The 72,089-nt window shown below is 33.3% G+C and overlaps 6 protein-coding genes across 11 annotated transcripts; 3 read left to right on the top strand and 3 right to left on the bottom strand.

Annotated features, from left to right (window-relative positions):
- Window positions 1–21,975: 21,975 nt before the first annotated feature.
- LOC145035281 (putative ATP synthase 24 kDa subunit, mitochondrial) lies at window positions 21,976–25,021 on the bottom strand. Its single transcript, XM_078983874.1, has 7 exons — window positions 24,865–25,021; window positions 23,360–23,456; window positions 23,065–23,209; window positions 22,815–22,925; window positions 22,552–22,698; window positions 22,351–22,473; window positions 21,976–22,232 (listed from the first exon to the last, which is right to left on the bottom strand). The coding sequence occupies exons 1-7, from the start codon at window positions 24,895–24,897 to the stop codon at window positions 22,169–22,171; spliced, it is 720 nt and encodes a 239-aa protein (XP_078840000.1). The 5' UTR covers window positions 24,898–25,021; the 3' UTR covers window positions 21,976–22,168.
- Window positions 25,022–26,031: 1,010 nt separating this feature from the next.
- ABCI14 (trigalactosyldiacylglycerol 1) lies at window positions 26,032–27,970 on the bottom strand. Its single transcript, XM_078983810.1, has 2 exons — window positions 27,831–27,970; window positions 26,032–27,221 (listed from the first exon to the last, which is right to left on the bottom strand). Exon 2 carries the CDS (start codon window positions 27,190–27,192, stop codon window positions 26,110–26,112), a length of 1,083 nt encoding a protein of 360 aa, XP_078839936.1. The 5' UTR covers window positions 27,193–27,221; window positions 27,831–27,970; the 3' UTR covers window positions 26,032–26,109.
- An 8,708-nt stretch (window positions 27,971–36,678) lies between these two features.
- LOC145035139 (MA3 DOMAIN-CONTAINING TRANSLATION REGULATORY FACTOR 2-like) lies at window positions 36,679–40,308 on the top strand. Its single transcript, XM_078983752.1, has 4 exons — window positions 36,679–36,974; window positions 37,679–38,007; window positions 38,128–38,222; window positions 38,311–40,308. Exons 2-4 carry the CDS (start codon window positions 37,779–37,781, stop codon window positions 40,138–40,140), a joined length of 2,154 nt encoding a protein of 717 aa, XP_078839878.1. The 5' UTR covers window positions 36,679–36,974; window positions 37,679–37,778; the 3' UTR covers window positions 40,141–40,308.
- A 1,034-nt stretch (window positions 40,309–41,342) lies between these two features.
- On the top strand, window positions 41,343–47,871 carry LOC145034906 (Pseudouridine synthase family protein). 4 transcript variants are annotated; one of them, XM_078983577.1, is made up of 15 exons: window positions 41,344–41,502; window positions 41,581–41,640; window positions 44,110–44,230; window positions 44,341–44,413; window positions 45,013–45,058; window positions 45,387–45,497; window positions 45,741–45,822; window positions 46,062–46,158; window positions 46,299–46,359; window positions 46,447–46,577; window positions 46,665–46,773; window positions 46,852–46,975; window positions 47,069–47,176; window positions 47,310–47,381; window positions 47,741–47,871. In XM_078983577.1, exons 1-15 carry the CDS (start codon window positions 41,434–41,436, stop codon window positions 47,767–47,769), a joined length of 1,293 nt encoding a protein of 430 aa, XP_078839703.1. In that variant the 5' UTR covers window positions 41,344–41,433; the 3' UTR covers window positions 47,770–47,871. The 4 variants fall into 4 exon arrangements, 3 of the variants coding, with proteins under 3 accessions (XP_078839703.1, XP_078839756.1, XP_078839629.1); XM_078983630.1 differs by having other exon boundaries at window positions 46,665–46,716; window positions 47,488–47,800; XM_078983503.1 differs by having other exon boundaries at window positions 47,488–47,800.
- A 14,261-nt stretch (window positions 47,872–62,132) lies between these two features.
- On the top strand, window positions 62,133–64,878 carry LOC145034716 (co-chaperone protein p23-1-like). 3 transcript variants are annotated; one of them, XM_078983316.1, is made up of 7 exons: window positions 62,137–62,286; window positions 62,972–63,046; window positions 63,170–63,356; window positions 63,531–63,690; window positions 64,276–64,313; window positions 64,403–64,460; window positions 64,557–64,878. In XM_078983316.1, the coding sequence occupies exons 2-7, from the start codon at window positions 63,024–63,026 to the stop codon at window positions 64,661–64,663; spliced, it is 573 nt and encodes a 190-aa protein (XP_078839442.1). In that variant the 5' UTR covers window positions 62,137–62,286; window positions 62,972–63,023; the 3' UTR covers window positions 64,664–64,878. The 3 variants fall into 3 exon arrangements, with proteins under 3 accessions (XP_078839517.1, XP_078839442.1, XP_078839377.1); XM_078983251.1 differs by having other exon boundaries at window positions 62,969–63,046; XM_078983391.1 differs by lacking the exon at window positions 62,972–63,046 and having other exon boundaries at window positions 62,133–62,286.
- A 789-nt stretch (window positions 64,879–65,667) lies between these two features.
- Window positions 65,668–67,737, bottom strand: LOC145034646 (F-actin-capping protein subunit beta-like). The gene is made up of 8 exons (XM_078983149.1): window positions 67,511–67,737; window positions 66,982–67,052; window positions 66,789–66,902; window positions 66,574–66,659; window positions 66,440–66,513; window positions 66,222–66,341; window positions 65,997–66,092; window positions 65,668–65,896 (listed from the first exon to the last, which is right to left on the bottom strand). Exons 1-8 carry the CDS (start codon window positions 67,637–67,639, stop codon window positions 65,816–65,818), a joined length of 771 nt encoding a protein of 256 aa, XP_078839275.1. The 5' UTR covers window positions 67,640–67,737; the 3' UTR covers window positions 65,668–65,815.
- Between the last annotated feature and the right edge of the window lie 4,352 nt (window positions 67,738–72,089).

Here is a 72,089-nt window from a genome sequence, read left to right as displayed (position 1 = left end):
TGATAACATTTTTTAACGTTATGCTCAAATTATTTTTTCTAATCTTTTTGATATTTTCTTCAAGTAAATTTATTAATGTTTTTTATTTTGACGTTTTATTCGAATATTATTTATTTATTTATTTATTTATTTGACGTTATGCTCGAATACATTTTTCAACTATATAAGGTTGTATAATTATTCTTTTTGTAAACTAATGTATTAACATTTTTTTTATAAAAAAAGTTTAAAATGTTTGTTAAACGTGAATATGATTAATATAGATTAGGTAGACATATGCAAAGCTGAGACCGTCTCACAACGTTGTTGAGAACGACCAGGTCATTTCACATTGGATTTAAATCTAATTATTTCGATATTTTTTCTTTTTAGCAGTGTTGTAAAAAATCACAACGCAAGGGCCTCTAAACGGTTAGGTTGCGCTTAGGGATTAATCTGAGATTAATCGGGATCTAGTTGTGATTTTTTACAACACTGCTAAAAACAAAAAAACAAAAACTCGAAATAATTACAATTAAATCCAATGTGAAATAACCCGGTCGTTCTCGGAAACGTTGTGAGACGGTCTCAGCGTAGCCTATGTTTACGAAATCTATATTAATGATATTCACGTTTAACAAACATATTACACTTTTTTATAAAAAATGTTAATAAATTAGTTTACAAAAATAATAATTATACAACCTTATATAGTTAAATATTTGAATTAAAAAAATAATAATTATATAACCTGATAAAAGAAAAAAAAATGAAAACATAATTGAAAGTGAATTAAGTTACAAATTATAATTACAATAGTCGTGAAATCTTTTAACAAATATAAACATACTAATAAATAAATAAATAATATTCGAATAAAACGTCAAAATAAAAAACATTAATAAATTTACTTAAAGAAAATGTCATAATGATTAGAAAAAATAATTTGAGCAAACCGTTAAAAAATCTTAGCATATATATATATATATATATATATATATATATATATATATATATATATATATATATATATATATATTAAACAGTAAATTTAAACAAATCTAAATACTTAAATATATAATTAAAATAAATAAAAAATAATAAATAAAAGAGAAAATTACATAAATGGTCCCTGTGGTAGAAATATGTTACATAAAGCGTCCTTATGAATGAAGGGCAAATATGTCATTTCACATAGGACTTAACTGAAAAAGTTAACACCGTTAGTCAAAAGGACCGCGTTTGCAAGTTTTTGAAACCGCAGGGACCATATGTGTAAAGAATTCGTCATAAGGACCATGATTGGTCGATTTTATCAACCATGAGGACCATTTATGTAATTTTGACTTTATAAAATAATCTCTCATTTTCTTTTTCAAGTTTAAGTGAAATTTTGATTTAAGTTAATCATTTAACACTATATTGAAATTAATAATTTAACTATTTTGCAAAAAATCATAAACTATACAAAAGTTGCGGCTTTAAAATGACAATTACTTATATACGACAACATATCTAACTAATAAGTTAACTATAATATGTTAAAAAGTTAAAGTCATAATTTTATAAATAGAAGTAAAAATATGATATTTTAATATTGTAGTTTAGTTAATTTATGATAAGAATTTAGTTTTGCATTAGTTTAACATTATTAACTAATTTATAATAATTATTATAAAGAAATTGAAAAGTCATGAAAGTTTCAAATGAATGCGGTACAAGTAAAAAAATGGTTGTTATATATATATATATATATATATATATATATATATATATATATATATATATATATATATATATATATATATATATATATATTAATCAGTAAACCAATTAAAAGCGTCGGAATTTAAAATGATCAATAGCAAAAATAAATTGTTGTCGACTTTTACATTGGACAAATATACACCGGATTATAACAAAAACTCACTTCTTTTTTTTAGTTTTTTTGCGACGTATTTTATCGAAAAAAAATCGAATATAACGTTGTTTCATGATTTTTTTGTCCTCTTTTCATAAAGATTCATATTGATATAAAAATTAACTTTAAAAAAACCTCACTTCATTTTTTTATTTTTTAAAAAGTTATGGTCTATTTTTTATCGAAAAATTAATAAACATATCAAAATTCATATTTTTTTATACTCTTTAAATATAGATTCATATTAATGTTTAAAAAAATCAAAATTTTTGTTCAGATTCACATTGTGAATCTATTCAGATTCATATTACTTAGATTTACATTGTGAATCTGCTTAGATTCACATTGTGAATATGCTCATATTCGCAACGTGAATAACAGAATGTCAGATTCACATTGTGAATTTCGTAAACTAAATTATATACAATTCAGATTCACAATTTGAATAAATTCATTTGTTGATTTTACCACTAATTTACAAGTAATCAAAAGGTTAAAATATTATAAAACTACATAAAAATATATTTAGATTCATATGTAAATTTCACTTAATTTGTGAATGATCAAAGTGTTGATATAGTAAGTCAGATTCACATTGTAAATGTTAAAATTGAAATATTTACGGTTTAGATTCATAGTGTGAATCTAAATTGGTCAAGTTTTTTTTTAATCGATGATAATATTTATTAATAGAGGACAAAAAATTGAGATTTTTGGTATAATTCGTTTTTTTAGATAAAATAAACTTATATATTGAAAAAAAAAAACAAAACATGTTGTTTACGGGAAAAAAAAAGATTTTTTATATATCAACATGGATCTCTATGGAAAGATGACGGAAAATCATGAACAACGGTATATTCATATTTTTTCGATAAAAAACATGGCTTGAAAAAAATTTAAACGAAAAAAATGTGGGTTTTTTTGGTAAAGAGTTGAATTTATGGTATAATCAGGTGTGTGTGCATTCAATGTACAAGCGTCCATTTATTCCCTTGGTCGTTGATCATTTTGATTTCTCACACTCACGATTGGTTCATTGGTTCCTTGTTAATAATTATTCTCTATTAAACCTCACCATGTGTGTGTGTATATATATATATATATATATATATATATATATATATATATATATTATTCTCTATTAAACCTCACCATGTGTGTGTGTGTATATATATATATATATATATATATGTATATTATTCTCTATTAAACCTCACCATGTGTGTGTATATATATATATATATATATATATATATATATATATATATATATATATATATATATATATATATATATATATATATATATAGAGAGAGAGAGAGAGAGAGAGAGAATTTTTCAATCAGTGAAAACTTTTAACCAAAATGAAGGCATATTGATATACTTATCTCGAAAAAAAAAAAAAAAAAACTATTATATCTTTTTGTACAAAAAAAATATATTTTTAATTCAACTTCTATAAAATTTATTATGATAAGGCATGTCTAGATTATATATCTTGGATTCGTTGCCCGATTAGATTGTTGATGGAATGTGAGATGGTTTGGGGCATCGAACAAAACAATGTAGATCCTACCGATCTTTATGATATATATATATATATATATATATATATATATATATATATATATATATATATATATATATATATATATATATATAGTTTGGAATTGTACCTTAAGTGATAAGGCATGTCTAGATTATATATCTTGGATTCGTTGCCCGATTAGACTGATGGAATGTGAGATGGTTTGGGGCATCGAACAAAACAATGTAGATCCTACCGATCTTTATTATATATATATATATATATATATATATATATATATATATATATATATATATATATATATATATATATAGTTTGGAATTGTACCTTAAGTGATTGCCGATCGCTTGATTTTCTAGCCAAATTTGTCACAGCAAATCTAATGATCTTTCACTTGTAGTTGTAATTTGTTCTTTCTGGAAATTTCAACAAAAGCAGATTTTGATATATCTGCTAGGGTTTTGTAATCCCTTTCATACATAGAAAATTCAAAATTCTTTAAAAAAGAATAAAATGTTTCTAAGTTGGAGCTCTCTAAGAAGAATTGATAGGAAGCGTCTTGATGAAAAGTTTTTTTATGATAAAAATTGGATTACTTTGGCCAAAGAAATACATAAAGATTAGAAGGTGTTGCAATTGGGGAAAGTAGTATAGCGGAATAATATTGAGGAACTAAAATAGATGCTTAGAAAAAAACAAGGACATACAATGATGGTTGAGGATTTTGTTGGTAAATTTAATAGTATTGTCTCATATGAGATCACATGGATTGTGCGGTGTTATATCGAGACAATAAGCAGTAAAGATACAGTAAATCCCTCTTCACATTTAACTTTTTATTATTTTTACTGAATTTAATGACTACTAAGTCGGATGAAATAACTTGTGCAAGGTTACCTTACATGGATTAAGTTGGTTTACATTGAAAAAATGGAAGGAATATATGTGAAATAAACGTTTGTTCATGTTTAATAGTTGACAAATACTCTTTTTAAAATAAAATTACCATACAATTTAGTGTTATTTTAAGAGGCATTTTTGTGAAATAGCAATATAGTTTCACAAAGTGTTACACCTAGATCACTCAAATGTTTTTCTAGATGAACTAGAGCACTTATGTTTCAAATTCATTACATTGTTTAGAAAATTTGAGTTCTTTTTATTAAAAGAAACAGTTACATGTGTTAAATAGTTAGGCAATGAAACACCCATTGTTAGGATAATTTAGAAGTACATTTTAAAATCATTTGATTTTAACCAAAATAAATTCAGAGTTTCTAAATGCAAAAAATAAACGATCCCAATTCCCAAACCATGTTATTTAGTTTTAAAATATCAAGGAAAAATTAATTATCTTCAAAACACTATCAAATTAAACTACATAGTCGTGACGTTCTTAATGTCATCGATAACTTCTACTCTTGGTCTTTAATATTTCGATTTAACCACATGTCAAAATAAGTTAGGAAATGGAAGCATGGTGAGAATACCCAATGTTGATTCATTTTGGGTAAATAATGATGGCGATCATTACACTAGAATCAAACTCCCCAAATTAATTCAAAACCAACAAAAAAATAAATGTTTTAATTGTTAGATTAAGATGTCTGAGGTTTTAACTAAATTAGTATAATCTTAGTGAATAAAATTAAAATTCATTTTGTGTTGCATTCATAGCCTAAAAATAGCTATGATTGATAGTAAGAGATAGATAAAATGATTTGTTAATATATTGTATGATTAATATATTAAGTAGAAATCGTTAATATTTAATTAAGAATTAATCAGAATTAACTAGAAATTAATTTTGGATTAATTAGAACTAATTAAGGGTGTAAATGTTGAATTGCAATTGACTAGTAGTTGAGCAAAGGAGGCAATTATAGAACCTCTCATGCTTTAGACGGTTTTAAGGAGGAACTAAATTTGAATTGGTTTAAAATATAATTATTTTATTATTCAATTTAGAGTTTCACCGGCTATAAATAAGGTCCATATTCCTAGCAAAACCAATCACTACATAATCATAATAGAGAAATCAATTTTCCTCTTCCTTATCTCTACTACATTTTGATCCTAGAGTTTCTAGGGTTTTAGGTGTGAACCATTAGGTGCATCAACACTATTGGTGCTTGCTTTCCAAGGAGGTATTTTAAGAGAACTGTTTGCATTATTCGATTTTGCAAAACGTATGTGTTATAACTTTGTAATTTTTGATTTACATAGGTTAGAAGTTTGTTTCATAAGTATATTTCTATAACTTGATAAAAAGCCACAAATGTATAGGTTACATGTACCCATAATATGATTATGAATCCGTTGTGTAATTATTTTGTTTGTAACCTAGAAAACCCATCGTTAATAAACCAAAGTGAAGGGTAATGTAGACCCAAATCAATACAAAAAGGGTTGTACTAAACGGCTATTACAAAATTAAGGGTTTAATAACCTAATAACCCACTAAGTACAACATAAGCAAATAATCCAACAATGGTTAGATAATAACAACAACAACTTCCAACAAACACAACAAAACATAATGAATAGTTTCCAACAACAAATAAGCCATCAATTGATAGCTAAATAAGATCAACAAACTTCTAACAACTTCAACAAAACAAATGGAATAATTCCCAACAAAAAATAATATTGAATGCAAAATGTATCGATCCTAATACCTAAGTCAATATCAAAGGTCCAAAATCATAAAAATTGTTAAATAGGCTCAAACATGGAAGCATCCCACTACGATGGTGGAATCGATGTACGGTATAGAATAATTGCTCAACTCAAACCATTTTTAACCATGATAACTACAAACTAAATAACATATTAATCATCACACATGTACCATACAAGGGGTAGCGATACTCACTTGTGCATAGTGATTATTATTTAAAAATCTAATCACTTTAAAAAAAGTCAAAACCCGTGTGTATATAATGAATGAATCTCATAGTCTCCCATCCTAAGTGAGTGCAAATAAGGATGCCAAAACACTATTAAATCATAACTTTTCAAGTGATCAAAATTATCTCTAAAATAACTTTTATGAAATGCACACACAATACATATGGTAGGCACATAACACATAATGAATGTTATATAGATTGTCACAAGTAGCAAATTAGTGTTAAGATTTCTATCTTGTGCACAATAATTTCTTTGTGTAATCTTGTAATCCTACATTTGGTATAAATCAAACTTCAATGCTATATCAGTTTACACATCCAAAAATTATGATTCAAGTTGAAACTTCCTCGTGAAAGCCCAAAACCTAACCCAATAAGCTATGTCCACTCAACTTTGGGCTTTAACCTAAGCTTTCTTAGTCCAAATCTCTTAATGGACAAAGGCCTTTCTTACTGGGCCCTAATGGGCCATCAGCTCTTCTAATTGATCTTTGGGTCGTAAAACCCATATTGGGCTGCAAGAACTTATTCTTAGACGCTAATGGGCCAAATACACCTATTAGGTATTATTTTGGGCCAAAAAAACTCTCTAATGGGCCTTCCAAGGCCGAAAAACCGCTATTGGGCCCTTTTTTGGCCAAAAGCCCTAGTTGACCTTTATATGGGCCGAGAAACCATATTTGGGCCATAAATCTTTTTAGGGCTCATCGAACTGAAAACCACTATTGGGCCGAAAACTTTTCCATTTAATCTCTTTAGGCCAAAAAAACGTATGTGGGCCTTAATGGGTTGAAAAATCTTATTGGGACCAATGTGTTCTCGATTACCCTTCAAGACCCAAAACCTTTTCCATTATTCCCACTCTTTGGGTCGATCGGTTAGCCCATTTAAACAAAAAAAAAGACAAAATAAATAAGGTTGATTTATGTTGACACCTCAACTTTGCATGGCATATAACAAAGCAATTATCTAGCATGCTTTTAGGAAAAAATTAATTGTCCAACAAATAACAATGCACCCTAATCTCTTCTCTCTATTCTCTAAAAATCGGTCAAAGCCATCTCATTCCCCACCATTCCTTTTAAAATTTTACTTCCACATCTCATTTCCTCTCAATAATCTACACTCTCTTATTTCCTCTTCTTAAAATATCGTGTGAAGTGTGTGTGCTTCAAGAGTTCCTCTTCAAAGATCATAAATTTGGTAAGTTTATATCACACTCAAAAAGTTTTATTTCTAATTTACACTAAGAACATTCCTCAAACTAATCTATTTTTGTGTATATGTTCTCTAGAACCCCTTGACTTTGAAAATCTCCTCAAAGAAGAAAGCTAGGCCGAAAACCTTCACCATCTTCCTCTTCAAAACCAAAAAAGCCCAAATGTGAGCTTCATACCCCTTGTTTTCGAGTTTTTCCTTCTTTGGAGGGGGGGGGGGGGGATACAAGTCAAAGTCTTGGGTAAATCTTTGTATATTTGATGCATGTGTTGCATGTTATGTGTGATGAAATGTTGTTATTACAAGCTTATACTCCAAGAACTCGAGATTTTGTTGAATCTCAAGCTATTGGAACCTAGTTAACTTGGCATTTTGCTAAAAATGAAAGCTTGAAAAGTGGTAGGATATAAAAAAATTACACTAAAGATGATAAATTTCGAATATTTATATATTTTGCTACAAATACTTGAAAATGGGCTATTTTTGAGCATTTTAGTAAAAATGGGCCGTAAATGGACATTTTATTAAACATGGGCCATTTTTGAACATTTTAGTAAAAATATGCCGTAAATGAACATTTTAGTAAACATGGGTCATTTTTGAACATTTTAGTAAAAATGAGTCGTAAATGGACGTCTTAGTAAACATGGGCCATATTTGAATAATTCTGTAAAATGGGCCATTTTTTAACTAATAAGTGAAAAATTGATTACTTTTGACATTTTCACTAATAATGGGCCATTTTTTACTCTTACGATAAAAATGGATTATTTTTGTCAATAATGGTAAAAATGTCTAATTATATTAGTTGCAACTTTAATTATCTATAAAAATAATTTTATAAATAAATCTATCAATTTGGTGAACAAAAACACACTTCGTAACATGAAAGTTGTACGTCATAAACGGCAATCGAAAATATACACTAATAACATTATTTATAACGTTAAATAATGGGATTCAATAATTGCGTAAATTTCCGTTAAGGCTCTTGTGAGACACTCCTTCACTCGTGCCTACCTAGCGTACATCGTAAATCATGTAGTTATAACCAGAGTCTCCTAGAGAGAGAGCGAGATATCGTGTATAGATCTATACGGGGTTGACACCCCCACACCTGAGTTGTTCGCTATAGCTAGAAAGGCCAGTCTAGGGTGACAATTATCTTTAGAAATTAACGTCTGAAGAACGTCAAGACAGGCGCTCTCGTCACATCAGTATGGTTTTAACGACTCACATAGTGAATAACATTATCATTTTAAAATTTACACAAGACATACACTCTCCACGTTTTACGAAGTAAAAAACTATGTGCCACCTATTTTGCATTAATCTCATCACTCTAGTCTTAGGGTTTTAAGACCACAATATTTCGTATAACAGAAAATATAGGATTTTTTAGAAACACTCTAGTCACCGAGCGCCAGCTAGCCAGACTCCAGGGCGCTTCTACTACATCGTCGGCACCAACAGATACCTCTCGAAGTGAGTAGGACCCATCCTACTCCTTGCTGCTGTTAATGGGACTTCTTTTCTTATACTTTATGTATGTAGGACTGACCCTACGATTAAGTCATTACAATACTCGTGGGGTCGTCATGTTGTCTGATTTTCTATCCTCTATGTACTGTAGACCTTTCAAAGGTCAATTTTCATGCATTTATGTGCTAAAATGTTATCATTTAATGAAACAATTATGTGTATTTATTATGACATTGTTATCTGCTATGTTCTCTCTTTTCATTTATATTTGATATAATGCAATTCAATTATAAGTACACTCGAACCACCGTAACCACTAAAATAAGGATTTTTGTAGACTCATCATTGTTCTTGTATCATAACAGGAAATTCCTAAGAAATACAATCGCAAAAACACTACAACGGCGCCACCACCACCGCCGCCCCCACCAGAGATAAATTTTGTTGCATTCCAAGCGGCAGTCTCAGTTGCAGTCACTGCAGCATTAGCCCACATCAATCAGGGCACAAATGGAGGAGGTAACGGGAATGGGGCAGGAAGCTCCAACCAAGGGGATAATCACGAGCACCAAAGAACATGCACCTACAAAGACTTCACCAATGCTAAACTGATGTCATTCAATGGAAGTGGGGGTGTAATAGCCCTCACCAGATGGATCGAAAAGATCGAGTCTGTTTTCAAGATTTACGGGTGTCCTGCAAAAAGCAAAGTAAGATTTGCAGCCTGCACGTTTGCTGACAGGGCCCTTTTGTGGTGCAATGGCCACATCAAAGCCCTAACTCTCCCAGTCTCAAACGCTACGTCCTGAGAAGATCTCAAAGCGATGATGCTGGAGGAGTATTATCCCCAAGGCGAAATATAGAAACTCAAGCAAGAGTTGTGGAATCTTAACATACAGAACTCCGACATTGAAGGATACATTGCGTGGTTTAGTGAACTGGCACTCCTGTGCCCTGTAATGATAACTTCTGAGGCCAAAAAGGTCGAACGCTTTATTTGGGGGTTAACTCCTCCAATTCAGGGGAACGTGATTGCCGATAACCCCTCGACCTTCGACAGTTCCAAACATCTGGCACAAAATCTGTATGACCACGGGGATGGAAAGGGCGCGAAGCATTCTGGCACTGAAACAAAGAAGGAGGACAACAACAAGAACAACTGAGGAAACAAAAGGAAGGGGTGACAGAATAAAGAATCATCAAAGAGGCAGCAAACCTTAGCGGTCCACGCTGCTACTACTCAGACCGCACCAGCACCAGCTGCACCAACATCAATCACACTAACACCGGAAAAGTCATACGCGAGCACCCTACTGAAGTGTGATAAATGTAATTTCCACCATAACGGTGTCTACCGAGACTTATAGTGTACCAAATGCAATAAAAAAGGACACACTGGTTGGTATTATAGATCTCAGCCACAACAAAACAACCAACCCAATAATATTGGGGCCAGTCGCACGTGTTACGGATAAGGAAGACTGGCTATTTCTAGCAAAACTATCCAAAATCCAACAACCAAGGTGACGGGGGATCCGGCAGGTCCTAACATTGGGGCAGGGGGGTTGTGCAAGATTCGGTTGTAGTCACTGGTATGTTTCCCCTCAACAACATCTATGCATTCATTTTGTTCGCTAGTCGGGCGAAACGAAGTTTCCTGAGCCATAAATTTTAGCACTTACTAAATCAAAGTCCCTAGATTTTAAATGAAGCCTTCACGGTGGAATTGGATAATGGGAGGACCGAAACCACAAACGACATTTTCATAGGGTGCACGTTAACACTAAATAATCACTCATTTCCAATCAGCTTGATGTCGGTTAATATTAAAAGATTTGATGTGATCATCGATATGGATTGGTTAAGCCACCACCATGTTGATATTATGTGCCACGAGAAGGTCGTTTGCCTTCACCTACCCACCAACGAAACACTATTTATCTATGGAGATTAACTTGTACAAATCTCCATCTTATCTTCTGCATCAAGGCACAAAAGTGCCTGCATAAAAAGAATCACGCCTTTCTAGCCCACGTAGTGGACAAACAGAAAGAGAAGAAGAACCTCAAGGATATCCCAGAGGTATGTAACTTTCCAGACGTATTTATTGAAGACCTCCTGGAAATACCCCCCGAGCGACCAGGTCGAGTTTCAAATTGACCTCGTACCCAATGTCGTGATAATTGCCAAGTCGTCGTATAGATTAGCCCCTGCGGAAATGCAAGAGCTATCTAGCCAGCTGAGCCAACAGTTAGACAAAGGATTCATAAGACCAAGTTTCTCTCTCTGGGGGAGCTCTAGTTTTATTTGTCAAAAATAAATATGGCTCTTTCCTCATGTGTATCGACTACCGGGAACTCAACAAACTCATGGTCAAAAATCGATACCTTCTTCCTTGAATCGACGATCTATTTAACCAATTGCAAGGTGTCAGTTACTTCTCAAAGATAGATCTGAGATCCGGATACCATCAATTGCGAGTCCGAGAAGAAGATATCCCCAAAACTGCCTTCCGAACTCGTTACGGGCACTATGAATTTGTGGTTATGCCCTTCGGTATGATGAATGCACCAGCAACATTTATGGATCTTATGAACCAAGTATGCCGGTTGTTCCTTGACAACTTCGTGATAGTCTTTATCGACAACATATTGGTTTATTCTCGGAGCAAGGAGGAACACAGCCAACATCTACGACAGGTTCTAGAGAACCTAAGAGCGGAAATGTTGTATGCGAAATTCTTCAAGTGCGAGCTCTAGATACGTAAGGTGGATTTTCTGGGATACATGGTTAGTAAATAGGGAATTCATGTGGGCCCATCTAAGGTAAAGGCAATTGAGGGATAGGCAACTCCGAAAACACCCATTGAGATCAGACAATTTTTAGGCCTCGTTGGATATTACAGGAGGTTCATTCAAAATTTCTCGAAGATCGCCAAACCTCTCACCACTCTAACTCAAAAGGGTGTACCTTTCACTTGGGAAAAGAAGCAAGAAGCAACCTTCCAAACCTTAAAGCAAGCTCTATGCAGTGCTCCGGTCTTGTCACTTCTGGAGGGAACGGAGGATTTTGTAGTATATTGTGACACTTCCAACCAAGGTTTGGGTTGTGTACTAATGCAGCGTGGAAAGGTGATTGCCTATGCGTCCAAACAACTGAAAAACCACGAGGTGAATTATACTACCCATGATCTCGAGCTAAGAGCGTGATCTTTGCTTTAAAAATATGGAGGCACTATCTCTATGGGAAAAAGTGCATAATTTATACAGACCACAAAAGCCTCCAACACATCTAAATTAAAAAGAATTAAACATGAGGAAATGAAGATAGGTTGAGCTGATAAACGACTATAAATGTGAGATCAGGTGCCATCTGGGCAAAGCTAACGTGGTAGTCGATGCCTTAAGTCAGAAGGAGTACTCGGGTCGCCGAGTGCGAACACTATCGATAACCCTCCATTCCCACTTGTCTTCACAGATTAAGGAGGCTCAGCAAGAAGCCTTGAAACCAGAAAACGTCGCAAATGAAGTGTCACGTGGGATGGAAAAGAACTTAACCATCAAAGAGGATAGATATTATTATATTATGGACCGGATCTGGACGCTAAAGTTTGGTGGATTCCGGGAAGTGGTGATGAATGAGGCACACAAAACAAGATATTTTGTCCATTCCGGATCTGATAAGATGTACCTAGATCTTAAACTACACTATTGGTGGCCTAATATGAAAGCGGAGATTGCAACTTACGTGGGCAAGTGCCTCACTTGCGCTAAAGTTAAAGTGGAATATCAGAATCCCTTGGGTCTACTGCAACAACCAGTCATATCTGAGTTTAAATAGTAGAGGATTACAATGGATTTCATAACCAAATTACCTAAGACGACTGTCAGACTGGATGCAATCCAGGTGATTGTTGATCGGTTAACCAAATCTGCCCATTTCCTACCAATAAAGGAGACTTATAAGATGGAAAGACTGGCACAGATCTACATAAGGGAGGTGGTGAGACTACATGGAGTGTCAATATCTATTTACTGACCGGGATAGTAGGTTCACCTCTCAATTTTGGCACTCACTCTAGAAAGCATTGGGAACCCAACTAGATATGAGCACTGCCTACCACCCCCAGATTGACGGCCAAAGTGAGTGAACCATACAAACACTACAAGATATACTTCGAGCTTGCGTGATAGATTTCGGCAAGGCATGGGATATCCACTTGACACTAATCGAATTATCGTACAACAACAGCTACCACACAAGCATTTAGGTCGCTCCCTTCGAGGCCTTATACGGATGAAAATGCATATCACCTTTTTGTTGGTCGGAGATAGGAGACACGCAATTGGCGAGAGGGAAGGTACCAAACAACACTCTCACAGGACCTGAAATCATCAGGGAAACAACTAAGAAAATCGTCCAGATCAGGGCACGGATCCAAGAATCTCGAGAATGACAAAAGAGCTACGAAGAGAAAAGACGAAAGCCTATGGAGTTCCAAGTAGGAGATCGCATGTTGTTAAAGTCTCACCCTGGAAAGGGATGGTATGATTTGGAAAATAGGGAAAGCTAAACCCACATTACATCGGACAATTTGAGATCCTCTCCAGAATCAGTTTGGTGGCCTACAAGCTGCAACTACCATCAGAGCTTAGCAACATCCATTTTGTCTTCCACGTATCAAACCTGAAGAAATTCTTATCGGACGAAACCCTCTTTGTTCCACTTGACGAGATTGAGGTGAATGAAAATCTATTGTTCATCGAGGAACCGGTTGAAAACATGGAAAGGGAGTGAAACGTACAAAACAAAGCCGCATTCCAACTGTGAAGGTTTGATGGAGTACCAAACATGGACCTAAATTCACGTGGAAACGCAAGGATCAAATGATGCAGAAATACCCTCATCTCTTCTCTAGTTCTTAAGGATTGCTTTCGAAAGAATTTCGGGATGAAATTCCCTCTAACGGGGGGATGATGTCACAACTAGCAAATTAGGGTTAAGATTTCTATCTTGTGCATGATAATTTGTTTGTGTAATCTTGTAACCCTACATTTGGTATAAATCAAACTTCAATGTTATATCAGTTTACACATCCAAAAAATTGTGATTCAAGTTGAAACTTGCTCGTGAAAGCCCAAAACCTAACCCAATAAGCTATGTACACTCAACTTTGAGCCTTAACCCAAGCTTTATCGGTCCAAACCTCTTAATAGACCAAGGCCTTTCTTACTGAGCCCTAATGGGCCGGCAGCCCTTCTAATTGATCTTTTGGTCTGTAAAACCCTTATCGGGCCTTATTGGGCTGCAAGAACTTATTCTTAGATGCTAATGTGCCAAACACCTCTATTAGGTATTATTTTGGACCAAAAAACTCTCTAATGGGCCTTCTACGGCCGAAAAATCACTATTGGGCCCTTTTTAGGCCAAAAGCTCTAGTTGACCTTTATATGGACCGAGAAACCATATTTGGGCTATTATTGGGCCGAAAATCATTTTTAGGGCTCATCGAACCGAAAACCACTGGCCCCCTTTTGGGCCAAAAACTTTTCCATATAATCTCTATGGGTCGAAAACCCATATATGGGCCTTAATGGGTCAAAAAATCTTATTGGGCCCAATGTGTTTCGATTACCCTTCAAGACCCAAAACCTTTTCCTTTCTTCCTTCTCTTTGGGCCGATCGGTTAGCCCATTTAAACAAAAAAAACAAAATAAATGTGGTTGACTTATGTTGACACCTCAACATTGCATGGCATATAACAAGGAAATTATCTAGCATGCTTCTAGGAAGAAATTAACTGTCCCACAACTAACAATACACCCTAACCTCTTCTCTCGCTTCTCTAAAATTTGGCCAAATCCACGCCATTCCCCACCATTCCTTTCAAAATTTTACTTCCACATCTCATTTCCTCTCAATAATCCACACTCTCTTATCTTCTCTTCTTAAAATATCGTGCGAACTATGTGTGCTTCAAGAGTTCCTCTTCAAAGATCATAAACTTTGTAAGTTTATATCACACTTAAGATGTTTTATTTCCAACTTACCCTAAGATCATTCGTCAAACAACCCTATTTTCATGTATATGTTCTCTAGAACCCATTGACTTCGAAAATCTCCTCAACGAAGCAAGGTAGGTCGAAAACCTTCACCATCTCCCTCTTCAAAACTAAAAAAGCCCCACGGTGAGCTTCATACCCCTTGTTTTTGAGTTTTTCCTTCTTTGGGAGTGGAATACAAGTCAAAGTCATGGGTAAATCTTTGTATATTTGCTTGTATGTGCATGTGTTGCATGTTATGTGTGATGAAGTGTTGTTATTACAAGCTTATACTCCAAGAACTCGAGATTTTGTTGAATCTCAAGCTATTACAACCTAGTTAACTTGGCATTTTGCTAAAAATGAAAGCTTGAAAAATGGTAGGATATAAAAATTTACACTAAAGAGGGTAAATTTCGAATATTTATATATTTTGCTACAAATACTTGTAAAATGGGCTATTTTTGAACAATTTAGTAAAAATGGGCCTTAAATGGACATTTTAGTAAACATGGGCCATTTTTGAACATTTTATTAAAAATGGGCCATAAATGGACATTTTAGTAAACATGGGCCATTTTTAAACATTTTAGTAAAAATGGGCCGTAAATGAACATTTTAGCAAACATAGGCCATTTTTTAACATTTTAGTAAAAATTGGCCGTAAATGGACATTTTAGTAAATATGGGCCATTTTTGAATAACTCAGTAAAATGGATCATTTTTGAACTAATAAGTGAAAAATGGGTTAGTTTTAACATTTTCAATAATAATGGGCCATTTTTTACTCTTACGATAAAAAATGTTTATTTTTGTCAATTATGGTAAAAATGTCTAATTATATTAGTTCCAACTTTAATTATTTATAAAAATGATTTTATAAATAAATTGATAAATTTGGTGAACAAAAACTCACTTCGTGACACAAAAGTTGTGTGTCATAAACGGCAATCAAAAGTATACACTAATAACATTATTTATAATGTTAAATTAATGGGATTCAATAATCGCGTAAACTTTCGTTAAGGCTCTTGTGAGACACTGTTTCACTCGTACCTACCTAGCGTACATCATAAGTCCTGTAGTTATAATCAGAGTCTCCTGGAGGGAGAGCGGGATAATATGTATAGATATATACAGGGTTGACACCCCCACATCTGAGTTGTTCGCTACAGCTAGACAGACCAGTCTAGGGTGACATTTATCTTTAGAAACCGACACTTGAAGAACGTCAAGACATGCGCTCTCGTCACATCAGTATGGTTGTAACGAATCACATTGAGAATAACATTATCATTTTAAAATTTACGCAAGACATACACTCTTCACGTTTTACGAAGTACAAAACTACGTGCCACCTATTTTGCACTAATCTCACCACTCTAATCTTAAGGTTTTAAGACCATAATATTTCGTATAACATAAAATATACGATTTTCTGGAAACACTCTCTATGAAATTTTCAAACAAAGTATACACATGAAAAAACACACGATTTTAAACAGGACTCTCAAACTGTTTTTACAGAAAATATTGAATTTTCTGGAGTTTGCAAATTATTACAAAGTTTTTTTACAAACATGCTTATAAACTCACCAACATTTTATATGTTGACACTTTTCAAACGACTTGTATTCTCAGGAACGCATTGAGCAAGTTTTCTCAGCCGTGGACATTGGATATTTGTTGTATTTTTGGATTATCATACATTATGTTATTTTGGATGTATTTTCATGAACAAATTTAATGTTGTAAACAATACATGTTGGTATCCTTAATATATGATTGTGATTGCTATGTTTCATTCATATTCAATTGTTATGATATTACAAGATGAAGTCACCCGCCCCCGGACGTTTCCGCCATCCCGGTTCAGGGGTGTGACATAGATTAAATCAATCAAAACAACAAAATAGATATATGTATATGTACTCCTAGTAATTCATCTTGAAAACCTTGTAGCATCTTACACTTCAATTACATTCTATAATGGTTTGATAACTTCAAGAGTTACATATAAGTAATAATAGATGTGTCAAAAACCCTTGAGTGATCAATTAAGTCGCTTATTAAGCTCTTAATTCCAAAACTAAAACTTTATTATTTCAAATATGTCCATAAAATAATGTAGATGAAAATGAGAACTATTTTGCATATTATACGTATATGTTTTGAACAAAAGAATGAAAAGTTTGTATGATTATAACTGAACTTTTACTTCTAATAACAACAACATCAAATGAGACATGAACTCATACATAGCAACCTAGCTTCCAAATGATCACTAAATTACTCTCAAGTAACATCCAATTTGTTTATAATGATCCATCATTATTCTTAATACTTAGACATTTCCTTTTTATCCTATAAAACATGACATCACACCATAATAATGTTAATCTAACTCATAAGTTATGATTCATTTATTCTATTATGATTCCAATACAGCTAGGGATATAACATCCCCAAAATAAAGAGTAAAACTTTCATTTATTATTAAAAACACTTGTTCCGATTCCAACTTCAAAGATCTAAATAAACCATTTGTTTCAAAACATTAATTAGAGTATAAACATAAAAGTTATTGAAGTGTGGAAATCTCCAATGGATGCGATACAATTTGACCGCTCCCTTTTTTCATTACTAGAAAACCTGAAACAAATTAAACTTAAAACCATAAGCACGAAGCTTAGCAAGTTCCCCCGAATACCACATACCACATATCATAACACACATATCTGCAATAACTTATTTCAGCCAATAGGTTCGTTTCAACCCAAGTGAATGCTACAAGCCAAATCGTAGTCTTACAATCACCCCTACAACGACTTATATCAACCAATGGGCCCAACCCATCAATATATTTCAACCAACGACCTATTTTATCCTTGTGAATGTTATGGTCCAACCATAGTCTTATAGTCACTACCGTTGCTATAGCCCACATGCAGACTTTCCTATCATGCTCTAACCATGGTCTTTCATGCAAGTCACAAATACAAACAAACATACAATAACACCTAGTGCCCAACATAGTATAGTGAGGAGATTCATCTGAGTCAAAAGTTGAACAAACACACACTTGCATCCTCGAAAAAAACAGCAACACGAACCACCTAAATCAACATATTAATAACCTTTAGTTGCTCATAATTTGGGTATTAATTATTAATACTTCATAATACATTATTTTCTCATTTCTCCTCTTAACCTCGTTCTCATATTCTCATGTGATAGAAAATATAGGATGATTTTGGGATCTATATGACCGTTTGAAGTTTGGGTGGTTTTGGGCCAAGCTGAGTATGTTGGGCGTACAAAGAGATGTACGTTGGGCGAGTACGTTGGGTGTATGCAATCATTGCCCAAACCTATATTTGTGGTTTAAGCCCTATTTAAGCTCCTTAACTCCCCCAAAACCACTCCATTCTCAGCCTCCACCCCTCAAGCACCCCTTTCATGAAACCCTTACCTTAGATGAGCCTTTCGAGCTAAAAGAAGGTGATTTTGGAGTATGCATGGTGCACTTCGGAGAAGAAGAAACTTCTTGTAGAAGTGTTGGTTGCATTGGAGCTTGTAGATCTGGACTTTGTTCACCTTGATCTATCTTCTAGAGGTATAAAGTTTATATCTTAATTATGCATTTGTTAGATCTAGCTAGTTTTGGATGTTATGAGCTTTTAGTCATTTTAGTGCATAAAGTTTAGATCTTGAAAGTTTGTGACCTTGTATGGATAAAGTTGGAAACTTTATCCATCTAAACATCATTGTGATTCAGATCTGAAGGTTGGAGACTTGGACTTAATGGATTAAGTTGAAAAAGATGCACTTTTGGTCCCATTTGATGCTTAAAGGCTAGATCTTGGTGGTTTGGATCATGCTAATGGATAAAGTTGGAAACTTTATCCATTATGGAGCTTTTAGGATCCATAAAAATGTAATATTGATCCTTATATACCTTCCATGAGAGTGTCATGATGTCTTAATGGATTGATAAGTTAAGGTTTTAGCTTGTGGACCTTTTCTAGACATGGAAAGTCATAAAGGTGGAAACTTTATGACTTAGAATGATGTTGTGGGACTAGATCTAAGTGTTGGAAAGGATTAAGAGATTAAGCACTTAATGGAAATTGCCATTTGTCCAGGTACATCAGGCATACCTTCGAGTACGCTGTGTGTACTGGAAGGGGTCCCGATTCTGGTTGGTAAGTATGACATGCGTACGAGCTGAGTATGATGAGCGTACTCAACCTGAAGTTTAACTTCTTGACTTTGACTTCCGTTTATTGTTGAATTTTGACCAAGTTTGAGCTTGGGCTAAACTTGAGGGTTTTGGCCTATTAACTAAGATTTTATCTGGTTCTAGTATTGATAGCTCGGGAAGTCAGTGGGGAAGCAGCTAAGGATTCTTCCAGGAAGCTTCTACAATCGAGGTGAGTCTCCTCACTATTTGTATGGGTGCAGCTCTTGTTTGAGTCCAATCGTTCTAGAGTTGAGTCTTTTACTCGAAGGATTATCTGATCCCTATTTCATGTGGCTATATTAATAAGGTAGCTAGTTGACATTAATGGGAATCCTTCAGTAGTTGAGGACTGGATGGGTCCGGGAACCTAGGAAAGCCTAGGATATGCTGCATTGGATTAGTAGTATGGTTCAATGAGTACTGGCATAATGGTTTGAAGAAATGACTTAGAGGATTCAGGAGGATTGCTTACGGAAGTATGGATAGGTTTGGAAGGTAGTATTGGGCTCGTACCATTGAAAGCACAAGATCCATACTCGAATCGGTGAGAGTCTTATAGAATCTAAGAAGCATATGAGAGGTGGATTATTGGGTATGTTCTAATTGTTGGCTTGATTGTATTTCAGTTTAGAGATGAGCTCCCAAGGAGATGGTTCATGTTCGGGTTCCAGCTCAGGTGCAAGTACTGAGCCAATTAGCAAGCAGTTGCGGGAGTTCATTTCATCGAAGATCTCTCGCGGTGTTTCGGAGATAGTGGACGAGTGCTTGGCGCATTCTGTGCGGAGATTATGGCTATCACGGGAGCTCGCACAATGACTTTCCGAGAGTTTCGTGCTTGTGGAGCTCCTGCGTTCCATGGGGAGAGGGACCCTATTGTCAGTAGGAGGTGGTTAACAGATATGACTAACGCGTTCAGGACGAGTTTCTGCCCTGAGGAGTCGAAGGTCAGATATGCTTCCTACCTGTTGAAGGATCAGGCACGTGATTGGTGGGGGGAGATCGGTAGTGAGTTGGGTGATGATGTGGTCGATGTTATGTCATGGGATGACTTCTTGACCAGGTTCCAAGCTAAGTTTGCACCGGCGATTGGGTGATGATGCGATCGACGCTATATCATGGGATGACTTATCAACCCAGATCTTTGGGGTAAGAATTTTGTATCTCTAATTAGATTTTTGGTTTTACATTTTAGAATTTAAGAGATAGTTTCTTAACTTAATTAGTTTCCTAATTTCATGCGGATTTGATTTTGTCAATGGTTCTTTTGATTTATCAATGATTTTTGGAAGATTTTTATCACTTAATATGTAAAGCGAAATTTTCCAAAAAAAATTACACTATTGGAAAAAAATTTAGAGGCATCTCGGGCTATCCCGGGATCTTCATTAGATTTGCTTGTGGCTCAAAGTTGATGACTTCGGGCTGCAAGCGTTACCGTCGCCAACACTACTCTAAGTAGTAAGGATACCATCAAAAAGCAAGACTCACAAATTACCCACATGTTGCCAAAACCTCTCTCTCTCTCACACACACACACACATTGAACAACTGACTAATTTTCAAAAAACAAAAAATAAATCCCTTTTTACCGACTCTAAATATCAACTTCAACCACTTCAAAAACTACACCTTGCATATTTTATTCCAACTTTCTCAAATTCCATTCAAATGGATTCTAATCGCAACAAATCCAAAAAAAAATCGATTCAAGCCAAAGACATAATTGGCATAATGAAACCAAAGCAGTTTGCAAGATTTATCATATTCCATCCCAAAACCCAAATCTCACTTTTTATTTCTAATTCTTACCATATCAACCACAATATAACCAACTACCTAAGCAACAAGCATACATCTAATTTTAGCTATCTAAGTAAGCCTCACAATTCCACTACTCACAATCAATTCCTACCCAATTCCAATATTTCACTCCCAAAGCATCGTAATTCTATGCGGAGAATTTGAAATAATTGACTCATCACCGAGATCATTGGCATTGCCAATCTATACAAAGCATATGCGGATTAGAGAAAGTGATATTGAGAGGAAAAATTAGATATCATGGAAGCTACCAAGCAAAAGAACGTATGAGCGCTTAAGGAAAAACAATATGAGAAAGATATGCTGTTTTTTCTTATGCCGTTTTATTGTTTATTGTAGTAGTTTACCTTTTTTAATGAAATGTTAAATTTTTTCTACTTTTATTTATTTAATTTTAGAAAATTATCATTTTAAGGGATTTTCAAGGGTTGTTGCAAGGGTAGAAGTGAAACAAAAATAAATAAATAATATTGCTGTCATGTGGATTGAGAGGGATGGACTCCCTCCCCCATTCGTTCTTTATCACTTCTTGCTTAGGTGCACATATTAAAAGTATGATGATTAAAAAAGGTGAGAAGAATCATTAACGCCAATATCAGACATAGACAGTAACACTATTGAGTAAATCAACCCTAAAACCAATGGATGAGGACACCCAAAGAAAAATGACACAAGCCCTTTTCAATAATCATATTTCCATGCCTCAATATATATGAGGCCCGTAAAACCGATTGGAAGAAAAATCTTGAAGCCGTTGAGTTTTTATATATATAAAAAACAACATTTAAATAAGTTGGGGACGAGAATTTTGAGTTCCAAAAATCAAACATTTATTCATGATTGGAGGCAACTACTTTTGATAGGGTAGACACAACAGCACAGAGGATATAATCATCATCATCATCATCATCATCATCATCTTCATAAAACTTGAATGCCTCACATCAAAATGAGCAGATTATATTATTAAAAACCAAACCCGAATGAATGCTTTTCAAATCAAAGCATGTTCCGGATGTCCAGAGACTTCACGTCCGGCATTTCCTCATCAGCAAACTCCTCCCTGCAACCCAAACATAGATTTTAATTTATTTATTTATTTACAAATTTGCCCTCAGCCATTGTTTTTTTTTTTTTTTTTTTTTCAATTGTTGTTAATTTTATAAAAAGGGGATGAATACCTTTTCTTCTGTGTTTCCATAGCTTCAAGAGCTTCCTTCTTCAGCTCTTCCAGTTGTGCCTTGGCAATCTTTTTCTCCAATTGTTCCTCGTATTTTGGCAAGTCTTCCTTCCGTATTCCAAGCCTACAAAAATTAAAAAATTAAAAAAAAAATCAGCTACTTTACATAACAACAAACTTTTACAATGAAATGGGTTTTTACTTTTGGTTGATCTTGTTGAATTCTTCAGTGAGGAGAGCCATTCCCTTTTTGTCATTCCTCATAAGTGGCTTCTTAATTTCCTTCTCCACTTTCTCAAGTGCATCCATCATCATACCCTCTGCACCTAGTTCATCACTAAGCCCTCTCCTGCAAAATTTAACATTTTCATTCCAAACAATTCAACATACATGTCACCATGTGCAATCCAAAACTCAAAATGCTTTCAACAATTACAAAAATCAATAATAATAAAAAATACATACTTGAGACGAATATCCTTCAAAACCAACAGATAAGACCTAGCATCCTGGATTCCATCAGTTCTTGACTTGATGGTGAATTGGATCCTCTGTGACTCTGAAAACAGGTCTGCCCTGTTCACATAAAAGTCAAATTGCAATCAACCAACAGGTTTTTTTTTTTTTTTTTTAAAAAAACATTAATTGCATATGCATGAAAAGCATGAAAAAAATGTTGCCAGGAAAAAAGGCATGATAACTGTTGAGTGCTTACTTTTCCCTTACAGTCTTCATGACTTTGGCATACTGATCAACTGCAGCAGGGTCTTCAGGATCAATAGTAATTTTCTCTTTGCGAAGAACTCCAACAGCTGTTTCAAATTTCTTCTTCACATCAAGAAATATACCCTTCAACATTTCTACCGATGCATGCACAACAAATCTTGCCATTAGTATCATGATAGAGAAACAAGTTAAGATCTTTATGTAACATAAATGAGCTAAAGGGACTAGAGTTTAATATGAGAAAGTCTGACAAAACAAAAACATAAAGACACAAGACAACTTACCATCACCCTTAAGAGCTTTAGGGGAAGCCTCTTTGGCAAAGGAGCGAACTGGGACTACATGTTGCTGTGGTTGCAGAACGTATTGGCTGCCAATTAGCTGCATAATGCCAAAAATCCACAACATAATTCTGAGTTTATAGGTTGAATATTAGATAACAATTTCTTTTTAATTTCCTAAAAGGGTATTAGTGCCGGCAGGGGTATATAAGGGAAGAAATTACTATCAAATTTATCTGCTACCTACCATGTGCTCCAAACATTCAAGAATTCACCCATCATACAGTATAAATAAATATTTCAACTCCTCACAATATAGTTTAAAGAAAAAATAACCTACTAACCCTGACTCTATCTGTTTGACACTGTGTTCATGAGAGTTTGGAAACAAGGGGATGAGCGAATTTGGGTAAAGGAGGAACTGCATTTTCTAAAATCCAAGAACAAGTCTGATGGAAAGACAAAGAGCTTGCACCAATTTTCTTGTCAACAACATGAGTGGAACAAATTTCTTAAATCAGTTGACTTTCTGTTTTAGAGGATCAGTGGATCATTATTCTTATATGGGATCATCATGTGCAATTGAAAATATGTCATCTTATAGATATTAAACATGTTACGAAGGTCCAGATAGAAACTTCTAAATGTTTGAAAATCAATCCCTGTTGACTTTGACATTCATCTAAACTAGACCACAAATCAAATCTTGGACACTTGTAACATGCCCTGCACGAAGTTAACATCTCACTACATTAAGTAGCATATGAATTTGATAAGCCTGTTAACCTATTTAAGATGAATGATCTCTGAAAGCAAAAGTGTCACTGGAGTTGAGAAAAATCATTCTGCTCAAGCTCTTAAAAAGCAAATTGATGAGGGATATTTGTACTTCTTCCACTTTATTCCATATACAAACAGCCCTTTATAAACACTAATGACTAACCATTTCTTTTTGAGACAAGCCACTGGACACATATAACCTAATTTGCAACAAATTCTATATCAATCATGATCCCATTTTTACCATGTTCATATGCTCGTGAAAGTAAAATCTGAATAAATATATATAGACGGGCGTAAAGATTCATCAATATAATATAAAAACGCTTAAATAACAACCAACAGACATCCAAAACCAAAACCTACTATAGTTTTAGTCATATAAATGGAGCCATAATCCTAAGACTAAAAGAAACCAAATATCCAACGTACTTGATTCATCCTCCTGTGTTTCTAGCCAAGCAGCTAATTTTATTCTTATATATTTCCAAAGTCTTATATCCAATCCATCCACAATGATAAGGAACCGTCAAACAAAACTCTTATGGATAGCATACAGGCAGTAAAATTACATCCAAACAGTAAGCTACATTTCAGATGGTTCATCAGAATAATAGATGTTATCATAAATCTAAAGAATCTTCAAAGTACAAAATCAAAACGCCGATCCATGATGTGCGAAACGAAAGTCTACGACGGATTTCATGAGCATCGGGAGGAATGAATACCTGGCGAGTGGATCTCGATAGAAATCGAGCCATAAGAGCGACGGCCGAAGGGTGGATTGAAACGATTTCAAGGATGAAACGCAGCTGCTCCGCTTGGTTACTGCTAGGGCTCAGACGCGATCTGACGCTTGCGATAGAAAATTATGAGAGAAGAAGAATGTAAAGCCTGCTGATCACAACGACGTCGTACCCGTTATCCTAATTTACAGCGTGTAATTCGTTTGTAAAATGTAAGTAACTCAAGACTCAAGTGTGTGTCAAAATAGTTAAAAATTAAAGATGGTCCATGTCCATTGTTGCCTGATTAATTTTGAAAAAAAAAAATGTATCAAATACTTTTTTTATACAAATTATTATTAAGACAAGGATCTAATTTTTTAGATAAAATTAGTGTATAATTGTATATCATCAGGTATACCGGTGTTTGGTTAAAAAAATCAAAATATTTATAAAATAGGAACAAAGTTATAATTCAATTGCTTAAACTCCTTAAAAGAAGTTTAAGTTGAAGTAGATGAATATTTGTAAATTTTGATTATTATTCAAGAATGCTTTCTCAACATTTTTGATTAATAAATCAAAATTTCACAGCAGTGGAAAATTTTTAAACATGTAAAAAGCTGAATGACCTTCGTAAAACATATGTGAAAATGGGTTATATTTAGTGACATTTTTCATAGATTCAAAGATCAAATTTCATTAATTGTATGGCATGTCACATGTCATTTGTAAATATACATAGACAAATGCGAGATAATGAGATGGAATTATAATCTATAACGAGATATTCTTATGTAAAAATGTTGTTTGATAATTAAAATCCTAAATCATACAAACTTATATCTTTACATTGTGATCCCTCAAACGCTCTTTGACACAAACTTTCCTCATGTTGCCACGCTTCCTAGGTTGGATTCTACTCTTCAACTACTTGTTTTAAACTATATTATTATACTCAAATACATAATCAAAAGTTCATCAACACTTCAAACCCAAACTCATTACATTAGAAGAAGAAAAAAGACATCTTTATTCATATCATTATATTGGCCCTCTCTTTTTCCAATTCAAACAGTGTGTTGGATGTTGACCGATTCAGAGTTGACCTCTGAATAGTTTCATTCAGAGGTCATCAAACAGAATTTCATGCATTGCAAATGCTCCAAGTAAAAAAGAAATACCCGTATAGACCTTATCAGATTAAGTGATATCTCAACTGAATCCATTACATAAAATTTTAAAAGATTACAAATTCTTGAGGGAATCACCAGCTCCCTGAAAAAACCAATATGATAGCAGAAAATCGGCTATAAAAATCCCAACAAGAGAAATAACAACAGCAGAAGTAGTGGATTCACCAACACCTTTAGCACCACCCAAAGTAGTAACCCCCCAAGCACAGCTGACAATAGATATAATCCCTCCAAAAACCTGACTCTTAATCATGGCACTAATTATATCCCATGACCTAAGTGCCCTTTGAGCCGAATCCAATATAATATTAATACTAATCCCATAAACCCCATCAGCCAAAATCGCACTAGAAGCCATCCCAACAGTGAAACAAATGAGGGTCAAAAAGGGTAAAGCCACACAAGAAGCAATCACTCGAGGGGTAACCAAATAGTCAACAGGGTCAGTGTCTAAAACCCTTAATGTATCAATCTGTTCAGACACTTGCATTGTTCCTAATTCAGCAGCAAATGCCGACCCGATACGGCCCGCCACTATGATGGAGGTGATCACGGGGGATAACTCCCGCGTGAAGGCTAGGGCTAGGACCCCACCCACGGCCCGGTTGAGTCCTAACCGGGTGAACTCGCGAACAAATTGGATTGTGAAGGCCATGCCTACAAATGCTGAGGTTAACAGACACACACCTACTGATTTTGGACCCACTCTTTCTAGCTGTTGGAGGGTGTTTATCCAGTGGATTTTGCCTTTCAGGATACGGATTATTACTTGACCCGCCAAGATGAATACGGATAGTCCTCTCCATAGGTATCTTGGAGGTGACCATTTGCTGAATAATGGTTCCGGATCGGGTTCTTGGTTTGGGTTTGGGTTTTTGTTGTCTTCTGAAACACAGACAGATGAAAGGTGGCCATCATCTGGGATTGCAAAAATCTTGGTTTTTGGGTCAAGAAACAATGTGGGTCTGATAAAAGATCCGAACTTCTGACCATTTTGAGCTCCAATAATCAAATTAGGTCTTTTGGAAAGTTGGGTTTGAATTTGGTTTGGGTTTCTAATTTTCATCCATGTTTTTGTAGAGTGATACCTGCTAGGTAAGTAACAGGTTATGGAATGATGTGCAGCTGTTTGCATGATTCAAAGCTCACCTTACTCGCTAAATCCTGCATTAATGCCCAAACACATATGTGTAAGATGTTGAAGTTTCTGCGCATAATCTAGAAATGAGATGTCAATGACCAACGATTCTTAAAATATTCAGGATTGAAAGCCAGTTTTGTTTTCAGTTTTCAATTCTAGGGTTTGATTGGTCAGATAATTTTAACTTCGTATTTTCACACGATTACCATATAGATGAACTATTCAAAAAGATTGAAATACTCGATCCAGCAGATTGGGGTTTATGTATGTCTAATTACGATTGCTTGCTCTACTCCACCACTGGCATCTTACTAGTGAACTTTTATTGTTCCCAAAATATAACGTAAAATGACATAATTTACTCTTTGCAAGTTCTGAAAAGTAGATTCTAATCGCGTAACGAACGGATTACAAAATTAAGATTTCACGGAAGCAAACGCAATGCGTTCAAGCTTTGAACTTTCCTTAATTCCATGAAAATATTCGAAAATAAGCATTCACTTGTATAATAGGAGTATATGATACACATGTAAAACGAAAAAAATCAAGCACGAGTAAACTCTTATCGGGGTTTAGCCGAGAGTGTGTGTAGGAACTAAGAACTGATTTGTGCAATTCGGAAGAGTTTATACCTGTATATCCCCAATTCGAACCGGTTGAGGGCAGCCGCGGCGGTGGCGACAGCGGACCCGGACCCGGAGCGAAGGTACTGAAGAGAAGGGCAGAGATGGAAGTTTAGACGGAAACGCTGAAGTACATCTACCAAAAAGAGGTTCATATCATTCTCAAGGAGAATAATAGAATATCGAATAAGGCTTCACCCTAAAAAAAATTTATAGTTTTATTGATTTTAGAGGTAACATATTTTAATACTATGTATTTGCTCAGAGAGTCCCATAAGTTTTTTCTTGTATTTACTAGAGAATAAAGTTGTTTTTGTTGGATCTAATTGGTCATTTCGGAAGAAATAAAGGGGTCATCCGGTAACTTCTTCGCCACCACATTTAAAATGTTTACCATAAATGATGTTAGAGTTTTTATTTTTTAACGAGATACCAACAACACTTCATCATCACCTCGTTTACTCCATCCATTTCCTTCCTCCATTTTTTTTCTTCAACCATGGGTATCTACTTCGGTGTCGATGTGCACTTCCAAAGAGTCTGTAACATTCCTGATTTCATGTATTCTTCAAATCCTTCCTTGGTATTTTAATAAGTCGTTTTTGTCCCTTGATATTGGTTTGGACCTAGCCATAGAGCCAGATTGGTAATTTTTGTGAAGTTGAGTGGTACGTTAGGGGTACATTTGAGAACGTCGTGCGTATTAGGGCATGCCCTGGTACGATGGGCGTACAATCATGTACGTTGGGTGTACCTGTGTCTGGATAAGACCCAAATTTTTAGGGTTTGTTAAGCATCATTATAGGGCATTGTGGCTCACTCTTTCAGCCTCTAAACCTCTCTTAGCCGTCTTGATAGTAGAGGTGTTGATCGGGTAAAATTTTCGGGTTTCGGGTAATTTGGGTTTTTCATATAAAAAAATTACCTGTTACCCTACCCAAATTAAATTCGGGTAATGGGTCGGGTAAGGGTAATTCGGGTATTACCCGATTTTTTTTATTTTTTTTTACTTTTTAATGGGAAAATCTCCAATAAAGTCCTAAAATTTTGGTCCGGTTTACGTTTTAGTCATAAACTAATTTTTGTTTACGAAAGAGTCCTAAAAACCGGCAAAAGTATGCATTTTGACCCCTTTTGACCAGTTGGAGCCGGTAAAAAATTAATTTGGGACTATTTCATAAACTAACCTAAAATATTGGGACTATTTCACAAAATGACCTAAAATATTTGGATTTTTTCTGCAAAAAAAAATATTATGACTTTTCTGCAAACAAAAACCTTATTATTATTATTATTATTATTATTATTATTATTATTATTATTATAAACAAGTATACTAATTTTTAAATTCATTATTATTAATATTTTTAATAATATATATAAATACACTTAAATAAAAACATATTAAAGAAATTATTTAAAGGTGAAGGTGGTGGTGACGGTAATGCTTTAAGCATTGAAATCAATGCTTGTATGTCCTCACTTTGTATATGATCATTTCACATTTCTTATTATTGTTTTCAATTCAAAATATTAACACTTAACAATTTAAAAGAAGTTGCCTATTTGTAAAATTATGTATAAATAGTTTAAGATAAAAGGATTTCTCACTTTGTATATAAAATTTCTTAAGGTGGAATGATTTCTTTTCAAATCCAACAGATCCACAATAAATATTTACACTGGTGGCCCATATCAAAATTCGAAAATATTAATTAAAATATCTTATTTAATAGAAAGTAATATGATTTATTTTGCTTTATCACACTATATCTCCTATGTTTCCAAAAAAACCACAAGGATAAAATAATGAAAAAGAGCAACACACTTGTTGGTAATTCAAAAATACTTACACACAAGGCATACATGCATATCACATGCTCACTATTTGTAAACAATTTGAAAAATCAGTAGCTTGTTTTAAATTGTTAAATGTTAATATTCTGAATTAAAAACAATAATAACAAATGTGAAATGACCATATACAAAGTTAGAATATACAAACAGACATTCATGATTACAAAGCTTAAAGCATTACCATCCGCTCAACCTTCACCTTTATAAAATATCTTTAATATTTTTTTAATTTAAATCTATTTATATGTATTATTAATAATATTAATAATAACAAATTTAAAAAATAGTATACTTATTTATATTTTCAATATAATAATAATAAGGTTTTTGTTTGCAGAAAAACCCTAATATTTTTTGTTTTTGCAGAAAAGTCCCAATATTTTGGGTCAATCTATGAAATAGTCCTAAATTAATTTGTTACTGGTTCCAACCAGTCAAAAAAAGGTCAAAATGCAAACTTTTGCCGGTTTTTAGGATTTTTTCGTAAACAAAAATTAGTTTATGACTAAAACATAAACCGGACTAAAATTTTAGGATTTTATTGGAGATTTCCCTTATAATGACACCTAACAATAAATGTAATGAAATAAGTATCTTGTGCTAAACTTTGAACATTGAGATTTTTTACTCAATAATATTTGAGATATCAAGTATTCGTTTAACAATTTAATTAAATATAATAAGATGTTAAAAAAAATTACAACCAAAGTTTACCATTTAAATTACTTGATATCAATGTATATGCATGTATTTTGCATTTACCAAAAAACTCACGTCTTAAATCTAGAAAACATAGAAAACCATTACATAGTATGAAAATAATAATATGTCAAGTTTCAAAAGACATTCATAAATATACTCGTCTTTTTGTACCTTCACTACTTCATCTTGCCCAATTCTATGTAAAAAAAAATCAAAAAATGTTAGTATTCAAGGTCGGCCTTATAGGAGTTCAACTAGTGGTTAAGAATAGGGCCCACCAAAACATAAGGGCCCAATTTTTTTTCCTTGTTGGTATTAGGTTAACTTTATTACTTACATATTCCTGGAAATAGAAGAGACCGATGCACACAAGCAGCAAATCAAAAAATCGAGGGGAAAAATGCTTCGATTCTTGAACGCATGCCTACTATTGAAGGGTCTACACTCATCGACAAAAGTATGTAACAATTCTATTTTCTGTTTAAAATCATATTGGGGTTTTGATGTTTTTGTTCTTACTTCTTTCTTCTCCAAAATCAGGATCTATTGAACTGTAAATTTACTCTTGACTTTATTGTGGGTTTGATTCCTAAAATTAGAAGCTTTGAGTTTCTTTTCTCTTACTTCTTTCTTCACTAGAATCAAATCCATTTAGACTCATTTCACTGAATCAGAAGCCGCAATGTCCTACTAGATCTAACACTCTAAGTTTTTGAAAACAGAAGCAAAACATATCCCCAAAGCTCCAATTCGGCTTGAGTTTTCGAAAAACCATAAGGTATAAGGAATTTTATTTTTTCTATCTTTTTGATTTGTATATGATAATATAAGTCATTATCTTTTTGATGTAGTATTTAATTTGGATTTTTATTGGTTTTTTTGAAGGACTTAGAATAAAAATATTTGTAGTATCAGAAGGTCTTAGAAACATGTTTTTAATTTTATTATTACAATTGTAATTTTCATGTTTTTACAAGTTTTAAATAGAACCAAGTTTTTATGTGTATTATTTTGAATGGTACTTTAACTTATGTATGTTGCAATTAAAATGAAAAAGTATAACTTCTAGAGGCCAACCTGTATACGAAATTAATGAGTAATTTCATATGCTTAAGACTTTTCATGAGAAACTAAATGGTCAAAGCATTGGTGGTGTCAAAAACTCCTTTATTGAAACATCAAATGAACTGTTGGATCCTTACATCATATATGAATAAACATGTGTTAAGCAAGTTAAATGAAATTAGCATGCAACCCTTTGATCTTCAAAATTTTGGAGCTTATTTTTTACTAAACTGTACAGGGCCTTCAAAATCTCTGTGTCGGCCCTGTTAGTATTAAAAGCAAAAGATATTAAATTTACAATAACTAAAATAATGAACGATAAACAATTACCTTTGTCAATTTGTTGATTGTCTTCCCAATCTTTTTCATAATCGATTGTGTCACTTATGCTACCCCGAATCCAATATTGTGTACAAATTAAACTTTCAACAATCTTTGGAGTCAAAGAACTCCTAACGGATCCAACACCCTCCCACTAGAGCTAAAAATGGATTCCGAAGCTACGGTTGAGACGGGAATGACAAACACATCTCTTGCCATCAATGATAGAATCGGGAATCTTGGACTATTCACTTTCCACCAATCTAGAATACTACACATTTTTGAGTCGTCTTCAACACTTTCTTGCAAATACTTTTCTAACTCCCCAATTGATTCAACTATGTTTGTCTTCATTTTTTCTTTTTAGTTTATTTTTCAATGGGGGATTAGGTGCCATAAAATCCAGGTTTTGGCGTTTCCCTAGTGTCGATGATGAAGTGGTAGACTCGGTAGTACTTGAAGTAGAACTTGGAGAATTAATTCTAATATAATCATTATATAATTCATACATAGAATTCATGTTATATTTCTTTTTGGCCTCCACCCCCTTTTCTCTGTAACGATCCTCAAGTAGTATAACCAAATACTTTACTTTGTTCCTCGGATCAAGAATCAAAGCAAAGTAGAGCAATAAGTTCGTTTTTTTTATGTCGCCAAAATACTTATCAAACTTCAATTTCATGGTCAATGCAATATCACAAAGACTAGAATCGGAAATAGCATCATCCAAGAGCGTATGAATGGAATATATATCTTCAATGCATGTGTTTGATGTCACATAAAGTGTCCCGGAAATCCTCAAAGTAACATCATGAAAAGGTTTTAAAAAATGTCATATATTCCTAACCCTTTCCCAATCGCTTGATGAAGGCATCGACAAACTCGCCTTTTCAATTTCGTACCGAAAATCAAATTCCTCAAGATCATATCTCTCAAAAGTTTTTTCATAAGCTTGGGCAATTTCCAACATATGGTAAGTGGAGTTCCATCTTGTTGGCACATATCTCTTCGAATGTTTTGTTATACCAGGATTAGCAACTTTAACAAACTCGGTAATCTAATGAATTCTAGAAGGCGATTGCCTAATCCATTTAATCGCCCATCGAACTATCTCAACCTCCTTATTAACTTTTTTATGCCATCTTGCACCACTAAATTTAAAATGTGGGCAACACATCGAATGTGCATCCATTTCCCATTTTGAGGACACTTGTTGGAGTTTTGAAAACTTTTTTTCAAGAAGTCAATTGCCACATCATTCGCACTTGCATTGTCAACAGAAATTATGAAAACGTTTTCTATTTCCCACTCCATTAAACATTTCTCAACCATTTTTCCAATATCTACCCCACGGTGACTCTCTTGAGAAGAAAAACACAAAACTTTTTTTTTTTCAATTTCCATTCGTTATCAATAAAGTGGGCGGTGAGACAAATATAACATGATTGTTGTTTATAAGTCCACGTATCGGTGGTCAAACATATTCTACCAACATTTTTTTAATAAAGTTACGAATTTTTTCTTTTTCGTCTACAAACAATTGGTAGACGTCCGTTGTGCTTGTACTTCTACATGGAACTTTAAACAATGGTTAAGTAACACTATCGTAATACCTGAAGCCCGCACCTTCTACAAAGTTAAAAGGAAGTTCGTTAACTAACAACTTGTGAGCTAGAGCTTTTCGACTCTTATTTTGATCGAATTTCCAAGCTGACAATTTGTTTTCATCGCCATATTGGAAAGCTAGTTGTTTTTGTCCACCATTAAGTTTAGCCAAGTAACCTTTACATCTAGTTCAATGGTATCCTAGATTTTTGGTCCCATAAACACCCGATTCGCAGTTGTAATTCCCGCCACCACAATGCTTACATTTGCATTTTTGAACACCCTTTTCGTCCTTATACCTTTCAAATTCTTTCCAAACTTTCGATCTTGGGTTGAATTCTTTTGTTTTTTTCTCTTTTTCTTGTGAAACTTGATCATTGGTTGGGTTGTCAACTTCAATCGTCTCATCTTCTACTTCAATATAGTCATCCATTGTTGACATCTAACACAAGAAAAAAAAACATATTAGCAAATATCAATAAACAATATAATAGAAATGTGAGCAACAAACATATTATCTTATTTTTAAATTATGTGTTTTAAGCATAATCAGATGTTTAATTATTTATTGCTTATTATTTCCATTTGCTTTACTACTTATTATTTCAAATTATTTTACTGCTAATCAGATGTTTTATTCTTTAGGATTTCAAATCCTTGAAAGTTATATGACAGGTTCCACTTATTTTTTTTAACAAAAATCTGTCAAACCAAAGTATCATAACGAATGTACCAACAGTAAGTAGAGTAATGTAAGCGGTTTTCAGTTAACCTTATACCTTTTCATATTAAAAAAACTTGTGTTTGTCACAAACAACCTTTAACACGTTGGTATGGACTTTATTAAAAAAACATGGTATATGCAAAAAACCAAAATACTTCAAAATACATTTGTACATTAACCATGATATTTATACAAACACTGTATGAAATAGAACAATATAAGCGGTTATCCCAAGTTAGTCTAAGATATGAAACCCTATACTTTTGACTTTCAGCCTTAATCATATGCAATATTCATCAATTTGTTATTACTTATAATATGTGATTTAAATATATGGATAATAATTTGTAAGGTTAACCAATTATAGCTTTTATTCATATCACTAAACTTAGTTTTGTGCTTAATATACCATTAAACCTATTGAATTTAATAACATAGAAAATGTTCTGTTGACTCTCTATCTATTATTTCACATGTAATTAGATTGTATCAGTTCATTTGTAAGTGAAAAGACATAATTGCCCTTGTAACTGTAGTTTGAAGTTGCTTTTCTATGTGATCGACGAGGCGGCGACATCAATTTATGAACATCAAGTAAAGATTCCAGATAAACAAAAAAAAAACAAATAACAACTCCAGATTTCAAACAATAGCGGGTCAAATTGCAACATGTATGAAGAGTATCAAGTAAAGGGACGAAATTTAACTGTAAAATAAAAGCAATTGGTGGTTATCACTTACATTCAAGCCAAGTGATTTTTGCTTGGAGTTGACAAGTGACGAGGATACTACGACGCTGCGAGGCTGTGACGAGGGTTTTTTGACGCTGCGAGGCTGTGACCGGCGAGGCGGCGACGGGGACAACCAGCTGGAGTAATGGAGTTGATCTCGATCGGTGATGAACACGGAAGGAAATAGAACGAGGGTTTTTTGGCGAGAAAATAGAACGAGGGAGGCAGGGAGCTGGGAATGGGACGAACACGGAATGAAATAATGAATCACTCAATCACCGATAACAATAAAAGATATTGGACCATTCTTTGTTTAATAAATTTTCGGGTAATCGGGTATACCCGAAACCCACAACATTCACCCTTTACCCAACCCGAAAAATAATCGGGTTACCTAAATACCCGAACAAATTTACCCGATACCCGATTTACCCGATACTTGAAAAAATCGGGTGGGTAATTCGGGTAACGGGTATTTTTGACAGGGCTACTTGAGAGAACCCTAGCCTCATAGTAAGCATTTTGAGCTTATAAGTGTGTTTTGTGTTCCTTAAAGGAGAAGCTTGTGCATCAAGGAGTTAAGGAGGGAAGATTGGCTTGTAGATCTTGGTTCATCATTTGTTTTGGGAGCTCCAAAAGGTACAAAGTTGCTACCTTTGTGTCTATCTCTTTGACATGTGTGTATATATATATATATATATATATAGACACACACACACACACATAATTATACATCATATCTTAACACTTTTCATTACTTTTATACCCTTAATAGAACAAGAGGTACTTTATTTGTTATGAATTATGTTGTAGGGGTAAAAGATAAGCTTGGAGAAAAAAGGAAGTTGGATGCCAGAAGCTAGGAGTTTTAACCAATGTTTAAAATGAAGAAAAACATACACTTAAAAGGTCGTGGTGGTCCTAATACGACATGGTGACTTGAAGATTCCCGATTGATTTCGAAGACTTGTGGAACACGGGATAAACACGAAGACCACGTCATGGTGCTCTGATTTCGGGAAAAATAGAAATATAAATGGAAAACATTATAACATTGTGCTGTTAAAGTATGATTCACCACAAACATTGACATTGTACTTTGAAAGATATTATCAACCATTTGGTGTTGTTTCAATAATACATTGAAATGTATTTTTTAAAGTACATTTTTGATAGATATTATGAACCATAAAGCGATGAATGCATTAAATGATACATTGTTCGTTGAAAAAAATCCTGAATCACTAAATTGAAACCAATGTTGATAATTTCCAATACATTGAATCTTATTTTTAATATAACATGTTTCCTAAAACGAACTAATTTACTAAGTTGAAACTAATCATTGCTCACACAAAATAAATTAATTGTCGAAACAAATTATTCGCACCTGCGCGGGTAAACGGCTAGTATATATATATATATATATATATATATATATATATATATATATATATATATATATATATATATATATATATATATATATAACCTAAAATCTTTGTCCCCCGGAGACGTGGGCCCTGAGCGGTTACCCGGGTTGCCCACTGTGTGAATCGGCCGTGAGCCTTAGTAGTTCAAAGTGATTCGTGAAAGTAGCAACTAAAGTCTTTACAAGACCCTCAATATCATGATGTCCCCGATGGTAAAAAACAAAATGAATCATATGTAAGAATTCGGTTATTCAAAACCAAAACGAATCATATTTTTAAATTTGTTAAAAGATTGATTCGTTTCAACTTTTAAACCCATTGCAATTACATTGTTGTTGTTCATGACTGGATATATAAAGTATCCAATATTTAATATAATTTTCTTGTTAGTCGGGGAAAGTAGCTAAATTTTGCCACAAATTTTACCTTCCTTAATCTTTGGGGAAAATTCGTGTCTCAAATTCTCTCCCCTTTCCAATGCCCGGTATTTTCTCTTACTTGTTTGAAAATGTAATTCACCTTTTTCTTTATCTCTTCCTACGCTCCAACTTCCCCTCTCAATTTCTATTCTCTTTTATGCGGACAAATTTCGTTGAGATCTGTTTTTGACATCAGTTATCTGATTCTAAGGGGTTAATCGATCGTGTTTACAAATAATCTGCCACACCCGTGTTCTATTTCAAGAAATTTCTGATCGATTATCGTCGATAAGCAGGTAATTCAGGTCTCAACACCTTGGATTTTTATGTGATTTTCTATCTGCGGTTTGATTAATCGTAATATGTGGGTTTCAAAATCGGATTCTTGACTTGAATCATCTTGTGCTGATGCAAAGTTATTTTGGGCGAATCGAGAGTTCACACAAACCTCTAGTTATTGATAAGATGTTCACCGTTGTATAACTTGAAAGAATTTCAGTGGAATTATTGTTTCGATCGTAATCTCGATGCTTGCTTAAATACCTCTTTATTTTTCTTATAGGAAATCTTGATTTATAACATTCTTTTCTTATATTTATGTGCAAACCTGTATTTTTTATTTAAATGGCGTAACAATCTGTCGTTTAATTTTGAACGATTAGAGTGGTGTTTGGGTATGCGTTTTCAAATTGATGAATCATAATCTGATAACCAGATTAATAGTTGATTAAAAGTTAGAAATAGTTACGTAAATTTACATTTATGTCTGTAATCAGTTCTATCACCACCTCTATTGGTTCTCTAAATATTTTACTATGAATGATCAAAAAATCAAAATCAGAATCGCGTCTAACGTCTTGTTTCATTCTTGATTTTTGATAGGAAATCGTGATTTACAACATTCTTTTATTATTTATTTATTTCTGTGCAAAACCTGTATTTAGTTAACTGGCTTAACAATCTGTGGTTTTTATTCTGAATAAACGTTTATATTCTGCAGGAACTCGGTGTAGGTGTGGCTGAAGATTCTTGAGGGGAGGTTCCAATTTTCAGCCATTTCCCAAAAAATTGATTCCCTTATTATGATTTAAGAAATAGAAATGGATATGAGTGAAGGGTACAAGTCGAGTGAGCATAAGGAACAACTTCACACTGCTTCAGAAAGTGGGGACCCTTCATTAAGGATTTCCACATCTCCAAAATCACCAAGATCCCCAAAGATTCGTCATGGAAAAGATAGCCCAACCAAAGGGAGCCCCGTCAAAGGAATTAGCCCGAGGAAACACGACCGCCATTCGCATTCCGGAACTGATGGCCGTCCCAAGAAAGGTACCACGTTTAACGGAACCCGGCGGAATTGGAATTCACAATTCCATTCCATCACCGTGTTTGGTTGCCATCCTTTTTATAAATAAATTTTGATTGATTCCTTTCTTACAAAAATGACAGGTGGTTGTGGCGGGAAGGGAACATGGGGAGGAATACTCGATATGGATGATAATCACTTTGTTGATAGTAACGACCCAAACTATAGTAGTAGTGAGGTACGTCTATTGTCTTCTTTTACCCATAATAGCAACATACTTACATTTCTTTACCCATAATACAACATACTTTCAATAATCTTTTCAGGAGAAGGATAAAACAGGTGTTAAAAAAGTGTGTCCGAGATTTGAGGGGTACAAGAAAAAGGCTGCAATTATAGTGGAAGAATACTTTGCCACTGACGATGTGATCTCAACTGCAAATGAATTAAAAGACCTTGAAATGCCAAGTTACAGCTACTATTTTGTAAAGAAACTCATTTCCATGGCAATGGATCGACACGATAAAGAAAAAGAAATGGCGGCTGTTCTTTTATCCTCTCTCTATGCTGATGTCATCGATCCGCGTCAAGTCTACAAAGGTTTCCGGAAGCTTGTAGAATCTGCAGACGATCTGATCGTTGATATTCCAGACACGGTCGATGTTCTCGCGTTGTTTGTGGCCCGGGCAGTTGTAGACGACATACTCCCGCCTGCATTCTTGAAAAAGGAAATGGAGGCTTTGCCGGGCGGGTCCAAGGGCATAGACGTAATTAAACGAGCCGACAAAGGGTATTTGTCGGCCCCACTTCACGCGGAAATTATCGAGCGGCGGTGGGGCGGCAGTCGGAATAAAACCGTGGAGGATGTGAAAGCGAAAATCGATAATTTGTTGGTTGAGTACGCAGTGAGTGGGGACAAAAAAGAAGCAATCCGATGTATTAACGATTTGAAAGTCCCGTTTTTTCATCATGAGATTGTGAAACGCGCGATTATTATGGCGATGGAACGGAAAAAAGCCGAGGGGAAGCTTTTAGATTTGTTGAAAACCGCTTCGGAAGAATGTTTGATAAATTCAAGCCAAATTTCAAAAGGGTTTACACGAATTATTGACACGGTTGATGATTTGTCGCTTGATATACCAAACGCGAAGGAACTTTTACAGTCGTTGATCTCGAAGGCGGCTTCTGAAGGTTGGTTGTGCGCGTCGTCTTTAAAAGCGGTATCGTTTCACCCCGAAAAGAAATTGGTGGAAGATAGTATTGTGAAGGCGTTTAAAGCGAAAGCACAATCGATAATTAAAGAGTATTTTTTGACGGGGGATGTGTTGGAGGTAAATAGTTGTTTGGAATCGGAAAACCTTTCTTCGATTCCGGAGTTGAAAGCGGTTTTCGTGAAGCGGTTGATTATGTTGGCGATGGACCGGAAGAAACGGGAAAAGGAAATGGCGTCGGTTTTGTTGTCTTCTTTATATTTTCCGGCGGATGACGTGGTGAATGGATTCACGATGTTGATTGATTCCGCGGACGATATTGCCCTTGACATTCCGGTGGTGGTGGAGGATCTCGCCATGTTTTTGGCCCGTGCGGTGGTGGACGATGTTTTAGCACCGCTACATTTGGAGGAGATTGGTGGCGATTCTTTACGGCCGGATTCCGTCGGTAACAAGGTGTTGAAAATGGCGCGGTCTCTTCTGAACGCGCGGCTTTCCGGGGAGCGGATCTTGCGGTGTTGGGGAGGTGGCGGGAGTTACACGAATGGGTGGGCGATTGAGGATGTGAAAGATCAGATCGGGAAGCTTTTGGAGGAGTTTGAATCGGGTGGGGATAAACGGGAAGCGTGTCGGTGTATATCGGAATTGGGGATGCCGTTCTATCATCATGAGGTTGTGAAGAAGTCGTTGGTGACGATTATTGAGAAGAAGAATGATCGGCTTTGGAAGTTGCTCGAGGAGTGTTTTAACACGGGATTGATAACTCCGATTCAGATGACCAAAGGATTTGGGAGAGTGGCGGAATCGCTTGATGATTTGAGTTTGGATGTGCCCGATGCTAAGAAGCAATTTGGGTCGCTTGTTGAGAGGGCTAAAGTGGAAGGCTGGTTGGATTCATCATTTAGTTTCAACAACAAAGTTTTGGAGAATGGGCATCGTTCTTGAATCCGAGTGATGATGATTGAATCGTTTGTAGTATTAGTTGAGAACAGAAAGTTTTGGAAAAACCGGGAATAAAGGATTCCAAATGTTATGTAGGTAATTGTATGAGCAAGGTGAATTTGACATGAAACAAAAACATTTCTTTAACAAAGTTAACTATACTTTAGTTGATTTGATTTGTGTTTTGTAATTAAATTGCTAAAATAAAAAAAATGATTGATATCCGAAATTAAGGATATGTTCGGAAATGAATTTTAGAGAGTTTTTAGAAGCTTTTAACTTTTTGTAGAAAAAACTCGAAATCAAAGAAAAAAGTTTCGATTAGGAATATTTTTAACAAGAAACTTATAATTATAAAACTACTTTCTAGTATTCTAGTAGCTTTTGAGATTTTTTAAAACTTTTGAGGTTTGAGTATTTTAGTCCTAACTACCACCTATGTTTCAAGTGAGATTTGAACTCATGTGAGAGGATTATTCCATACCTTTAAGCCAAAGACTCTTTGGTCTATAATTTTCTAACTACCAGCTAGTTTTGATACATATACCTTAAATCTGATCGTTTTAGAACCAATTTAGAAGCAAAGACCAAACTAAAACATGGAACGATGTCTTTTATGATTAATTTATGATAAAATAACTTAATTATCTTATTCATTATGAATAAGCTTGGTCTTGAATGGGACTGATTTAGATCAAAGCAGTTTCACGTGCTCATATTTTAGATCTTCTAGTTTCAATTTGAATATTCCTAGCAAAACAATAGTTGGATAAAACTCAAAAAATCATATCTAAGGAGTTGAGACTTTTATGATGTGTACGTATCTCTCAATATTTATCAGTATAATTGTTTTTTATATGAGGCCTTTAATTGTGACCACATATATTATTATAGAGATATTAACAAAATTAACCATTTTAATTCATTTAATTAACAAAATGACTACATTTTTTATGTTTTTCAAAAATACAACTTTATCCTGAACAAAAACAAAGAATTACAGGGGTGTTGAGAGTGATTTTTAAAATAACTTTTATTGGTAAAGACTAATTTTTGGTTAGAAAGAGAACTTTTGTAATTCAAACGTGAAAGGATAAAAGATGTAATTTAAGCTAATATAGACTTTTTCAAAGTGAAAGGATCAAATATGTAATTTAATCGAATTTGGAATTGCGAAACTGTTACAAGTACCCATTTATTCATTTAAGTCTCGCTCTCGCATTTTGTCAAACACTTGAGCTGCAAAAAGAGAGGGAAGGAAAATAGGGAGAAAACGAGCCTCCGAGCATCCTTCCCATGGAGAACCAAAGTGAGCTCATCGTAGAGTTAAGATCTAAGTTGTCTTCTAGTGAAAACAGAGTAAAGGTACATTGATTTAGTTTTTCGATGTATTATTTTTCTTTTTTACCTGTATTCGTTTTAATTTTTTTGATTCATCCCCAGGAGCTGGAAGCAGCGAATGCGAAATTAGCATCACTTGTTTCTAGTTGTATCTGCCACAAGGTTAGCCATCGGTTTCGTTACGACCGTTTTCTCTTTCCTTTTTGTTTGTTTGTCTATCTGCAAGTCGTAGTTCTTTTAGGACAACCGAAAAGGGAAAATCCTTGCCATTGGAGGCGATTTTTTTTTTTAATAATTGCAAAGTAGTTCAATTTAAAGGTGTTTGAAAGATTTAATTTGGTATAGGCATTTTAAACAATATGGGCAGGTTTTGCTTGCTCTTTGCAATGGCAAACAAGTAACAAGTTGTGGCTGTCATAACTAGTTTTTCTCAAAGTAAAAGATGTTTAGACACATCTTAGGATTCCTAGCATTTAAATTGCAAGTACTCCATCAGTATAAAGTGTGAAGCTACTTGGCAAAAAACCTTGAGTTCATAAATTGATATGAATGCATTATTTTTATATTAAAGAATGGTAACTATATTACAACTAGTGCTTTTGCATAATTTTGGGTATGCACAAGATAGTTTGGAATTCTGGGATCTTTCAAGTTACTCAAAACAACTTTATCTCTAATCTAAGTTCAGGCAGTGAGAATAAGAATCTTGGTGATGGTAGGCGTAGGACTAGGAACGAGTTTCTGGGAATTTCTTATTTAGTTGAACTTCAGGGAATTGTTTTTATCTCACAGTTGCTCTCTACATATACAACATGCAATACATATTCTTCAATGCCCATCAAGATACAGCTTGTAAATACAACAATGCTCATATATGACTCAAGCAAATGGAACTCATGCAAACATATGAATGCAATCTATGAAATGTATGCTCATTTGTTAAATGATTCATTTGATGTGTGATCCGTTTTAGAAATAACATGTACTCACCTCGTTCTTGAACAATGAATTCAAGTACATCTCCTTCCTACTTCTACTGCACACCATGCAGTTCATCACCCCATGACCAAGTTTAATCTACACGACTTTCCATGTTACAAATGTAAAGCTATGCAACACCAGCATATCACCTTCCCCATTTCTTGATATCCTCCATAACATCAATTAGTATGATCCTAATTAACCATTTTCTTGATTAGGGAACCAATACTTGTTCATAAACGAGTATTACAATGTTTTAACATTATAACCATCCATTAATCATCCTATTAATCCCATTTTTACCAATAATCCTAAGTATGGAAAAAACTACCCAAAACCCTCCATTAATTCTTAAATTCTTCATGAATTTCACTTGTGATCGATCTCCCAAACGACCCCCCAGTGATTTCTAATGTTAGGGTGCGTTTGGTACAAAGAAATGGAGTGAGAAATGTAATTCATTCCATTTCACTTGTTTGTTTAACACCGAGAATGAAGAAACGCGAAAAAAAATGATTTCCATTTCCAGCATTTCCATTCTCCATGTTGGTAGTGTATAGCCTTAAGAAAACAAATCCAACTTAGTTTTGTAATTTTCATGTAGACTCATAAAGGTGCTGCTTTTGTTCGCGACAAACCATTTATGCATTGCAACAAACATTGTACAATCTTCAGTAAGGATAAAGCTAGTGGTAATCAGGCTATTGATCTTGGAGAAGAAGATGTTGCTGAAGAGACGAAAAAAACTTCACCTATTGATGTTGAAGGGTTTGGGAATGTTCCTATATGTGAAGGACCAACTGCTAGTGTCACCAGTAAACGTAAAAGAAACAAAAGTAATGAAGTTGGTAGCTTTTATTTGAAGGCATCAAAAGACATAAATGAGAAATTGGAAAAGTTTGGTGATAAACTTAATGAGACCATAAACAATATAGGAAGCAGAAAAAATAAAGAGGCATGTGATATGAGTGACAAAGTTTTGGAAGAGATGCGTTATTTGCAAAATGTTAATATTAAACATTGTCTTAAGGCGATTGACATCATTAGCAGAGATCAATTACGTGCCCATTTGTTTTTTCAGTTGAATGAAGAGGGAAAGGAGTGTTACATAGAAATGATTGGGGATGGCTTAATAGCTTAATTGGTTGTTGGTTATGTTTTATTTACTTTTGTTTAATATTTTGCACCTCATTTCTCGAATATGGTTTCGAGTAATATGATTTTGGGATTTCTTTATATTTGGACCTATTTGTAAGTTGCTTCTTTATATTAGAATTATGTTTCCAAATGCAAGATCTATTTTATAAAATATAGATAGGATATATAATGGTAATTGACAATTATAATGGTATTATTGTAAAAGATTGTTGTTTGAGAAGGATAAACATGGTAAGAAAATTCATTTCCAGTTTATTGCTTACTACAACCAAACAAGGGGTACATCATGAATTCTATTTATAGGTGAGATCAAGTGGTTAATTAATAACCCAGTCGACTTAATTTGACCTTTAATAACCATTTGACTTTATAAAGTGTCATTGTCGTTTTGCACCCTTTCTTATATATATATATATATATATATATATATATATATATATATATATATATATATATATATAATATTTAAGTTCCTTTTTCACCCTTGTGCAGATGGAGGAGAATTGTGATTCTGATCTGTCGGACAAAAATATTTTGGATGAAAAAATGGAAAAGTTGAAGCAAGGAAACTGTGTTGAGAATGGAAAAAGGAAACCAAAGAAGAGACTGTCAGGTCTATCTTTGCTTTGACTTTTGTTGACTTTTGAGAAGACATTTTGTTACTAGCATTTATGTACTATAACCTACTACTGTTTTGTTAATGAAATGCACTCTTTTCTACAGGTTATAGCCTCAACTCCATGAATCATCTTTCACAGAGACTTGTGGCTCTGAAAATTATGTATTTTGGTCAAAGGTATGAAAATGTTGCTTTTATGTAACAAGTTCTCTTTACTAGTTCACTATCTATGATTCTACAATGTGTAATAAGGACTTGCATAGAAGGTTGTAAATAACATGTTTTTAAATGCAAGAAATCACAATGTGCTGCAATTTATTAATGTGATATATAGCATCCTACTTCCATTACTTTCTAAGACAACATTGTAGTTTCAATCTTTTTCTTAAAGCATTATGCTTCGAAAAATCTACCCAATTATCGCATAATACTTCTTCTATTCTTTTTCTTATTTGGATAACATTGGTATAACTGGGTAGATTTTTACAAAATGTAACAGGAAGAAATGAACGTACAATGCTATGATAAACATAATACATTGTTATTTCCTGCATTTAACCCTAAAACTGTAACATCATTGGTTTAGGATAATTGTATATATATATATTATATGACAAAGGGTCTTAAAAAGTTAAAACAATCAGTTATATACACTACACAGACGTTTAGTTAGTGACTTTGTTATTGTGCTCATATGTCAAAGCCTACAATTACCATATGCTGCCTTTATGTATGTTGTTATTGAATATTGACACTTTCCATGTCTAACATGTCAGGTTCTATGGTTTTGCATCAGAAGCTCAGATGGAGCCAACTGTTGAGGTAGGTTTGTGGATCTTTGACTTAATGTACTTGTTAGTATTTTAGTTGGTATTTAAATGTGGATTTTACAGGATTAGGGTAGAGAAAAGGAGAAATTATATTCAATCTCCCCTGTTTAGGGTAAGGTTCTCTGTAGAGAGAAAAAGAGAGAAAGTACAAGTAAAAACGTAAATGACAACCACCACACTTTAATACAGAAAGACCATTATACCCCTGTGTTGATCCAACCTAAATTGGAAGTCTAAATGATCAACCTAACTTGAATTTAGATAAAATAGTAAGTGCAACTTATTTGACATATATGATTTTGTATTATTTGTTTCATGAGTCTGAATTGTTCAAAGCACTTGAAAAGACGAGACTTGTACTTGGTGACAAGAAGGATTTGCAATATTCAAGATGTGGTAGAACAGATAAGGGTGTTTCTTCTGTAGGGCAAGTAAGTTGAAAAAAGAAGTAAGTTTTCAATTATTCTTTTATAAAAAAAAAAAATCAAAATCAGTTTATCCAAACACTAAAACCTAATTATATTTGGATCTGCATTATGTGACTGCTATCATAATTAGGTTTTAGTGTTTGGTATTGTAGATAACAATTTTTTAATTTATTATTATAGCTGAAAGAAAATAAATTCAAATGTTTAAAATTTTCAATTATGATAATTGTTTTGGCTTTGGCATAGGTTGTTGCTTTACTATTGAGGTCAAAGCTTAAGGAACATGGAGACAATACCTCTGAGGAATTTGTAGACAAAAGAGCAGAGGGTTAGTTACACTTGTTTGTGATAAATTTCTACACAGAATTTTTCTTATTAGTGCATTGTACTTTGAAAATAAATATCAAATTATATCAGTGAAAATTGTTTTTTTTTTTTTTTTTTGTATTTGGGTAGGATTTTCAAAGTATAATGTTTTAATGGGAAGAAATTAACATATAATCAGAAGTATGTTGCTATTTAACTCTAAATTATTAAAATAGTCTGTTTGTTTTTTTGTGTATTCAGAGGAAGAGCTGGATTATGTAAGAATATTGAATGGAGCTCTCCCAAATGATATTCGAGTGATGGGATGGTGTCCTGCTCCTGATAATTTTAGTGCAAGGTTTGTTTTCCAAATTTGTATCTTTGAGTTTTAATCAACTATATATATATATTTACTATTTAGTAGTAGCTTTTTAGTTTTATGAATTTCTTTGTAAAAGTAAAAGGTTGATTGATTCATTGTGGCTTGGTTGTTTGCAGGTTTAGTTGTCTGAGTAGGGAATACAGATACTTCTTTTGGAGGGAAAATTTAAACATATTGGTATGCTAACTTATAAATGTAATTTATGTCTTGGTCTTGCTGCTGGAATAATGAAACATTTTTTTTTTTATAAAAAAAAAAAATCAGGAAATGGAGAGTTCATGTAAAAGGCTGATTGGGGAACATGATTTTAGGAATTTTTGTAAGATGGATGCTGCGAATGTGCATAATTACATGCGCCGTATAACATCATTCGATATATGTCCTTGCAATGGAAGGTTTGAATTCAAACACACATCCAAAATTAAAGATTATTAAAAATAAATAAAAAATATTTATTGTTATTTATTCTTTTTGCGTTACAGTGATGAGCTGTGGTTTATGAGAATCAAAGGCAGTGCTTTCTTGTGGCACCAGGTTCGTTGCATGGTTGCTGTGTTGTTCATGATTGGCCAAGGTCTTGAATCACCCGATGTGCGTAACTTTTATTGATTCGAAATTTTGTTTAATTTGGAATGACATTATTTATTTATTTTGTATAAAAATGTTTAGGTCGTGGATGCTTTGCTTGATGTTGAAAAGACGACTAGGAAACCTCAATACAGAATGGCTCCAGAGATTCCATTAGTTCTTCGATCTTGTGAATTTGAAGGTCTCAATTTTATGTGCTCCTCAGGTACTTACTTTTTTAGTTTATAAAATAAAATAAAATAAAATCCCATCCCTTCATTGAAATTTGTTGATTTATATTTTTGACTTTTAAGAGCAGATTCCAGGCGAGCATTGCAGTTGCATTTAGAGAAGGAATGCCAGACATACAAACTCCAAGCTGCAATTTTCCATCAGGCTCTGCTTAATCTTTCAACCATTCAAGATGGTATTGCTGTTCTTAACATATAACATTTTTTTGAGTTATATTATATTATATATTATATGCAAAAGACATAAATGCCCTTCCTTGTCTGCCTCATCTGTTGGTCCTAGATGGTGATCTTTTTTCATGTGTGCAGATGTGAGTATAACAAGTAAGACGAAAAAGAAAGTTTCTTCTCATGTTCCTCTTATGTCACGTCCTACTGAGCGTAAGTCCCTTCTTTAATCAATTAATTAGTTTCTTTTTTGGCTCATTTAACTTATAATAATCATATGTTATGTTATGTTATTAATAATTTGATATTCATTGTACAGCATCTTATAATGAGCGGCGTGCTAAATTATTAACTTATGCTTTATCCAAGAAAACATTACAAGAATAACTATAATTTATTCTTTGTATTGTCATTCTTGTACCTTGTGTTAGCTTGGTTGGTTTGTTCTCATGGAATAGATTATAGTCACTAAATGTGTTTAAGAGATAGGGATTATAATTAGAGTGCATCATTATTTAAAGAGAATTTTTGATTGTTTTTTTTTTTTCTTGATTTTCATGTCATGAGCAAAGGCTTTTTGAAGGAATGGGTTGGGTTTTAAACTTACAGTGTAATTTTTTTTTTCTTCTTCACTCAACTCTTAAGTTTTTGGGAATTTTATGTTTCCAAAAACTAACTAATTTTATTTTTGTGGAAAATGTCACTATATGGTAATTAAATCTCGGAATTGTTTTCTATTAGGTGTATGTTGCACGTGAATGAAGTTGTATGGTGAAAATCATGACAATGTATGTTGAGAATAATACAAATAAAAGTGTATGGTAAAAGTATTGACAATATATGTTGTTTGAAAATATATGAGTAATTATACTATTAAATTTTCAATAGTTAATCCGCTTCGAAGTTTTTTATATTATTTTTTTATTAAGATTGCTTGGTATGCGCAACGCCAGAAGATGTTATTGTGATCTGACACCCAAAAAACGCTGACATGATGTCTTAAACACCGCCCATGGTGTGTTATTAGGTGTTATGGTGGTTGCCATGATAATGGCAAGTTCGCAACAAGAGGTAATGTCGTTTTGTCGCTTGATTTTTGGGAGAAACGGTCATGTTTTAGACCGTTGGTAAACAGTCACAAAGTAAAATAAATAAATAAATAAATAAATAAATAAATAATATCTTTTTTACATTTTAACTCTACTATGAATACACATGTAACCGAGAAGTGTTACCTACACAATACATTTATTTCTCTCAATTTCAAATCACATTTGACCGACTATGGATCAAAATCCAAACACTCCTTCAAACACAAAAACATCCCTTCTTCTCGGTTTTGCACAATATGAGGCGTATGCAAAAATCCTCAAGTTGCAAAGCTCACCACAACTACTATTTTCCAACAACTTTTTCAATCCCACTTCACCCTCACTACAATTTCATACACAAAACCTTTTCAACACCTTTTCTTCCATACCACAAACAACCATACAACCACCATCCATGCAACAAACGGTTCCCGAGACGCAAGCGAGGGGTAGTCGGAAACCAACGACCAAGAAAGGGAGAGCAAGAAGGAAAGGGAAAGAGGTCGTGGTCACGATGAAGCAAACAGAAGAAGAACCTCCAATATGGTGGACAACGGAGGAAGAGTATGCGTTGGCGGTGCCGTAGTACGGGACATAATAAAACCCAATTAAGGGAAACAACATGAGAAAAACCGCTTTTTGGGAAGTTGTGATCAGCAAATTTTGTGCAATCTTGAAGAAGGATGGCGCATATTGCAATCACGATATGTTGAGTGGCAAGTGGACTCAAATCACTAAGAAGTGTAGCAAGTTCAATTCCATCTACAACAAACTTTCATCGCACAAGCAAAGTGGTGCAACCGATTTCAATGTTTTTAGAGCTGCGAGGGAGCAATATCATGTCGAGACGGATCACGTTTTCGAGCACGGAATTTTTTGGGAGATTGTTAAGGACAACCTAAAATGGTTTCACCAACATCATCGGAACAACAATCCAAGAGGTATCGCGGCTCGGGTTCGGTCGACATTTCCTATGCATGCATAAACATCGACCTTAATATTGACACTGATGAGCTCCCGAACAACCTCAAAGACATCGACGAGATCTCCCCGCCTTAACGACCGATATGGCGTGACAAGACGAAGCGGGCACAACGACATGCAGATGAAAGCGAAAGTAGACTTCGAGAGTACGCGGAACCGAAAAAAATTGGTCGTCCACCAACGACATGACAATTAAAAGATATGACTTGCAACGTGAGCATTTTGGAGTTCCTACATAAAGAAGCCAAGGAAGATCGTATGGCGAAGGATTTGACAATTCTTCGCACCAGCGAGGATAATATGCCACAAAGACAAGTGCAAGTGCTCCGAAAAATGAAGGCAAAGATCGAACGGAAATATTTGGGCAACGAACAATGTATCGGTTTTATGTTTTTTTTTTTCTAAATTTAGGACTATCGTATGTTTTTGTTCAATGTTTTTTTTCCCTTTGTAATGTCATTATTAGTTTTTAAATGTTATTTCTAATTTAGGATTTAACTAAATTATATGTGTTATTAATTTATATGTTTTTATAATTATTATGGCATAAATAAAAAAACAAAGAAAATATAACAAACTGGAAAAATAGAAATTCAAAAATTCAAAAAAAATTAAAAAAGAAATAGAAAATAAGCGGTATGATCACATGTTATTTGGTGTTGTCTATTTTCATATTTGGTGTTATAACGTCAGTGTATGAATATGAGGAGGACGTGACATCTTTTGGGTGTGATAACATGTAATAACATATTGTCCACTGTTCAAATGTCTAAATAAGATGTTATAAAGTGATGACAACATGCAAATCAACTTTTAAGTTGAAACCATTTTCATTATTTTTGCTCATTTAAGGTAATTGATATAGATTTTTGCAAAGACTTCATCATCTAGGATTCTAGATAGTTTGCAATTCTCTTATTCTTTTCCCTCTAAATCCTTTATTCAAAGGCCTTTTCCGAACAAAAATTCGTAAGATCAATAAGGTACTAATTTCTTTCGTAGTCTATGCTTTGGAAAAGAAATATTTGTTTTTCTTTTATTTTCCTATTTGTTTGAAGGCATATATTAAATGATGATTCACTCATTTACTTATGTGTTTATGTTGGAAACGAATTACTATAAGCTCAAGTGGTATGATGTACTATGAGCTTTTGCATGCTTTTCTCATTGTTGTAAAAATTCTGACTAGGTCCTGATTAGTCCTTAGGAGCTTCCCGACCAACAAGAAGACGTCTAACGAACTACATAATAAGCAAAGCAATAGAAAAAGATGGAATTTTAACACTTTGAAGAAATTATATCTCAATACAAACTATTTGAGGAATAATCAGTATTGTATTAATCATATTAACCTATTTTGTTATGATATTAATTATATTTAAATTTTTAAAATTCAACAAATTAGCAATCTAGGATCCTTGATTAATCACCGTCTAACCTATTAATCCATTAACCTCAGTTTACCGATTAGCTAACATCGAACGCTTTTTACAACCTTAGATTTAGTAAATAAAAATTGGTTTTTGTTTTTCCAAATTTATGTTGGTTTTTAGTCAGGCTGCTAGGTTAAATGTTAAATGTTGAATGTATATGTTGAAGGGTCATCACTAGCTTAATATATTTTAGTGCTTTAGCTAAAATATGTTTGAATGTTCTAGAATGCTTTGGAACATTCTGGACATGATGAAAGTCTATGAAAGATTCTGGAACATACCCAAAGATCCTAGAATATTCCAAAACATCATTGAAGACCAGGGAAGGTTATTAGAAATTCTAGAAGATCGTGGAAGACCCAAATATGTTTTAGAACTCTAGAACTAAGTAGAATGTTCTAGAACTTGGTACATGTTTTAAAACCTTCCAAAGAGGAGGTAACATGTTAGGAAACCCCAATAAATAGCAACCCATATAAGGAAAAATCAAATAAAACTAAGTTTGTAGTCTCTCAAAGTGTATGTCCTTCTTAAGCGGTGTTATAAAAAGTGTTATATGAATTAGCCTGTGTAATTTCTCCTATGTGAAAAGCCAACCCGCATTCTCTATACTTTCTCTTAGTTTCTATTGCGTTTTTTCCAGTAAATCATTTTGCAAGAAAAATGTAGAAATTATGGATTAAATGTTATTATGGTGAATGATCATGGATTCATCTTCTTAAATTCGAATAAAAAAAAGGGATGATGAATGTCAGTGAAGGTGGTCCTTAGTTGATTAGTAATGTCCATATTTCCATTTAGAGATAGAGGTCTAGGTTGGTCTTGTGCAAGCCTAATGCTAGTGTTATTTATGTTTAGATGAAGATTTATAATGTCCTTACTGAGTATTGGAATAGCAAAGGTGTTGCTCTGATTTCCAATGAGATTGTTAAGCCCATTTCTATGGAAAAAGAACAAGTCTACCGAAAGCAATGTTGTAACTTCCAAAAATGAAATAAAGGGTGAATGGGATATTGATGCATTATATGTCATAGAAAAGAATGAGACTAAAGGAAGACTAATATTCATAGATGCCAATGTGAATGGAGGATAAGGCATTGGTAGATATAGATGTGTCTAATAATTTCCTTAATGAAGGTGAAGTTAGGAAGTTAGGCATCCAAATCCAGGCTTGGTTAAAGTCATCAAATCTTTATTCAAGCATATCCTTAGCTTCATACAGAGTACCCCTAAGGTAACATAATCGGAAGGCACCATAGACTTGGCAATAATGTATATGAATAATTATCGCATGATATTGAGAATTGATTTCCTAGACAATGTACAACCCTAGTCATTTGAGATAGATGATACCACGTGTATCACTTAAAGTTTAATAATTAATGTTGTATCTTTGAAGGTAAATATAATAGGGTACCAGATCCTATTAACTACGCGACTCAAAAATTGTCTCAAAAAGAGTAAGATAAAGTTATAAACAAACTTTGGTTTACATAGATATTTGGTTTTAAACACGGTTTTGCTTTTAGATTTATAACTGGAAACAACTCAGCTACCTCCTTGGCTCTCAAACCTTATGAGGACATAATGTATAAGACTTCAATATTAATTATAATGATAAGTAAAGTGATGCAACATACTCTTTACAAGGTGAATCAAGAAAACAGATTTTAGAAACCTACATGTTGAATTTTAAAGATTGGGATTGTTGTGGGATAACTACATTTGGTCACAAGTAAATAATGGGTTGACAAGAAAAATTGAACATAAAGTATCTAATCTTGAGTTTTGTTTTATTTTTTAACTTCTTCATTTTTTATGGTTAGTAAACTGAAATGCACAGATGATTAATTTGAAAGCGATATGAAATTTAAGTGGCCAAACAGTAAGAATTCGTGATGAAAAAATTGTCAGAGCAAACATCATCAGAACAAACGTAAAAATAGTTACCAAAAGTTACAAAAAAACATCCAAGCAAAAACTCTTAATCATCATTTAAAAATTGCATTTTAGATCGATCTTTAAGAGCAATCTACTTTATATCAATTGGTATTGTTACTAACACGAGCAAACAATAAGAATCTAACAATAAATTCAAATAAGTCAGCAACACGTTAACCTAAGGTTTCAAAAATTGAAAAAGGAAACGAAATGCTAAACCCTAAATTTTCAAATCAAATGGGGGTTTGAGATCATGAATTAGAAAATCTTGATTAGGGTATTTTCATTAGTTATGAGTAGTACACAATCGACGGTTACCTGTTGCGATTGGAGAGCGTACAGAGTGAAAGTAAAAGCAGGGTCATGGTAATAGGGACCAAAACTGCGATCTGGACAGAACTTTGTCAAATGGATGATTTAATTCAAATAAAGAGTACGAATTGGAGATTAAAGAGTCATTAGTGACAAGGAAATGATACTTTCTGAATGATGTGATGAAAAATACAAAATTATCCTTGAAGTTGAATGAGATTTAAACTTGCAAAAAACTATATTGCAAAAAGAAGAGAAGAAGTTAATCAGATGAAAAACAACCTTCAAGAGTTCTTAAGATTGTTGGATGTTAATTTTAATGTTGAGTTTAATTGTGTGAATAAATAAATATAAACGATAATTATTATTCACATGTAGTTTCAAAAAAAATGAATAATCAATGTGTGGTATGTTATATATATATATATATATATATATATATATATATATATATATATATATATATATATATATATATATATATATATATATATATATTTGTCTTCCATCAAATAAAAAAAACACTTAATAAGTTTGAACACATTTCACCTTCTTACCAAAGAAAAATGTTTGTAAATACTACATTTATTTTATTAAGGTCATATAAATAATATGATGTTAAATTAACAAATATAATCAAGGAATCTCATGAATATAACATGATGATATAAATCAAATAGAGATTACAACTAAAAATAAATAGAAATCCAACATTTTGCATACATTAAACGAAACTTAGATCTAAAACATATCATATATCATATTTTTTGTAATCTTTGGAATAGAATTTACTAACGTATAAAAATAAATTTCACAAAATATCACAAAAAAAAAAAAAAAACAACAAATTTAAGTATTTATTTATAAAAATTAGTTTTCTTACATGACCAACTTTATGCGACATTTTCCATAAAGATATTACATGTTAATACAAAAGTATTATGAAATTTTGGCGAACAATTCAATGGAAGTGAAATTTATACATCAAATGTGGTGTATATAGAAATGTTACACGATTATAATACACAATTAATTATGCGTTCATATACAGTTGTAAAGAATCCAAACTTTTCATTTTTAATTCTTATTGATTTCATTTCTACTAGCATGACTCTTATTTATAATTGTTTAGATGTAATTAAATATTACAATGAAAATAAATGAACGACCGGTTACTATTCTTTTTTTAACGACAATATATACATACAATCTCCTCCATATATAGCATTAACCCTTCTGATATGTGTGAAAGATACCATGTTTAATCCTACTAACTTAAACACAAAGACAAACACACGATAGACAGTGTATCTATCGATTAACAGTTTAGTTCAGGTAAATAGGGTATCGAACACAGGGAACGGTAAACAATTAAAATAAATACAAATATTATCTAAATAAAACAAGTAATATAAATGGGGTTTCTTCTAGTTTTTCAAGATTAGAAACTTAGTAATAATATAACACTCAAACAAAAGACAATTAACAACTATGGGAACAAAAGACAACTATATTCAATAAGATAAAGAGACTTTTGTTCATATTTGATTCACTTATTCCTATGGTTAATTTTGAGACAAGTGCAATGGATTAATATATCAATGGTTACCGATTTCTAATGTGATTATGTTCATGTTCACTATTACTAATCCTTAGCAAACAAATTAATTCAAACAATGATCAGTTGATTAAACTAACAAGTTTCCAAGTATTCAGTTTTGATCAAGTAAGACTTGTAATATTAGTAACTAAATTTGTCAATTCAATCAACTCATATGTGGTTGTTCATCACACATGCTCACACATAAACTTACTTATTTTCTATTTAACCTTAGGTTCATGTTCACTAATACTAGACATACAATATTGTTTTCACAAAAACCATATGGTACAACCAATTAAAAAGATGTTCATGCAACTTAATAAACTTGATTATTAACAGAAAATAATTATTGTCAACACATATAAGTCTTTAACAAGTTTAACAAGACAATCACCAAATCAAATTAATCCAAGCCATAAAATCACACCATATTCATAAGATCATCTAGTCTAAACAGAAGTATGAAGCTTTTATCTCATAACTATAGTAAATAGCATCCTAAAATCAAAATCTAATGATTCAAACATGGTTCACACAAAAGATTAAGATAAAAGTAATGTATGTTTCCCTTTGATCTCTTCAAAATTGAATTCTAGGTTGAATTCTCGAAAACCACAACTTTAAGAACCCTTCTGTCCTCCAAAAATCGTCCAAAGCTTACATAATTAGTTAGGATTTCGAATGAAAGCGTTTCTATATATTAGTTTCTTCTTATGTTCCTCTTATTTCCCATCCTACTGAGCGTAAGTCCCTTCTATAATTACTTAATTGCATATCATTAGTTTCTTATTTGGCTCCTTTAACTTATAATAATCATATGTTATGTTATGGTATCAATAATTTTATATTCACTGTACAACATCTTATAATGAGCGGCGTGCTAAATTATTAACTTATGCTTTATCCAAGAAAACATTACAAGAATAACTATAATTTATTCTTTATATGGTCATTCTTGTAGCTTGTGTTAGCTTCGTTTGTTTGTTCTCATGGAATAGATTATAGTTACTAAATGTGTTTAAGAGATAAGGAATATAATTAGAGTGCATCATTATTTAAAGAGAATTTTTTATTGTTTTTTTTTTCTTGATTTTCATGTCATGAGCAAAGGCTTTTTGAAGGAATGGGTTGGGTTTTAAACTTATAGTGTAATTTTTTTTTTCTTCTTCACTCAACTCTTAAGTTTTTGGGAATTTTATGTTTCCAAAAACTAACTAATTTTATTTTTGTGGAAAATGTCACTATATGGTAATTAAATCTCGGAATTGTTTTCTATTAGGTGTATGTTGCACACGAATGAAGTTGTATGGTGAAAATCATGCCAATGTATATTGAGAATAACGCAAATAAAAGTGTATGGTAAAAGTATTGAAAATATATGTTGTTTGAAAATATCTAAGTAATTATACTATTACATTTTCAATAGTTAATCAGCTTGGAAGTTTTTTAAATTATTTTTTATCAAGACTGCTTGGTATGCACAACGCCCGAATGCGTTATTGTGATCTGGCACCTAAAAAACGCTGCCATGATGGCTTAAACACCGCTCGAGGCGTGTTATTAGGTGTTATGGTGGTCGTCATTATCATGGCAAGTTCGCAACAAGAGGTAATGTAGCTTTGTGGCTTAATTTTTGGGAGAAACGGTCACGTTTTAGACCGTTGGTAAACAGTCACAAAGTAAAATAAATAAATAAATAAATAAATAATAAGTTTTTTACATTTTAACTCTACTATAAATACACATGTAACTGAGAAGTGTTACCTACACAATACATTTATTTCTCTCAATTTCAATTCACATTCAATCGACTATGGATCAAAATCCAAACACTCCTTCAAACATAAACACATCCCCTCCTCTCGGTTTTGCACAATATGAAGCATACACAAACATCCTCAACTCGCAAAGCTCACCACAACTACCATTTTCCAACAACTTTTTCAATTCCACTTCACCCTCACTACAATTTCATACACAAAACCTTTTCAACACCTTTTCTTCCATACCACAAACAACCATACAACCACCATCCATGCAACAAACGGTTCCCGAGACACAAGCGTGGGGTAGTCGGAAACCAAAGACCAAGAAAGGGAGAGCAAGAAGGAAAGGGAAAGAGGTCACGGTCACGGTGAAGCATACAGAAGAATAACCTCAAACATGGTGGACAACGGAGAAAGAGTATGCGTTGGCGGTGCCATAGTACGGGACATAATAAAACCCAACTAAGGGAAACAATATGAGAAAAACCGCTTTTTGGGATGTTGTGATCAGCAAATTTCGTGCAATCTTGAAGAAGGATGACAGATATTGCAATCACGATATGTTGAGTGGCAAGTAGACTCAAATCACTAAGAAGTGTAGCAAGCTCAATTCCATCTACAACAAACTTTCATCGCACAAGCAAAGTGGTGCGACCGATTTCGATGTTTTTAGAGTTTCGAGGGAGCAATATCATGTCGAGACGGATCACGTTTTCGAGCACATAATTTTTTTGGAGATTGTTAAGGACAACCCAAAATGGTTTCACCAACATCATCGAAACAACAATCAAAGAGGTATCGTGACTGGGGTTCGGTCGGCATTTCCTATGCATATGGGTCTTGTGCTTTTAGTAGTATGGGCCCATACTACCTTCTACATCTACGCATATTTGTCTCAAGTATCATCACAACGCCCTAAAAATATACTTAATCATAGCGAGCACTCAATACTTACTCCTAGAGGAATGCTAAATATCTCGTAACTGGCCTCCCGGCCTTACACCACCCACCCATCCATGAAACTTCCACCAACCCTGCGACACTAGTGTATGCTATCCATACACAATGATGAACCCTATAGACTTTCGAATATCTGATCCTACCTTAAGCCCCTAATCAACAAGAACAGAACATAAGGCCAAATCAAACATTCTTAGGCTATAAGATCTTAATTATATACAGCCATGATGCATGCACAAGCAACTATAGCCACACAAACAACTATAGCCGTACACACAAAATAGCCATACACACAACATTCGAAGGCTTAGTGAGTTACCCCCAAAATAGCCATACACACAACAATACACATACAATAACAAACAACACACTATGGGTCCAATCATCCATTGGGATAGAATACCCCAGACCCTCAACCATTGGGTTGGAATGCCAACATAACGATACACTTCACATAACACATATACAAATAATAACATGTACTGGGTCCACAACTTTACAGACTGGATTACCCCTGGGCCCACAATGTGAGTCTGGATTGCCTTATGGGCCAACAACTCACATCTGGATTGGCATTGAGCCCACAGTATGAGTCTCCCTCGGCTCGTATTTGGAATGCTCCCGGGTTTGTTGGTTACCGTACGGAACAGTTTCACCTTAACCCATCCCACATAATATGTTGACATATGACACAACTAATGCACATACAGATAATCACATACGACTACAGGTAGTCCTACATATCTAACAACTAGCATGCACACAGTCAAACCAACTATAGGTTACTAATCATAACCACATCCGATCTACCAAGATACCAATCTAACAGATCATACTAGCATATAAGCATCCTATCTACTTGGATATCGAGCTAACTTATCATAACAGTAATAATCCCAATAACCAAACAAAGGGTCAGCCTTGGTGCCTTAGACCCTTGAGTACATTGAGGATAACTCACCTCGTAAAGCCGATTTGAACTGAAGAATCGAACTCCCGAATCGCTGCCTCACCAAAAATCTTAAACTATCCAAATAATAAATACCAGTCATTACATAACATAACAATCTTGACTAGGGGTCCACAAAATCCCTCATGTTCGTTCTCTTTATTGGGCCAAGGCCCAATGGCAATTCCATGACTTTGAAAGTCCTTATGCAAAGCCTATTATTGGCCCAATTTACCGAATTAGGCCCAACTCCCTAATTAGGCCTCAATCCAAGATCCAATCTCAACACTTGGCCCAAATCATTATATTCATAAAGTCCAATAAAGGCCCAAATCAAACTAGTCTATAAACAGCCCAAAACCCGAAGCCCAATTGTCAAAGGACTAACAGAGGACGTACACGGGGCGTACTCCTCTGGTATGCGGGGCATACTCGCCTGATGTTGACCACCATCGGGGTGGTTGACCCAGTACGTTGGGCGTACTGGATTTACGCTGGGTGTACTCGATGGTTTTCCAAAACCTTATTAAGTGCTTAATGGCTTAAGCACTTAAGCCCAAACTTCAGATCCAGTGACCTAACGTGCCTCGGACCCATAAAGTCATGAACTTTATCACTTTGGATGTCCAGAAAGCTCTTAATACTTGGTCTTAATCCATTCTTTTTCCATGCATGGGACACATTCAGCTAATGAGACCTCATTTTTATCACTTAGGACCTCTTCTAAGGCCTAAAAGGACAACTCTTTTCGTCCAAATCATAACATGCACCATTTTGGGACAAGAATGCTTCCATAAAGCTAAAATGACTAGATCTATCTCATACAAGTATAAAGTTCCAGGCTTTTACTTTCTGGAGCTCCCAAAACAGATGATGAACCAAGATCTACAAGCCAATCTTCCCTCCTTGGCTCCTTGATGCACAAGCTCCTTCTTAAAGGCACCAAAAACACACTTATTAGCTCAAGATCACTAGGAGGCTAAGGTTCTCTCAAGACGGCTGAGGGAGGTATGGAGGCTGAAAAAGATGTGAGGGTATGGTCCATAAGGTGCTTAAATACTCTACAAACCCTAAAAGTTAGGGTTCAATCCTGGCACACGTATGCCCAACGTACATGTGTGTATGCCTAGCATACTAGAGCACGCCCTAGTACGCTTAACATACCACATGTACGCCCAACGTACTACTTAATTCTCCAAACTTACCATTTTGCCACTGGGGCCTCTGTTTGCCACTTCCTTCTAAATCAAGGGCCAAAAATAACCCAATTAAAAGCCGATGGATGAATTTGAAGCTACTGAAAAAATAGGATGTTACAATAAATGAACCAAAACTTTTGTAAGTACTACCTCTCCCATGTGTACCTTATATATCTATAAAAACACACACACACATACCATCACTTCTCTTTCCACATATATAAAATCTCACCAGTACTCACTGACAATACGGATACCACAACAATTTTCATATCTAATGAAGTTGCTTGTACTCTGGTAAATGCCACTGCACAAGAAATAATAGATCGCTTTCCCAGTCAAGATAGAAAAACTTTACCTGAAGCACTCGAACGTTGTAAGGGTTGACAAAGAATGACTATGTAGAATGCACAAAACTTTCATCCACTAAAAATATCTGTTTTACAGTCACCACAATCGATAACATAGAAACTCCACAACCAACAATCATATCAACACGAAAAACACAAACTACACCATCAACAACAATGAAACCACAAACCACCACAACTATGGAGTCCCTCACCCCTACTAACTCACGTGAAACTGGAAAACGCCTCCAAATGGAACACATAGGTACAAACAACATATAGCACTTTATTTATTGCTTACACGTAACCAACATCTTACATTTCACAGATACAACAAAAAAACCACGCCCCAAACGAGAGAAATACAAAAACAACGACGAAGGAACACATGCCAAAAAGCAATAAAACTATTTGATCTTTTCAAAACATACTTAGACTTAAACTATAGTCCTTTCATTATATAGCTTTTTGTCCATATTATAGACTGCATTCAACATATTATGTTTAAACAATAATATGTAAATATTCAATAAGAACTATGTCATATTCAGACAAAATAACATTTACTTTTCAGTTTGTTGTTTTTATTGTGTTTATTGTTCATGTTTATAGTTGTGTGTGAGAAGAATAACAAGTCCGTTCTAGGTTGCAAAAGATATACCTTTACGAACTGATTCGAATATGAATCGTTTCAACATTGCACCTACATAAACTACACTATTTCGCATTTTGAAGACTTTCATGGATAACTTTTTTTTCTTCAACTATATACATATAGAAAAACCAACACATCTAAGAATAGTAAACTTCATGGATATTAGAGTTTCAACATATAACTTTGTAAATATTCACTCTTTCGTCCATCTATGTTTTCACTGTCTTACTTTCCCAAGACAAAACCCACCACCATCTATTATTTTGAATGATGTCTCTAACTCTGGGGTTTGAGGTTTCATACAATTTCTCATTCAGAATTCAGGATTTCAATTTTTGTCATCAACACCCAATTATACTCTATTACTACTACCAAACGTCCACCACTAACGTGACCCGTGGTTCACCACGGGTTCACACACTAGTTCATATAAAATGATAACATGTGTCATATTTGGGTAATATTATTAATATTTTAATACATTTGTCATTATTTAAAATGGATAAGAAGATATCGTAGAAAGAAAATAGGAGAATAGTTAATTTCTCTAGTTGAATTGTAAGTGAAGCAATGAAATGATATTATTTAAGGAAAGGGGAATGATTACATAAAAATAAAAATAACATTAAGTGTGGACAAATAAAAGTGATTTGAATTAATATATTAAAAAATAATTATTTATTTTGTGATATTTTTTCATATATGTAAATAAATAGATAGATGGAAATAGATACGAATATGTTAAAAAAGCCCAAGATTATTAAAGAATCAAAAAACTCATCATCACAATTGGATTAAATTCATCCAAAATGTTATTTCATTTATTTATAAACGGTTAAAAAAACTGTTGAACAATCACAATACGATGGAATTTTAAAAACATAATCGTTGCATAAATTCAATACAAAAATCGGGATCAAAATTTTTCCCGCATTATTTTGAATTCTTTCTTAAATTTGACTATAGATATACAAAAATATAGAGATATAGGTGAATGTATTAAATAAATAATAACAAAAATACCCTCAAAAAGTAAAAGGATAACATAAAATGATCAATTTTCAATATTATCACAACATTATAACCTATAATTTTTACAAAACATTTTTATTATAAAATCGTTTTATTAGATATCACATATTTACAATTGTCAAAGTTCTTTCAATCGAATAGATTTTTAATCTTTCTTTGTAAAATAGATTAAAATTCATAAAATATGATTTTACGAAAAAAAAATTTAGCATAAAAATGTTTTACAAAATAAATGTTAAATATACGTTTTTAAAAATTACGATTATTTTGTAATATCTTTTTTGTATTAATTATTTATTAAAATGTTACAAATTAGTAAAACATGTTTTTGGATTATTTTTGAACATCAAAAGTCATTTTTGTAGGATTTTTTGTAAGAAGAATTTATTAAAATGTATTTGTATTAGTAAAAAATCAATAAAAAGACTTTTAATTTAACTTTTACATATAAAACAATCAAAAAATTTATAAAAAATCAACTTTTTGTGATTTTTAGAAACTATTTTTTTTCTTCTGTACAAATATTCATGTTCAAAGAAGCTTTTCTATTATCCAAAAAGTTTTTATTTTTATTATTTTTATTATTTTTATTTTTTATTTTTTATTTTTTGAAAAAAGTAAAAGTCAAAAATCAAAATGAATCCCAAACTACCCCTACATTTCTATCCTTCCCCCTCCACTTTTTCTTAAAGGGTCAAATTTCAAACAAGCGTTCATATAACAGCAGTCAGCATCTAGGATTCTAGTTTCTAGATAGTTCGCCGTTCTCTGATTCACTCTCCTTCTTTATCCTTCTTCAAATACCTTTTCCGAACAGAAATTCGTAGGATCAAGCAATATGAGGTGCCGATTTTCCTTCGTAGCTTACGCTTTGCAAAGAAAATATTTGTTTTTCGTTTATTTTCCTACTTGTTTGAATGCATATATTCAATGAAGCTTCGCTTATTCACTTATTTTGTTCTTGTCGGAAAAGAAATACTATTACCTCAAGTTATATGATGTGTTATAAGCTTATGAACGATTTAGTAAATAAAAGCAACTTGTAATTGTTTCCGATTTTCCAAATTTGTGTTGTTTTTTGGCCGGTATGCTAGGTTAAATGACTTAAATCATAAATGTTAAATGTATATATTTGCTTAACTTAAATCCAGTTTGAATCGCACAAATTCGTATCATAAATGATAAATGTATCGAGTTGAAAATTCTGTGGGGTAGATATTTAATATGTGTTACTTTGATTCTGTGTTACTTGGTCATTGTGAATTGATTTGAATTCGAACGTATGGTTTTGATAATATAATTGTTTTGGTTCTGGATTTGATTTTAAAGTTGGTTTGCCGGAGGGTTTATAGTTCAAGTAATTGGGCAAGTCACGGTTATGGTCGCTAATTTCCAACTACTGATGAATTTTGCATGTTGCTAAAAGAAGTGGAGGAGTTGTGTTTAATTTAATTGGGCTTTCAGTTTCTGTATTGGGGTTTTGATTGTTAATTTGTTATACTTAATACTTATTGTTCCCTTTCAGTAGCTGAGTTGACTGAATCAATTCAGTTTCAGTTGAACAAGCGAAACTGATTGAAATGGCGATGAACTATACAAGAATGTATAAATGTGGATAGGGCAATAGTAAATGGACATACACAACACAAGCTTGGAAACATATTTCTTTCTAGTGTACTTCATTCTTAGTTTACATGCCTTTACATTCTGTTATGGACATTTGCAGCCGACATCCTACCCTAAAGTGGGCCCAGAGGGATGATTTGCTTTATATCACCATTGATCTACCCGATGCTAAAGCTGTGAACCTCAAACTGGAGCCAGAAGGAAAGTTTTACTTCTCTGCAACAAGTGGAGCTGACAATATACCTTATGAAATTGACATCAACCTTTATGACAATGTGAATGTGGACGTAAGTACCCTTACAAAAATACAACTCTTTTCAGTAGTCGTTGTACATCATTTAAGCCTCATTTGTTATACCAAATTTTCTTCCAAAAGACTTGAATGCCCTTGTAACAAATGTAGCTGCATAGTTGGGAGGTATTTTATATTTTTATATAATATTGGGAATTGGGAATTGCAGGAGAGCAAGGCTAATGTTGGGTCAAGAAATATTGTTTACATTGTAAAGAAGGAAGAGAGTAAATGGTGGAGCAGACTTTTGAAGCAAGAGGGAAGAACACCCACTTTCATCAAAGTTGACTGGAATAAATGGGTGGATGAAGATGAACAGGATGAGAAAGGTGGTTAATTACATTACATTACAATTACATCTTATTCTTTTTTACACATCATTTACATCTATTTCTATCATTCATTCTTTATTTTTATTGGAAACTCCATTCCATTCTCTATTCTGGCATTTCGGTTGCAAATGAGTACTGACTTAGAATTCCCACCACACCAGTAAAGGAATTCTACTTTACTTCCATAAAGTCTTCATTTGTGAAAATGACTGTAATGCCCTTCCTAAACCCTAAGTTTTGTATCTATATTTTATTTAAAAATAATTTTCATATCTTTTTGTATTTACAAAATAATAATTATTAACAGTTTAGCAATTTTATAGATGGTAATTTCAACTAGTTAACTAGTTTTCGGATAAAAATATGTTGATTTTGATTATGTCTTATTCTAAATGGCATGCAAGTAAAATTGAAAATTTAGTAAGTTAATTTTGATTTTATTTTCTGTAGAATGATATTTATATCTTATAGAAATTCTCATACAAAACAGACTCAATGTTTGAAATGTTAAATGTAAATGGAAAAGAAGATTGTGATTCATAGAATATATGTTGCTTAATTGCTTTTGGTTTTTTTCCTCAGCTGGACCTGATATGGACTATGATGATGTTAATTTCTCGGTAAATATTGTCTTCCTTTAGCTATTTTTATATTCTTTTAAAAAAGAAGTTGCAATTAAATCTAATGTGTGGCTCTTCATTTTCACTAGAGTCTAAATTTGGGTGGTGGTGGAGAAGAAGAAGAAGAAGAAGATTTTGATGATGAAGGTAAGACCATGCATCTTTAAAAGCCAAGCCATCAAAACATTTTTATCTAAATGTGACTTAATATGGGAAATCGATTTTGTACTTACTTGTATGCAGATGAAGATGAGAGTGACACAGTCACAGAAGAGGAAGATACCCAAGAAGAAAAAGAGGAAGAAACTATTAATGCCAGCAGCCAAGTTGAAGCAAAAGCAAAAGCTTGAATGATTTGTGTTTGAATCATGATGCTATTTTGGGATTAAATGTTACAAGAGTTGCTTTGAAAGTGTTGTTGGAAAAGAAAAGGTAATGAGGAAAAGGAGAGTGTTTTTTTTTCTTTTTCTTGTGTTTATTATTTTGGATTATTGTAGGACGGACTCTTTTTATTTTAAAAAAAACTTGCAAGTTTATGAAAATATAAAATGTGGTATAGGCGATACTTGATAGTGTATAACCATTTTTTTTCTTTATTCTATAGTATATGGTCAATTCTTTAGTCATCTGAATTCAAAGCCCTAAGAAGTTTCTCCCTTGGGCTTAAAATTTCATAACCCAAAAATATTTATGTGTTCTTAACTGTGACAGAAGTTTTTAATTATTTAAAAAAAGACGTCAAATTTTATTATTTCAATTATGATTTTTTTTTTTTTAAATCTCTAGTGATATACATAAAATGGTATTATAGTTTTTAGCTAAATTAAAATATTAAATAAATAAATTGGAAAAAAGTGGCAACAGTGAACCCATCTCCTTTCGAACGCTAAAAAGAAAAGTGTGGCAAAACTAACATAAAGCTGAGGTGATTGGAAAAACAGCATGACATGATATCACTCCCTTTGGCCTTGGTTTGAAATTAAAATTGAGCTTCAAAAATTTGTTGGAATGGATCGTATTGTATGTAGATCACAAAAAGTTTCATAAAAAGATTACAGCTTCATCCATTTGTCTGGTAGTATGTTGAAGATAACAAGTCCTGAGTTGGTTTCTTTGTGATCTCTGACTACTTGGTTGTACATGCTCATTATGATACTTTTTATTTTTTGCTTAAATGTTTTATTCTTAATTGTTTTCATTCTCATCTACGAAATTTAACTTTTACCTCCCTTTTTGGTTAAGATGTTTTATTCCTAGTTGTTTTGGGTTGTATCTACAAAATTTATGGTCACTGCTTTGAAGTTTAAATTGATTCCACCATCAATTCAATGAATGTGAATGTGGTGACCTAACATGAAATTATAATGTAGCTTTTGTTGTGTTTTAAAAATATATGATGATGGTTACATAGCAAGCTCCAACATTAGTACAACGTAACCAAACATGGAAAAACAGGACACAAAAACACAAAATTTATGAGTCAATATATGTGTGTTTGAAGTTCACGGAAGCAGTCTTGTGCTGGGCAGTTCCGTAGGAGGGCGCAATGTCCATATCATCTCCTTTGTTTTCCCAAAGTACACCTGCAATCCATGCATTTATTTCATATATTTATATGGAACAAAAATCGAAATAAAATACATACAGATAGCTACAGGTAGGGTAGGTAGAGGAATTAGGTACCTGATCAAGTGAATACCTCAACTTTCCTTCGATCTCTTCTATCAGCTTTCCCATGTTTGCCAGATGCCCATCTGCAACTGACAGTTCCGCCTTCATCTATATATAAATATAATATATACTCATTATTTAGTAGTATATATAAAGCATAAACAAAATCTTTTCTTTCTTTTTAATTTTTATAGGGTTAATCAGACATAATAAGAATAAGAAGATGATATGATATACCTGTCTGCGAATTGATCCAGACAAACTAAAAGTCCCAGAATTCTCATGATCTGTAGTCATTGACAGCATCACAGTGCTTGTTAGACAGTAATCAGCCATTCCTTCCACTTCTGGCCCAACCTAATGTACCAATAATTCCAACAAAAAATCAATCATCATCATATTATCTTCTTATCAGTTAACAGATCAAAAAAAAATCTCTACAGTCTACAGCCTACCTCAATAAGATGTATAGCATCCCAACCTCCCTCGTTCAGGTAACCTCGCACACCATGTGCATACTTTGATCCATCTTCATTCAAACTTCAAATATTAATATTACTCAAAAGGATATAAAAATGACCACACCAACCTTTTTTTATCAAGAAGCAAGCCAGGAAGCCTTCCTTTTCATCATCCTCCCATAAGTACACTGATGAAGTACCACCTTCATAATACCTTTAAACCCCCAACATTCAACATGCAACATATTCCAATTTTTTTTAAAATTAAAACACAACATTCATATTTCTTTCATATTACACAATAAATCCAACATACAAACGAGGTGTAAGTAAAGGACCTCACTGGTCACGATATACACTGAAGACTTCATTTGCTTCTATTTCAAGTGTCCTCAATTCAGGAGATGGATACAGCCCCCCTTCTAATGGAGGATGGTATTTATTTGACCATGGTGATCTACAAAGTACAACCAACCAAACAAATATTTCACATTATCAACAGCCAATAAAACTTGCTTTTATAGTCACATTGTTACCTGTATGAGTCGGCATCTCTATTATAGTCACACAAGATGAATTCTTTAGCACTATCCACATCACATAACACCTGTTTGCAAAGAGGTGAACCAAGAACCAACACTTCAGTGAGAACCACACAAAAGAGATGGATGGAATATATCTCATCAGGCTTAACTGAACACTATGTAGCTAGAAAATGGATTGTTCATGAATGAGTAATTTTATCCATCATTTATATCATTTTTTCCGCTTGAATAAGTTCGAGCATCTGAATTCTGTTAACAATAGTTCGTTCGATGTGTAATTGCATGTTATAAATTTCAATTTGATTGCACAATCAAAATCCCCAACAATACGGATAAAACTTGAGGAAGTCTACCTATCCTTCCAAAATGACTCCCAAATGTTACATGAACAAAGAAATTCAAATCAAAGTAAATGCAGAGGCAAGCTTGAAGATGATAGAGCGTTGATCGATGGAAATGTGAAAGTAAAGGCGTAATTTATATATAAATGCATGAGATTGTAAGTTAGGGTTTATAAAACCTGAAGAGGCTGATCGACTTGAGAGAGGAGATCGGAGGAGTAGGAGGGCAAAAGGCTGACGAGGGCGGAGAGGGCTGCTTCTGTGTGTTTGGGAGGGATTCTTCTCATCAATCCCAGTGCTGCCTCCATTTCCAAGCATGCGGTTGAGAATGAGCGAGACAGAGGGCAGGAGGAAAATTGTACAAAATCGAAGAGAAGGGTCGTATGTGCAACGGGCAGCGTAAACGAATCAGATTACCATCATCATTTTTTTTTTTTTTTTTTTTTTTACATTGTTGTATGTACTATGTAGTGGCGTTTCTTTGTAAGAAACTTTTTTATTTTTTATTTTTTATTTTTTTTTAATGGCAATTTTAGGGGACATTTAACAGAATGATGTATTTCATTTTCTATATTAACAATTTTGCAGTTAGTTTACAAAGCCATTTTTATATTGTGAATTTAGTGATGTCTTTCACGTAATACTTCTTAAAATATGATATTTATCGTGCTTATATTATGATGATTTTTAGGACAGGTTACTATAATAATAATGAATTAAATTATACGATCAGACAATTTCATCCGAAATCATTAGATATATGGTTTGAATATTTAGATTTTTTTATTGGTTAAAAAAAATTATTACTTTTTTATTGGTTCAATTGAAATCATTAGATTATTCTGTTAATTTTTTTTTATTGGTTTAAAAAAACAAATAAAAAACCTTAATACATTAAAGTTTGTTAAAACTAGCTAGTATCATGTAACGTTTTGTTAGACTAATGGGCATGGTATAATTTTTATCAATGGTAAAAGGTGTTACGTCATCTAAGTTTTTGCAATTTTTACATTTTTCACCTACAAGGTAGGGTGTGGCCATATATATATATATATATATATATATATATATATATATATATATATATATATATATATATATATATATATATATAGAGAGAGAGAGAGAGAGAGAGGTAAGAATAGATGGAAAAAAAAAAAAAATTAATGATGTCAATAGATAGTTCCAACGTTCAAACCAGCCCAACGTTCGTGTTTTTCTAAAACTTTTATCCACGGTAAAAAATCGTCGTTGGTAGTATACCGGCAGTAAAACCCCTTACCCCCTCATGGCCCAATGTTCATCAATGGTATATCTGCCACCTCAACCTAAGGATGTTAAAAAGTCTCGTAGGATCTCGTTCCCGTGGGTGGTCCATTGCGTTTGTGGGTATTTATTAAAAAAATCGAGGCAAGGATTAGGGCGTGGGCGGGATGGGCAATTCCATCCCGAAACCACCACAGGGACCCCGTTGATAAATTATATATATATATATATATATATATATATATATATATATATATATATATATATATATATATATATATATACTAGAAAAAATTAAGGCCCGTGCTAAGCACGGCCTATGAATCTCCTATTTGCTAAGGGAATGATAGCATGTTACTGCTATGGGCTAGGAACTTAGAATATCTTTTTTCTACCAACAATAGCAATATAGCTTCTTTGTGAAGAAATTGACTCAACCGAGGCCACGAAAAAACGTATATATGTTGTGTAAAACACTTTAAAATAAAACTTAATGTCTAATCCTAACTGTGAAAGTAAAAGAGTACGTTGCTATTTTTTATGATTATTGTGTAATTCCAACTGCAATTTCAACTGTAACTCCATTAAGCAACAGTGAGTTTTAGAAGCCATTTTTGGAGAATAATTTGATTAACATTGTGGGATTAATTGGTATTAAGATTTGGTTTCATTGAACAAGATGAACTTATAAATACCTGAAAGGTTTGGAAACAACAATATTTTTTCATCTAACTCATATGAGATCTGAAGGGATACCTTGAAATAAGCATAAAGTCTATGGTAAGCACGACCTGCAGTTATTCCGAATATACATGACTTATATTTATTTGTGTATTACACTTTTATTTATTTCTATTACATCTTTGAACTCAAAGAAAACTTTATCAAATCATGGTATGTAATTTTAATTTTGAGGGTCAAATGGACTAATTTTAACTTTTATAGTCCCTACGGACCTTTTAACATTTGCAACAAAGTTTTGATCATTAAGTTAATCACTTTATTTAGGGGGCCACTACTGACATATTATTCTAATTTTATGAATAAACATGGCATCTTAATGAATTTGGCAACAAAGTATTTAAAGGCTATCTTTCATTTGGAATATATCTTATAAGGATATCATCACAGTCGAACCTTGGGTTTCATGAATGCAAAGGAAAGCAGTTTTAGGTCGATAATAATAAGTAAATGAATAAAAATACTTACTATGGAAGTCCTACATTTCATCTTCAAAATTACTAAGAAAAGTTTACAAATTTCAAGGATTTTTTAGATAATAAAATATTTGCCTAAACAAAAGGACAAAAAAAAAGCATTTTTGTTAAGATGTAATTAATATATACTGTTTTTTACATTTTAAAAGAAATATGTTTGACTTAAAAAGTCAAAGCATAGCCTTTTTCCATGGAAGTACACCAAATTTCTATTCAAACGATATCCATAAGAGATCAGGATATAAAGATACCACTTATGAATTAAAAAAAAAAACAAATTTGAAGTTAAGAAATCAAAAGAAGGAAAAGCTCAGTTGTAGGGGCCAAACCAATTAATTTTTAAACTTGGAAAAAGTTACATCTTATATATAATAATTTAGTTTCTTGCTGATATCCATTGAATGGACATTACTGAATCAAATCTAGCGAAGATATGACATTGAAGCAAACACTTTTGAGTTCTTCACTTGTTAAGCTAATAAATATTTAGATCATTGACAATGTTCTTACTACATTTAGTATTGTGAAAGCTTTTTTTTTAGTGGGGGGGGGGGGGTATTTTTGATGTCAGTTTGAATCGTGAATCCTTCTCTATTTTTTGTGTGGGAAAAAATTGCATCTTTTGTCCTATTGACATCACTCTTAGGCAATAGCAAGCCAAGCCTGACATTGACACCTATTGCTTTTTCACATAGGAAACAGCCTGGCAGACTTAACTTGATAATTCCTTTTGTTTTGTTGAAGTACATACTTTACCTTGATCCGTTGCTAATTTCAATCACCTAAAAGGCAAAAACAATACACAGTTTAGCAAATAGGGTACCCCACTAAGGTGTTGAAACAATGAAATAGTCATACAACCAAGTTAAACTTGATTATCTATAAACATCATTGCCAAAACCTAACTGTTAGATTTGCAAATAACAAAAATAGCAGAAAGATGAAAATGAATATAACTCCAAGTATTGATTGCCCTTCTTGTCATTCAAAAGTTTTTGTCCCCTTTGCCTGTCACTTTCTTCTACCATGTGCCTTATGTTGAAAAGACCTTGTTAACCCTGTAAAAGACTAACACAAACATGATTCACAATATGAGAGGTTTAGATCTATAACCAGAGAAAGTCTAGGGGCTCCGCTTCTAACATGCACGATTCTGATTATAATCCCAACTACATTAATAAGCACCTTGGATTATGTCTTCCATATTTTCTTTATAGCATGAATTGGGCAAATACACCAATAAATCATTAAATGTTTAGTGATATTCTAAAGTTTTTGATTTGTTTAGTTTCCATGTTCCTCTTTAACAGTTTAGAGATAACCTATTATTGTATTGTCAATAAATACTATTACAGCCGAACATATATAAACACCATATCTGTTCCTGTCACACCCCCAAACCAAGGATGGCGGAAACGTCCGGGGGTGGAGGACTTCATGTAGAGTATCACAACAATAAGTATAATAGTGTTCAAAGTAAATACAACCAACACAAATATAATTGAAAACGTTACATCAAAGCACATGTTTACATGATTCACATCAATTACATTATAATACAAAATGAACTGTTTGACGATTTATCGTCCCATCCTCAAAACGTTGTTGATTTCCTGTTTTCACTGAATTCCTGAGAATACAAGTAGTTTTGAAAAGTGTCAACACAAGGTTGGTGAGTTCATAAGAGATTTCGTTGGAAAAGTAAATCGTTCTCCTTGTAAAAGCGTTAGAATATGTATCCAGAAAATCCAATATTTTCTTTAAATCTACGTAATGTAGTCTTATGACTGAAGACCAAAATGTATAAGTAACCTTTCTTATTAATAGAAAATATTATGCACTTAAATGGACATGGACGCATTTGAATTAAATGAAATTTCCGTATGTTCTCATGTTCGTTAATACTTTATATATATGTAGTCCTAAATTAGTGGACCGAGAAGTAACAAGTATTGACCATACTTAAAAGTATAAATGTAGTTTCAAATGATGTGTAGTCGTAACTACCAAAACCAAAAGTGTACATTGGTATCTGTACTCATAGAGATAAAAAGGTTTTAAAAATAAAACCTTTTTATTTAAAAATAAATCGACATAAAACTCATTTAGGTTTTAAAAATAAAATCCCGTAAACTTATGGATTGTTATATCCCTATGTGAGTCGCTATAATCATACTATGACTATGTGAACCTGCCACGACGTTCTCAGTGTCGCGAAAAATAAAATGACATTTGTCACCCGTAGACCTGCAGGTCCAACTGTAGCTAGCAGCAA

This window comes from Lactuca saligna, chromosome 1, assembly GCF_052625555.1.
Source record: "Lactuca saligna cultivar CGN05327 chromosome 1, ASM5262555v1, whole genome shotgun sequence".
Lineage (NCBI taxonomy): Eukaryota > Viridiplantae > Streptophyta > Magnoliopsida > Asterales > Asteraceae > Lactuca > Lactuca saligna.
The sequence above is the reverse complement of the archived record's forward strand: the minus strand, read 5'-3'. Positions and strand labels throughout refer to the sequence as shown.

Bases quoted from the DNA above. Each gene is read 5' to 3' on its own strand.
- LOC145034716 (XM_078983316.1), top strand. From the start codon at position 63,024: ATGGCGATGAACTATACAAGAAT. The intron at 63,047-63,169 runs GTATAAATGTGG...GGACATTTGCAG, and splicing joins GCGATGAACTATACAAGAAT to CCGACATCCTACCCTAAAGT. The intron at 64,461-64,556 runs GTAAGACCATGC...ACTTGTATGCAG, and splicing joins AGAAGATTTTGATGATGAAG to ATGAAGATGAGAGTGACACA.
- ABCI14 (XM_078983810.1), bottom strand. From the start codon at position 27,192: ATGCAAACAGCTGCACATCATTCCATAACCTGTTACTTACCTAGCAGG.
- LOC145035281 (XM_078983874.1), bottom strand. From the start codon at position 24,897: ATGGCTCGATTTCTATCGAGATCCACTCGCCAG. The intron at 23,210-23,359 runs GTAAGTTGTCTT...ATGCATCGGTAG, and splicing joins TAAAGCTCTTAAGGGTGATG to AAATGTTGAAGGGTATATTT. The intron at 22,233-22,350 runs GTATTCATCCCC...TTTGGGTTGCAG, and splicing joins ATGGAAACACAGAAGAAAAG to GGAGGAGTTTGCTGATGAGG.
- LOC145034646 (XM_078983149.1), bottom strand. From the start codon at position 67,639: ATGGAGGCAGCACTGGGATTGATGAGAAGAATCCCTCCCAAACACACA. The intron at 66,660-66,788 runs GTGAGGTCCTTT...GGGGGTTTAAAG, and splicing joins TTCAGTGTATATCGTGACCA to GTATTATGAAGGTGGTACTT. The intron at 66,514-66,573 runs GTTGGTGTGGTC...GTTTGAATGAAG, and splicing joins TTGCTTCTTGATAAAAAAAG to ATGGATCAAAGTATGCACAT.
- LOC145034906 (XM_078983503.1), top strand. From the start codon at position 41,434: ATGGAGAACCAAAGTGAGCTCATCGTAGAGTTAAGATCTAAGTTGTCT. The intron at 41,503-41,580 runs GTACATTGATTT...ATTCATCCCCAG, and splicing joins CTAGTGAAAACAGAGTAAAG to GAGCTGGAAGCAGCGAATGC. The intron at 41,641-44,109 runs GTTAGCCATCGG...ACCCTTGTGCAG, and splicing joins CTAGTTGTATCTGCCACAAG to ATGGAGGAGAATTGTGATTC.
- LOC145035139 (XM_078983752.1), top strand. From the start codon at position 37,779: ATGGATATGAGTGAAGGGTACAAGTCGAGTGAGCATAAGGAACAACTT. The intron at 38,008-38,127 runs GTACCACGTTTA...CAAAAATGACAG, and splicing joins TGATGGCCGTCCCAAGAAAG to GTGGTTGTGGCGGGAAGGGA. The intron at 38,223-38,310 runs GTACGTCTATTG...TAATCTTTTCAG, and splicing joins CAAACTATAGTAGTAGTGAG to GAGAAGGATAAAACAGGTGT.